Source organism: Hippocampus bargibanti, linkage group LG14 (genome assembly GCF_051943395.1).
Source record: "Hippocampus bargibanti isolate YZ-2025 linkage group LG14, ASM5194339v1, whole genome shotgun sequence".
Lineage (NCBI taxonomy): Eukaryota > Metazoa > Chordata > Actinopteri > Syngnathiformes > Syngnathidae > Hippocampus > Hippocampus bargibanti.
Window position 1 is genome coordinate 11,500,168 of NC_142747.1, and position 72,089 is coordinate 11,572,256.

Consider the following 72,089-nt stretch of genomic DNA (forward strand, 5'->3'; position numbering starts at 1 on the left):
TTGTGAGTGAACCATTGTGCACTTTGGCAGAACACGGTGGGTCAGGGTATATAATAAAAGTCAAGTCACTTTCAAGCTTATGACCCAAGGGTGCAACACACTCCTGCTATGGTGGCAAAACCCACAAGAGCTACATTGACCTGCTGCATGCAGATGAGTGTTGACTTCTGGTGAGTAGTAGAACTGCTTCGCTGTTAAGACGGTAGAAGGCGTTCGCGATTGAAGAATACATGTCCATGTGCCACATACGCAGTTGTATATGAAGTGCAGCCTCCGTGTGTTAAGTGCTGCCTCCATTCGTGACAATGATTTGATTGTCTTCATTTAGTTTTGTTGTCTTTTATGTCATGCATTTATTGCGTTAACGGGAGACAACCAAAGTCGTAACTCGAGCGGTTCGTACTCCATGGTTTCCCACCATGGCACGTGATCCCCTTTTGACAACGAACTTGCACTGCACTTACAGTAAACAAAGTATTTAGGCGGAAATTCGCTTTCTGTGTCGTTCAAAAATAAAACAATGCATCATTATAGGTACATCAACGGTTTTATTTTGAAATAATGCACCGGAACCCAAAATCCACCTTTATTCGTTTGATTAGCATCTGGTTGCACACCGTTGCCTTTTCCTAGTGAGAAAATATTAACCGTTATTTGACGTCGCTATTTTTGAGAATGTTTGGCTGATTTGATGTCAAGCCTGGGGTATGAGCCACTTCACTCAGGCGGTGGCTAAAAAGGTAAGACGTTTAACGAATAACTTTTCTTCTAGCCATTAAAAACAACTTTACCATGGCAGCTTCTTTTAAAGTTACAGGCGATGATGAACGTGGTGATTCACAGAGCGCAGTGTTCGTCAGTGTTGGTGTAATGGTGAAAACACCGTCTTCAAATGTCAATGACAGGACCGCTGGAGCGGTCAGTTTAAACGGAGAGGTCAGGATAATACTCGATTCTGTAGGTTGCATGTGAACCGCTGAATGTTTTGTCACTTGGCGACCAAAGTGGACATGTAACGAGCATCACGTTGATCTCCGGTGGAATTCATTCGATTTAAGGCTCTTGCAACAATTCATTCTTTTCGTTCAAAATCGTCGCGTTCGGACTTTGCTGCGCCACAGCATTTATTTTTGCTTTAATTGTGTCGATCTCGTCGAAACGGTGACGTGTGATCAAGCGCAATTTGTTTGAGAGGGTGTGAGTTTTCGTCCACATCGTCATACCAGGACATTTTTTGGGTCCGCAACACGAAAGGCACAGTGGTTGACCATAAAGGCAACATCGCCATTTGAGAATGCCTGTTTTTCCCTATTCGTCTTAATTTTGTCACCCGTTAATTCCCTCAACTCCTTTGAGCCACAAATACACTCGCTGGATTACTCAGGATTGAGTGAAACATTGAGTGGGGTTTGTTACAGGAATCAAAGTGCCGGTCAGGCCGAATGAAAAATTATGCAAGTTAAATTAAGAACATTTGAAAAAACATGTGGTCCACAAAGGATGGGATTTATTGGTGTCAAAGTTGAACTTAATGTTTTCAAGGAAATACAATGGGTGTGGTTCTGAAACTTTTTTTCTGCTTAAATATCATCCTCAAGCGATGCATCTGTTGCATGCAAGCGTATGCGGATGAGCAGTCAAAAACTGTACTGCAGTTGAATGATAAACAGTCCAAGCTTTTGTCTGGCCATGTATCTATAGAAATGTGCAGACATTATCAAGTGATTGCATAATTTTAGTTTGGATCATTGTGAAATGTTGAAGAGTGACAAATGTGCCATTTCTCGCACACACGGTTGCTTCTCCACTAAAATGAGGACATTGTTGGACGGATGCATTTCTTGACCAGCAGCACTGAGTCATCATTGGGATGTAGTTGAAAGTAGGCAAAAAGCAAGCCGCAAGGCCAGTGGTGAGTGGATGAGTCATTTTCAGTCACATGTGTCTTTTGTATTTGATCTGGCCTGTTCTCAACATTGAAACACTGGAATCAGTTGGGATGGCAAACCAGCCGGCGAGCTTCCTACATCCAGCATCTCAAATAGCACAATGAGCAAATATCTTTACATTGCCTTTGGATAATAATGTACACTATATTATTTCTTTTTTTTATTTCAGTATTCTATTTATTCTCCATTATTAGCCTAATATGTATCTCACATAAATAACAAGATAAAATCAACCCTAAAATATAGATTGTAGCTTGTTATTCCATACTTTATAACTCATTGATTCGTTCCATGGTAGGTAATGTGCCATTGTGTAGCTAGGCTGTTGTGAGCCACTTCTACTCTCGTAACAAGCAAGAACAGCAAGGTGGAAATAGCCAAGTACAGTGATTAAATTATGTTCCTCATGGGTTGCAGAATTATACGATGCTGAATGCGTAATACTCGATCAGAATAGTCATTGATCTCATTAACTGATGATCTGCTCTCCTTCGCACATCAGTGACCCTCCATCCCGAGCATTAGTCTAATATGAAAACAACACCATTGCTGCTGTAATATGCCACCACAATACTCAATTGCAGAATTCTGAAGCAAAGTACCATCTATTATCTAAATTGTGCTAAAAAGTTTTGAGCCTTCCGTGGCCGTGCCATGACTGTTTGCAAAGAATAGTGTTTCATTCCAGGTAAATTTTCTTTAAAAATTTCTCTTGAACTGAATTATTTGTAAACCGTGTCATTTGTTAACTGAAGTTTGCATCACAACTGCTGAAAATATTAACACGTTTTTTTCCTGCAGCATAAACATAATAAAAATCTGTACACAATTTGGAATGTGCTGTTGTTCAGCACGGATGACCCAAATGCAATAATAAAGTCATCATTACTTCATGTATGAAAAAACATCTCGCTAATTAGTATGAAAAATGGATTGATTTTGATTGATTAAAAATAAACAAAAGTCTTATTATTAATTAATATTGCTGAAAGTATCAGTCAAACGTAACATCATCATCTTTGGAAAAGAGTTGAATCAGTCCCACAATGGGCAAATTTAAAACGTGTTCAAAAGTATTTTTTTTCCAACAGTGCAACAGGCTGTGAATTTTATAACCTTGTCATTTTCGATGATTCATGGGCGTGTGAGTGTATATATCTTGGCTCAGATTGTCAAAAAGAGGATATGAAAGCTTGAAACATTGCCTCAGCCACCCCATCACCTATTCACGCACATTATTAAGTGCCTACTTGTTTAGAATATGTGTCCAAAGGAGAAAAGTGCACGCTCCCAATGTACGTGCGCGCGCATGCAACAGACTGCTCCATTGTGAATGTTGAACAGAGAGCCTGTTATTGGCTGCTTTGTGTCTGGAAGGGATGCAGTGGGAGGTGAGTATAAAGACAATAGGAGAGAGTGGGGACACAAATTAATTGAAATGTGCAGAGAGTAAATGGAGGAAACAATCGTGGACTGTTAACACGGTGAAGTAAAACACGTTGGAAAAATGACATCTGAAGTTGCACAACTGACAAACACTAATGTCGACATCAGCATTTTCAAGAAGTATGTTAACATTTTTTTATGATACGTTTGCTCAGTCAAGATCTGATTCGGTCTGATTCACAGCTTCAGTGTAGCCTAACTCGGCACAGAAACAGGAGGTGCTACCAAGGTGCCTGAAACATGCTTCAGTCAGATCATCGGATCGGATTGGATTGGATTAGCTGTTATTAGTCTCGCAGTGGAGAAATGTACATTTCACATCAGCAAAGTGATGAAAGGAAAGGAAGTAGAAAAACAAAGTTCAGGACCTTCCTTCTGTAAAGGCAGCCACTCTCGCTGCACCATCTTAAAGTCAAAAAAAAAAAAAAACCTAAATAACAAATAATGTAACACATCACAAAAGACACAGTCATTCATTCAATCCTAAACACTATCTGCATCGTCTTTGCTGTATGAAGCACTTCTAGATGAAAGCGGAGAGGATCAAAGCATCCTTTTCACCAGTGGATCAGGGATGTCATGGTGAAATGTGCACGTCTGCTACAAGTTAAATGTTGAAAGTAAACACAAAGCTGTAGCATCCATTGACAAAAAGAGACTGTCCCACGTAAATCCGCTTCAATTGCAAGCCGCGACAGTTCAACATACGTGCTAACACTCCTTTCTTTTCATCGCGGGCTCTTAAAGCCATTGCAAATTTCCCCATTGTGGGACTATTAAATGTTTTCTGATTCTGATCCAGCCAGCTGCAGACTGTCCAATAGCACCGGCCTTTCCGCTGAACAAAGCGGAACTGTGAAAATGCTCCCCATTACAGGCGCAAAAAAAGCACAATCGCCCCAGAGCTGTCTAGTGATGACAGTTACATTCGAGCAAGCCTCAGGTCTTTCACTGGCAATGTATTCCTTACCTCTACATCACAACTCTTTATCAAACAGACACCAAACCGAAGCTCTTTGTAGCTATGTGGGATTTTATTTTGTCTGCATGCATGCATTCGGACTGTTTTCATGCTACCACTGAGTTCATTTTTTTAAAGGAAGGAAGTGCTTTTCTCTTCAGAGGACAATCTTGCTCTCGTTAGTGCAAACAGGAAATTGCAGTTGTTTCAAAATTAGCTCACCACTGTAGCATTTCTTCAATTTTAAAGGCACATTTTACTTGACCCTTTACCTCACCCGGCCATGTATGTTGTCATTGTCACGGAATGGTATTTCAATGTGACACTAGCTTGTAATTAGTTGAGTAGTGTTCAGTCATGGTCATGGCATCCACAAATCACCTGGTTTGTTGGTCAAGCTGTTGTTTTCTTGTTGTCTGCAACCTTGTTGTTCCGTACATCAATAATGTGTAAGTCGTGTTTGTGAATGTCAAAACATTGAAGCGTTCACGATAACATTGTCTTGGAAAACGGATTTGCACGGCAGAGGTTGTTGCAGATGCTGCGATATGGGTAGGTATGCGGAGGGGGGGCAAGGTTTATGATAGCTTTAAATGTATAAAGAATCATTTTAAAGTTGATTCTATATTTGACCGGAAGCCAGTGGAGCTCTTGGAGGATGGGGGTGATGTGGTGAAAGGATTAGGTGCCAATGTTTGTCCTGTAATTTTGTACTTCCTCTCCATGACCTCCGTTATGTTCTGCAACTGTGTGTCTTTGCAGGCTAAAAGGTTCAGATTACATGGAACATGATCTGAGGTGTGAAAACTCGCATTGCCATGTCTCAGCCTGAGTCTGAAATCTCCATTTGGGACTGGTTAAGTGGCCTTCGTCTCGAGCAGTATTCCAAAGCATTTCAGACTGCGGGCCTGTTGTCCGTAGCGGAATGTCACAACCTCACACTACATCATCTGGAGCAGATGGGAATATCACTTCCGGGCCACCGGAGACGCATTCTGGCCAGCCTGACCAAAACTCGACATGTCACCTCTCTGCAACTGGAAGGCCAGTCAGTCTTTGTACTGGCAGCGAGCGCAGAACATGAGCAAGTTATGGAGGGGAATAACCCCTTGGCTGGGGACGCGATATCAGTCATAGGGGAAAAACATTTTCGGAACGAAACTGAGAGCGTAAATCCACATACCCCTGAACCTGCACCCAGATTAAGAGGGAAGCCAGTTCCAACGGACCGACAAGCATCTAGAATAAAAAAGGAAACTGGACAGACAGAAGTGATGGTAGCTCTTGAATATAATGAAGATGATGTAGAGGCAGAGAAAAATAGGCCCGTTCCAAAAGAGAGGACAAGGTTCACCTCCAGTGCTCCAGTCCTATTGGAGTCGCATGCCAGCTCGCTAATTTCCTCATTTTGTAACACCCCTTTGCCACCAGTGCCCCCAAGGATCTCCTTGAACTGCCCGCCACAACGCTTCACAATGGCCCTGACACCCTCATCGCCGGTACAAAGCCCCACCAAGTTCATCAAAGAGTCACAGGAACAGGTTGGACCTTTGTCCGACACCTCAACCCAGAACCCCTCACAAGAAACTCTTCACCCACCTTGGGACACCATCTCCCAAACGCTGCCTCAAAGCCCTTGCGGTCACCTGCCGACTTGCCATTCAAAAGGCGATAGAATGGCAGCTATATCGCCCATGGCCCTCACCTTCTTCCCCAGCCAAGAGAGAAATGCTCCCCCTCTCCCTCCAAAAGTTGGAACAGCACCACCAAAAATTCCAAGCCGGAATCCTGTACGTCCTTCCAGAATTGAAAGGTACGTGCTTCACTCAACTAAGAAGACATTCTGTGCACAATTAACTTGCCATTCCCGAATTTATTCGGTAATTGAAAAGTGTGACTTGCATACCATTCCCAAATTCGTTCGGGTTTTGGTTTTTCTTGCGGGGGTTGCTGATGAAGCGCTGGTCAGACCTCTGGCAATGTTTTTCCCTTCCATGAGGAGGCAGCATGTGCCATGTGCCAACTGTTGTTAAAGCACTGTATAAATAAAGATGTATGTATTGTGTTTTGTTCAGCCGCCCCCATTTCAAGCTCAAACAACTCCAGACCCATATAACTTAGAAATGAACATTTTTTTTCCAATGAAAGAAGATAGTCTAAGGTTTCTTACACAGAATTGAATATTTATGTAATCCTAAAACTCAATATTCTGTGGGTCCTGGAATTCAAGTGGCAATGATAAAAACCATGACACTGGAGTGGACACATTTTTGCACGTCATCAGGCAGTGAACGAGTTAAACAAAAAAAGCTTCAAACCACTCGAATATTCCATGCAGTTTCAACATTCACACAAAGTAAAAAAACAAACCACCCCAAAAATGCACAGAATGAACCGGCATTGCTGGAAAATCAAATTTGATTAAAAAAAGTGTCGGATGAGATACATAAGATGTATTCATTGCTAAGAACGTGACCGCAAAATTTAATGTTTCCCAAAGCCCAAAGTGTGTATGGCATATGCCTTTTGTATAGCCTCCCCCATTTCAAGCTCAGATAACTCAAAACCGATATGAATTAGGAATTAACTCTTTTTTTTCTGATGAAAGTTTAAGACGCTGTATTGAATGTTTATGTAGTCTAAAACTCAATATTCTGTGGTTTCTGGAATTCGAGTGACAATGACAAAATCCCTGGCACTGGAGTGCACTTATTTTTGCACATTGTCTGGCAGTGAATGAGTTCAGTGACAGATTATAAAGATATTTATAGACACAGTGTTCATGCTATACATCGCCAAATCAAATTATTCAGTATAAACTAATGAATCCCACAGTCGTCAAAGTGCTCATAGTTGTCAAGATTTATGAATTACAGTTTAAATTGGTCAAAGAAGAGAACACTGCCACCTCCTGGACATAATGACATAATGCAGTTCAATTTCACAATGAATGTGAGAAAATAGTTTTCTGTTGAACAATGCTTTTGTTGACATTTCAGTGACTTGTAATGGTTGTATGAAATACGGTTGGGTAGCATACGTGATATGTGTGCTCCGCTTTGTCTTAAAAAGGAAGTAGTTGCAGTGAGAGGGAGGAAGTCACAGTAGACAACACAAATAGTTGTTCCAAACTACAGTACCCTGTGAGTGGCACGGAGAAATTGAGAGTGAGAAATGGATGGAGAAGTCATTTTCCTTTTCAGTTTTGATTCTTGATAATTTTGCCTGTGATGGGTCATATTCACATGCTGTTTTGTGTCATTGTTCGCGTGTTTCATTGCCACCCCCCCTTTTTTTTGTTAAGTGGTCATTTCCTCTCCCTCTCGCTTTCTACCTTCCATAATCATAATCAGCAAAAGCGTGTTTTTTTTGAATGATTTTATGATCATAGAAGAGGACTTCTTTTTCCCATGACAGCAGGTAACCTGATACGAACAAGTCCCTTCATTGTTTCCTGCCAGTCTTTTCTCCGCTCTGTATCGCTAAACAAAGATGACTTTTCTTCTCTGTTATCTGTTTCCATCTAGTGTTTGTTAGCTGGTCCTTTTTGCCTGTCAACATTTTAAGCTATGTAAATGCTTGTGTGTTTCTTTTTCCCTCCGCCCTCTTGGGGTTGTGCACATAAATAAAACATTCTAATGTTTGAACACGTTTACAGTAATTGTGATTTCTGTTGGAACTGGAAACAGTTCTCCAAGCTGCATTTGTGCATTATGTTGTTGGGCACACATTATGTCGTATGTCATAGCAAAGTTTAATTTGGTGCTCAGTTTTTGTGGTTGTGCTGTTTTGTAGAAAAATACCCTAAATTCCCCATAATCAATGACCACTCAATGATGTATCGTGCCCTGCCTAGATTAGCATTTTAAAGAAAAAGAGCTCCAAATAAATATATGTGGTTTTATTGAAATATGTATGCCCCTTCTTTTGGTAGTCTTCCTCAGGGAAAATAGGAGGAACTGTGTTAAAAGGCCAGTTTCCCGTCATTGTGCATCTATTTTTGGGAGCTATATTGAGAGGACTCTTATACTGAAGACACGATGGAGGTTTTGACGTCGAGGTCATGTTGTTCCTTCACAGTGGTCGGAATACTTGATGATGGGTGTGAAGAGAGGGTGACCTAGCAACAGCCTTTTGTGGAATTGGATTGGACGGGATTAGCCTTTAATAGTGTCGCAGTGTAGAAATGTATATTTCACAGCAGCATAGTTATGAAAGGAAGAGGAAAGGAAAGAAATAAGTTGAAAGACAAAATACAGAGTTGCTGTAAAGGCAGCCACTCTCACGTCATGGTGAAATGTGCATGTCTGCTACAAGCTGATGCTCCTGTCTATATGTATATAATTAGTTTATTTTGTATTTTTTTATTTTGTATTTATAAGTGCCTTTGTATTCAATTGCACAGTAGGTTAATGGTGATGAAATCAATAAACAGTTAAAACCGCTTGTTCAACCTATGGTACGCATGGAATTACTTCCATTGATTGACACTTGATAGATGGTTATTTGGATGTGAATTTCAGACATGAACCACAAGAGGGTGACTGTAAAATCCCCGAAATGACAACCGAATGCATGATTCATCCTCATATCTTGAAATGGGAGTAATTTTTTAAGAATGGGATGAGTAATACTCTTGTCAAACAAATCATATTGTATTATTTAATACCCCCCCCCCCCCCAAACATTGAGACATTTCAAGTTCATTGGATTCAGTGGCATGTTGTTTTTGCATAGTATCTTATGCAAGGATGCAGGTTGGGACTTGTTCTCAAAATGTGAGGGAGGGAGAGAAAATGTGACAGATTGGAAGAGCCCTATCATTTTTTTCAAAACTATGGCGAACTCAAGAGCTGCTATCAGAACTGTAGAAGAAATTGGTCTGACTAGAAGTTGCCATTCTATAGACGCATTTTTTTACTGCCTGTAAATTGAATGAGGTCCCCAAACCTGCGTTGACTGCTCCTTTACCGCTTTGTCCCTCAGCCCTCCTTCGAGCAAGACTCTTGAGCACCTTCAAGACCAAACTCTGAAGGTTGTGCCTCACATCATGACTTCTCAAACTCAAGAAGTCACACAACAATCAAGCCAAACTACCCCTCAAGTAGTCCTGCCTGCTGAAGGAGACCCCCACCTTCCTCTTCAGACAAGTTAGTAGAATGCTATCAATTGTATTTATTGGACATTTCTGAACCGGATGAGTTTTTGCATGAAATTTAAAAACAACAATTTGTTTTGAGGGAGAAGTTAATGCTAGCAACATTGATGCTGCAATTACCTCAGTGGAATTAATCTTTATTTACTATTCCGTCCACTAGATACACATTCTGATGAGTATGAAGAGACCGACACATCTTACGCCAGTGTTCATCCAGTGAACCCATTAGACATCGTATGACAGTTTCTAATTATTGGAGTAATTTCAGCTATTGATCAACTTTATGAATGACAACAATGTCGTCATCCTTTAGGAAATGTCTTTGAAAGTCCCTCTGAAAGCAAAGGAGCGCTACAGTTCTTTGTGCAGTGATGACGAGCTATTAGAGGATGATGAGTAAGTCGGACGCGACGCACAACATAATACACACACTTGAAAAGAGTCACGTTAGTAATGAATACCTACTGGCCACATCTGTGAGGTGGTGTTTTTATGGTCTGCATTCACCCGAATTACCTGCCTGAATGTTTGTGCTAAGTATGTTTTTAATGTTCCGCCTTCGTCAGAGTGTGGACACTCTGACGAAGGCGGAAGTAGTCGCCGAAACATGTCAGGTATTTGAACACCGACAATACACTGTCTGTAAGTAAGGAATCTGCTTAACATTAGTTATCAAGTAGACAGGATGAATTTAGTACAACGAAAAGTATGTTTTTGTTTGTGTGTTTGTCTGAGCATACATACAGTCAGTGAAATGAAAGTGAATTTGATTCCTGTCAATGCGACGTTAGCTGTCATTTCTGGCATAAGCAGACTGGAAACACTGTAGTGGGAAGTATCTCTGCACCCAACAAGATAGCCCATGTTTCATTTTAGGAATCAGCGTTAACTGCCATTCTTGTTTACGTTACTGTTGCGTTACGGTTGTTCACATTTGTTCATCCGTAGTCCGAGTGTATGGGAAGAACCAGGCCTTAGCAGCCTGCAAGGCATCTTTCTGCCAAACACTGGCAGACTGGCGTCACCGCCTAAAGAAGACAGCTCACAGCTCGCTGCTGTCATCAAGATGGGCTGGCTTGACAAGAATCCACCTCAGGGGTATGTATTACACATACAACTGCAGTATTCACATTCCTTGAACGTACAACATTGAATTGTCATTTCGTTGAGCACTTGTATTTCTTTATAATCTCAAAGAGGTCAGAGGTCACTAAACATGGACCTGAGAGAAAACCATCACCGTTGTAGTTCAAAGGTGATTGACAGGGTGGTGTATGTGCCCCTTCTGAAATTGGAAGGAAGAAAAACACCCCAAGTGCACCTCCCCCTAAAATACATATTTCAGTATAAAATGAGTACAGTACAGTACCGGTGTATAAGGTGCACCGGAGTATAAGGCACACCTCCAACAAATGGTGTGTTTTCAAACTTATTCCATGTACACCGGACTATCAGGCGCACCTTCAATTAATGACAAAGGCTTTATATATATATATATATATATATATATATATATATATATATATATATATATATATATATATATATATATATATATATATATATATATATACACACATATATATATACACACACATATATGTGTGTGTGTGTACATATATATATGTGTGTGTGTGTGTGTATATATATATATATATATATATATATATATATATATATATACAGTAAAGTCTCGTTATATCGATATTCAAGGGAGTACGAAAAAATATCGATATAACCGGGACTATCGATATATCCGATCCTGCGCCGAACTGCATTAAACAAAAGCCGCCAAAAGAGGGCAGCCATGGAAGAGCCCTATCATTTTTTTCAAAACTATGGCGAACTCAAGAGCTGCTATCAGAACTGTAGAAGAAATTGGTCTGACTAGAAGTTGCCATTCTATAGACGCATTTTTTTACTGCCTGTAAATTGAATGAGGTCCCCAAACCTGCGTTGACTGCTCCTTTACCGCTTTGTCCCTCAGCCCTCCTTCGAGCAAGACTCTTGAGCACCTTCAAGACCAAACTCTGAAGGTTGTGCCTCACATCATGACTTCTCAAACTCAAGAAGTCACACAACAATCAAGCCAAACTACCCCTCAAGTAGTCCTGCCTGCTGAAGGAGACCCCCACCTTCCTCTTCAGACAAGTTAGTAGAATGCTATCAATTGTATTTATTGGACATTTCTGAACCGGATGAGTTTTTGCATGAAATTTAAAAACAACAATTTGTTTTGAGGGAGAAGTTAATGCTAGCAACATTGATGCTGCAATTACCTCAGTGGAATTAATCTTTATTTACTATTCCGTCCACTAGATACACATTCTGATGAGTATGAAGAGACCGACACATCTTACGCCAGTGTTCATCCAGTGAACCCATTAGACATCGTATGACAGTTTTTAATTATTGGAGTAATTTCAGCTATTGATCAACTTTATGAATGACAACAATGTCGTCATCCTTTAGGAAATGTCTTTGAAAGTCCCTCTGAAAGCAAAGGAGCGCTACAGTTCTTTGTGCAGTGATGACGAGCTATTAGAGGATGATGAGTAAGTCGGACGCGATCCACAACATAATACACACACTTGAAAAGAGTCACGTTAGTAATGAATACCTACTGGCCACATCTGTGAGGTGGTGTTTTTATGGTCTGCATTCACCCGAATTACCTGCCTGAATGTTTGTGCTAAGTATGTTTTTAATGTTAAGCAGATTCCTTACTTACAGACAGTGTATTGTCGGTGTTCAAATACCTGACATGTTTCGGCGACTACTTCCGCCTTCGTCAGAGTGTCCACACTCTGACGAAGGCGGAAGTAGTCGCCGAAACATGTCAGGTATTTGAACACCGACAATACACTGTCTGTAAGTAAGGAATCTGCTTAACATTAGTTATCAAGTAGACAGGATGAATTTAGTACAACGAAAAGTATGTTTTTGTTTGTGTGTTTGTCTGAGCATACATACAGTCAGTGAAATGAAAGTGAATTTGATTCCTGTCAATGCGACGTTAGCTGTCATTTCTGGCATAAGCAGACTGGAAACACTGTAGTGGGAAGTATCTCTGCACCCAACAAGATAGCCCATGTTTCATTTTAGGAATCAGCGTTAACTGCCATTCTTGTTTACGTTACTGTTGCGTTACGGTTGTTCACATTTGTTCATCCGTAGTCCGAGTGTATGGGAAGAACCAGGCCTTAGCAGCCTGCAAGGCATCTTTCTGCCAAACACTGGCAGACTGGCGTCACCGCCTAAAGAAGACAGCTCACAGCTCGCTGCTGTCATCAAGATGGGCTGGCTTGACAAGAATCCACCTCAGGGGTATGTATTACACATACAACTGCAGTATTCACATTCCTTGAACGTACAACATTGAATTGTCATTTCGTTGAGCACTTGTATTTCTTTATAATCTCAAAGAGGTCAGAGGTCACTAAACATGGACCTGAGAGAAAACCATCACCGTTGTAGTTCAAAGGTGATTGACAGGGTGGTGTATGTGCCCCTTCTGAAATTGGAAGGAAGAAAAACACCCCAAGTGCACCTCCCCCTAAAATACATATTTCAGTATAAAATGAGTACAGTACAGTACCGGTGTATAAGGTGCACCGGAGTATAAGGCACACCTCCAACAAATGGTGTGTTTTCAAACTTATTCCATATACACCGGACTATCAGGCGCACCTTCAATTAATGACAAAGGCTTTATATATATATATATATATATATATATATATATATATATATATATATATATACCCACACACATATATATATACACACACATATATGTGTATGTGTGTGTGTGTACATATATATGTGTGTGTGTGTGTGTGTGTATATATATATATATATATATATATATATATATATATATATACAGTAAAGTCTCGTTATATCGATATTCAAGGGAGTACGAAAAAATATCGATATAACCGGGACTATCGATATATCCGATCCTGCGCCGAACTGCATTAAACAAAAGCCGCCAAAAGAGGGCAGCCAAGCGCCATATAAGAAACGGAGCTGGCCATTAGCTCCCTTTTTTTGGGTCAGAGATGTTCCCCCAATGTTGCCTCAAAATGGCACATATAATTCTTTAATGATTGTAAACATGTATGCTTTAATCTTCAGAACTACAGTGTATTTGAAACATATTCATAACTGGATGTGTAACAAGAAAGCATATTATCCGAATCTGAAGCCATTGTTTGGATTCACAAGCAATGCAAGACGTCTTGGCGTGAAGTCATTTTTATTTGCATTTGAATAAAAAGTGACATCGGCTGTCCTTTAATACACAGTATGGAAGGTTAATAATTTTCAAAATCATCGCGCTTCAGCAGACAAAACAAGAAACATTGTTGCAAAAAACGATTGCATTCATATACAGTACAGTGGGCATGTACATAACACAACAGGGAAACTGCAACGCTTACATCTTACTGTATTATGTATACAATTTAAAAAAAGTCATCAATCTTCTTCTGCTTCCCATTTTTACCTTTTAACACAAACACTTCAATCTCGTCTGCTACACACGAGCTAGCGTCTGAAAATGAAAATGGCTCTGCTACACGGGTGCTGGGCACGTAACCAAGTCACCTGACCAAGTCGACCAATGGCGCGACTGATGGCGTGACACTTAACCAAGACACGTGACCAAGTTGACCAATGGCGCGACCGATGACGTGTCACGTGACAAAGTCACACGGCCAAGTCGACCAATAGGGGCGACCGATGGCGGCTCATGTGACCAAGTCGACCAATGGCGCGACCGATGGCAGCTCACGTAACAAGACACGTGACCAAGTTGACCAATGGCGCGACGGATATATCGATATAAACAACAAAAATGGCCGGCGGGGGATGAAAAGGAGCACCGTAATAACCGGATTATCATAATAACCGGGTATCGTACTAAACGGTACTAATTATACATAAAAAGACTAGAAATGTGCAAGGGAAATGAAAATAGTATCGTAATAAGCGGTACTATTGATATAACCGATATTGATATAACGAGACTTTACTGTATATGTGTGTGTATGAAAGTCCAAAATATAAGGCATAACTAACACATTATAAGGCGCTACAGCAGAGGCTAACACTTCTTTCTCTACAGGGGGTCCGTGGCTGCTGATAGTCGTTGCGAGACCTGTTGTGACTCAATATTACTTCACCTATAAGGCGCACATTTGCAAGGTCATCTTTTGAAGGAATCAGGGCTTTTAGATGCGCCTTACACCAGTGTCTGAAACTTAACAAAAAGTTAAGTTTCCACTCTTTTCCAAGAAACTTAACAAAAAGTCCGCTAACAAAAAGTTAGCGGACACCAGGGCAGACAACTTGCCAACAAGTTGCCTGCCCGGCCATAAAGTTGCCTGCCCATTTTTCACAACTTGAAACAGAATAAGACGACGAAAAAAATAATGTTGTGAAGTATAAATGATTTTTTTTAATTAAGGAGGTACCAACCACAAATGCTCCCTTGCTTAATTTATGGTAAATATCCCCTGCTGAAGATTTTGCTCCAGTTGTCGGTTTGTCGTCATGGTGCACAATGCAATGTTTGCGTTGCGTCGCCTGCTAAAAGCCACGTGGACTCCAAAACTCTCAAGTTTTGGAGCAAATTCCCAAACGAACGTTTGTTTGCCAATGCAAATTGCCAAACAAACGTTCGTTTGGCAATTTGCGTACTCGGCACGACAGCCAATCAGAAGCCTGTTTCGTGCTTCAGACTATAAAGTGACTGTAAAGTGTACTTGAGAGTTTTGAAAGGCACTTAGAAAGAGGAGTCCACGTGGCTTGTAGCTTTTGCTTTATTGAATAAAACAAACGTTTGATTTGAAAAAAATATTTTCTTTTTTTTTTTTTCTTGAAGAAGTTGTCGGCCTCCTGGGCCGAGACGTTTTGAAAGTTGTGCGCCCAACGTAAAACGTCTACGCTCCGGGCCTCCGGGCAGGCGTTATTTCAAACACTGCTTATACGCCGGAATCAGAATCAGAAAGCCTTAAATAGTCCTACAATGGGGACATTTGCAGTCCACAGCAGCAATTTGGAATAGGGTGGGTGGAAAGATAGAAGTATTCTAAGCATCACATAAATGTCAGAGGACTGAAATGTATACTGTAACTGTGCAAAAATGTTTCATAAAGAACTGTACATAGTGCAAGTATAAAAAAGCATATTTGATATACTGTATTGTATTGATATTCTGTCTTGAGTCAACATAAGGTGGTTGTGCTATTTACAATGCAAGAGTCCAAGTTTTTTTTAATACGGTACACATCATTCATCATCCTTTTGGTTATCACATGAGTCCACTTTCATTGTGTCTGTGTGCAACAGGGCCCTTTATTATCAGAGGCGGTGGGTAAAGTTGGATGTTGACTTCCTGAGATATTTTGACAATGACAAGGTAATGGTGCAAACAAGCGGTTTCTCCATCATTTCTTCATTCTGCTTGTTTTGAGATGTTTCAACTTAGTTAAGTTTATGTGGCTGGTCTCTGTTACAGCAAATGTATTCAAAGGGAATCATCTCGACCGCGTCAATCACGAATGTGACAAGTGTGGGAGAGCTGAAGTTTGAGGTCATCACACATAATCGCACTTTTATCTTCAAGGCTGAAAGTGACGGTTCGTCTGATTATTGATCGGTGTGATTTTGCATGATGCAATTGTAACTTATTTAAGTGTTTGCATGCCTTTGTCACCCCCCACACTGCTTGTGCAACCAGTTGAGAGAAATGAATGGGTGACTCTGCTGCAGGACTGCACTAGGGGGCGCCACCGACGCAGTACATTAAACCCTGGCTCGCCTTTGACATCAGACTTTAAAGGCTATTTGGAGCTTAAAGGTCTACGCTCCAAACTTTATACAGTTGTGTCTTTGGAAAAGGTCTTTCTCTATAAAAATATGGAGGTGCGTGATTGTGATGTTCTTTTTTTTTAGGGTGGGGTCAAATAATTATCAATTATTAAAATATAAAATAGTGAACCTGTACTACATTATTTTTTAAATGTAAATAACATGCATGTCTGTGTTTTAACGGTGTTTTAATACTGATTGATTTGCAACTATCAGTATTTTTTTCTCTCTTCTTTTAGGACTACCGTATTGGAGTAGGCATCACATCAATTGAAATGAATGTAGGAAATGTTAAGGTCACAGACCGCCGCAGTTTTGATCTGACTACCCCTTACCGTATTTTCAGGTACTGTAAATACACCTAACATCTAATACCTGCATTCCCCCTGCTCAACCCCAACTTTTGTTTGTATTTTGAACCAGCTTGATTTGTTTTATTTAGTGGATTCTTTTGAATGTTATTGATCACATTTCTTAGTGCAAAGATTAGGTCATGAGAATTCACACTGTGTTCCTTCAACGAGCCATTTGTGTGGATTATAAGGGAGGAAGGAGATCCTGTGTGTGCGTATATGTCTTGAGTTGGTGTGGGGGTGACATCTTCAAGCTGACACTTCGCTCCCTGCTGTGCAAAGACTCAGCTTGACAGGATGTGCAAACTGTGCCTGGTTATGTGCACACTATATTTTTCATTGGCTGTTGAATCTTAAATCAAATATTTTTTTACTTTCAGTTTCATGATTTTATCCCTAACACAGTCCCTCAGACATGTCGTTTTGACGTTCACAATACAATACATATTGATTGGATCAGCCTTTATTAGTCTCTTGCAGAAATGTACATTTCACATCATAACAGTTATTGCAGGTTGAGGAAAGGAAAGGAAGAAGTAGAAAAACAAAATACAGGAGCTGCTGGAAAGGACTCCACTCTCGTGGTGCCATCTTGAAGTCAAAAGAACAAAAAAAAAAACTATTGACGAAAGAGATTGTCTCACATCTCCTGTCCTACGTAAATCCGTTTCAAGTCAAATCCGCGACAGTTCCACATATGCATCGGCGATTTATATAGCGCTTTAACAACAGCGGAAGCTGTAACAAAGTGCTTAACGTGGACAACTATCAGAGGAAAATAAATCAGTCACAAAGACAGTAGAAAGCACTAGGGAGTAAAACTTAAATCCAGTCTGAATAATGCGGAGTCAAATAAGAAAAAAAATCCTGTTATGGCACCACAAAATGAAGAATATGTGACTGAAGGAAAGAAGGGGGAAAAACAAGAAAAGACTTGGAACGACCGAGCTAAACTCACGAACAGTCTTTTCATATGATCATTAAATAATCCTATACTCATCAAAATCTTGTACAATTAGGGTGCGAATTGACACGTTTGGTCATGATCTCCCAACAGATTTTTTTTCAGACTTTCATTTGAAGTCATTTGTGCCGACAAGTATTTTTAAGCAGCGTGAAAAACATCATCGTGTTGCACTGAAAAGAAGAAGTACTGATCTATTCTTGACTGTCTGGAAGTGTATTTAGATCACAGTTTCAACTCAAATACAGTAAAAAAACTCAAATATTCAAGGGAGTCCGAAAAAATATCGATATAACCGGGACTATCGATATATCCGACCCTGTTTGCATGTAATTTTCTCAGTGCGTGCATAGAAATAGTATCGATATAACCGGGACTATCGATATATCTGATATCGATATAACGAGACTTTACTGTATATTAAGCGAGACAAACAGAATGAGAGTCCAATTCTGAGAGGTTGAGAGGGGAGTCACACCGCAAGGCTACACTTGCTGTATTTAGTCTTATGACTTGATAGTTGGCTTATTGATGCTGTGATGGCTGCAAATAACACTTCGAAGTTTATTTGTCTCTGTCCGCAGTTTCATAGCAGAGTCAGAGCAATTGAGAGATCATTGGGTGGATGCGATGAGGGATGCCATAGATGAGGCCTTGTCCAATAGCGAGGTTGCTGATCGAATATGGGCGGAGCCAAGCAACAGTTCCTGCGCCGATTGCAGCGCTCCGAAACCGGAATGGGCGGCCATCAACTTGTGTGTTGTGATCTGTAAGCGATGTGCAGGTTTGTGATTGGAGAAGAGCATCTTTATCGTATTGGAGAGAAATTTGGTGTGCAGATGGTTTGATTATGTTTGCAAATGTGTTTGCGCTATGCCGGGAATGTATGTCTTTTTGATGTGAAAAGAAAATGCAAGACACATGCGAGGAAGTTTCCTCTTGATCAAACACTTAAAGCCAACCGTAGTATTTCATACCAGTCTGTTACAAAGCACATGTGGGGTTACTTCAAAGTCTCAGGATGCGTGTGTTTGATGTGCACATGTTTTAGGAGAGCACAGAGGACTGGGCCCTAACATCTCAAAGGTCCGCAGTCTGAAAATGGACAGGAAGGTTTGGACGGAGGATCTTATGCAGGTATACTTCCAGTTTCAATTTATGTGAATTGTATTACGGTACTTTGATTTTTAGTGTGGGATTTTGTTGTGGGTACATTATTGAAAAATGTTTCATCAAATCAGTGATTGGATTAGCCTTTGTCTCGCAGTGGAGAAATGTACATTTCACAGCAGCAAAGTGATAAAAAGGAAAGGAAGAATTAGAAAAACAAAATACAGGAGCTTCTGTAAAGGCAGCTTCTGTAAAGGCAGCCACTATTGCGGCGCCATCTTGAAGTCAAAACAAAAAAAACAAAGTAATGTGTCACAACACAAAAGACACACACTCATTCAATCTTAAGCACTTTCTGCACCCTCTTTGTTGTATGAAGCTGTTCTCGGCGAAAGAGGAGAGGATCAGAGCATCCTTTTCCCCAGTGGATCAGGGACGTCATGGTGAAATGTCTGTTACAAGCGAAATTTTGAAAGCAAACACAAAGCTGCAGCATCCATTGATGATAAGAGCCTGCCTCACATCTCCTGTCCCATGTGAATCCGCTTCAATTCCAAGCCGCGGCAGTTCCACATACCCATCAGCGCTCTGCGCTGACGCTCCTTTCTTCTCATTGCGGGCTCATCAAGCCATGTATCCATCCAGCCGCAGGCTGTCCAACAGCACCAACATTTCTGCTAAACAAAGCGGGGCTGTGAAAATGTTGCCCATTACAGGCGTAAAAAAGCACAATCGCCCAAGAGCTGTCTAGCGATCATAAGGTTCAGTTGGTAAGTTGATCAGTTCATAAGATCAGTTGATAATAAGGCTTAAAATATACTAATGTTCCAAGTGTGAGAATCAACTTATAAATTGGGATGGCTGTACCTCAATACCCAAAAGATGGTCCATAGATGCTTGGATCAGACAAACAGACTCTTTTAACTAAAAACAATACACCCCGAATCTTAACCACTGTTGATTCCCACTATTCCAAAGTATTGTATCTGTCTGTAACTGCAGGTGTTCCTCTTGCTCGGTAACAACCGTGTGAACAGTTTCTGGGCAGCAAACGTCCCACCCAGCGAGGCTTTGTCATCCTCAAGCTGCAGCGATGACCGGCGGCGTTTCATCTCCAACAAGTACCGCCATGGCAAATATAGGAAGTACCACCCCCTATACGGAAACCAGAAAGAGCTGAATAACGTAAGTTGCAGGTTCCTCTTTAATTCGTTATGTTTAATTTTTAGTGAAGACATATTGGGGAGTCAGACAGCTAGTGTAGTCAACAGACCTTGAGAAGCAAGAAGGAGTTCGATGTTGACCACTGACTGTCTCGACATGTTGAATTCATCTACATTCCACCATTATAAAAACACGCATCACTTGTGTCAGTGACATTTTTTTCTTGAGTTACAAGAAGTAGAAAAGATCCTTTTTGACAATCCTTTCAACTTCCTGATAAGTACAACTCAAAAGATTTTTGTAGGTGATCTAAAGTGGTCATTGTTTGCATGGACACAAGGGTGCATTCTTGTCATCAGATCGGTGAATTTGGGCCACAAAAAGAGCCTTGAAAATGTTGTTTTTATGCTCCCATTAATGTGACAAATGTGTCAGTATTTGCGACGCAGCCGGGTCATTCATTGGCTTAACCCACTTAACCGCAAACAATGTTGATTGCTCTTATTGAGTTTGTGAGTGACTCACATCTACCACCTGACACTGGGTACTTTCCCTCCCCCCCCAGTGCAAATGTGTGTATGCATGCATGTGCATGTGTCACGTGTTTGGCATATACAAAAGATTAAAAGTGCAACAAAATTGTCATTTTAAGCAACTTTTTCCCCCTTGTTGTTTTAGTCCTCTCGCTTAATCACTCACCTTTTTCCTGTTTTTAATTTCACACTGTTTGTCTTGCTCGTCATTGGAGAGCTCAAATTCTGTTTTTGTTACAATACCAGGGTTTAATAGAATCCAGAGCCCTCCCTGTGAAGGATAGTCTCTGTGACCATCGGGTGTTCTCAGGCATTATGTGAGGGGTCAAGAAAAACATCTGCAGCTCCTTTGAAAGTAAAGTCCACAGCCCATTTCATCTGGCTCTGCTGTTTTACTCCCACATCTCAGCTTCCTTTCTCCTTGTTTTTCTCTCTTTCTCGAATGTGACATCACTACTCACAGCTCTTGCTGGAATGCGCTGTAAACTCCGCCTCCCCCTCTCTTCTCCTCCTTCTCCTGTGCTCTTCATTGCTGGGCTGCGACTGCGAAACAAAGTTTCTTTTTCCTCCTGGTTCATTTGACTGCTTGTAAATGTCTACCGTTTCTTCAAGTTAGTCTCAAACGTAAGTGATGAAAAGTACTATACCTCCTTTTTCTGGTATTGCGGCCTTTGTCAAGTGGCACATTAAACTGGACACCCTTTGAGGAAGCCAACAGGTAAGATTATGTGTATTACTGATGTCAAGAAAGTAATGTGTGTTTATGTTGGGCCGTTTAGAAGTCTGACTGTGTGTTTTATTGAGTGCTGGGACCACGAGTTTGCTTCAAGAATCTGTGTCAATGGACTTTGGATTTCTGGCGGTATTTGATGTTGTGTTTGACTGGAGACTGTTTGGATCATTTAAAGTGGTTTCACATTGCAGCCTTCGTGCATACATTGCTTATTGGAGTGGGCTGAAATTGGTCAACATGCATGCTAATGTGCTTAGGCATATTTTGTATTGTGTGTGTGTGTGTGTGTGTGTGTGTGTGTGTGTGTGTGTGTGTGTGTGTGTGTGTGTGTGTGTGTGTGTGTGTGTGTGTGTGTGTGTGTGTGTGTGTCCGCTTGTGTGGATGATTGGCCCTTCTGTCAATGGGGGTGATTGTGCTTCTCTTTCTCTCTTTCATTCACTTTTCGCCCCCCTTCACAAACCTTTTCTGATCTATCTGTCCTCCCCCCCACTTAGTCAATTTACTGTCACCATGCATTCAACAGTAAAAAAAATATTGGTTCAATGTGGACTGTGCTAGTTATGAAAATAATGGCACAGTTTAACAAGTTACGTTCTAACATGAGTGTATTCGTTTGTGTGTGCGTGTGCGTGTGTGTGCGTGCGTGTGTGTGTGTGTGTGTGTGTGTGTGTGTGTGTGCTAGTTCAACTGAGACACACCTCTCATCTTACAGTGTGTCTATTGTTGCATTTGTTTCAAACTTTGTTAAGACCGTTGAAGTCTTATCTGTTTGATATTCCCAAATGAAACGGCCAAAATGTATTTCCGTAATCTAGCACAGCATAACATTAGATATGAAATGTGATGAAGAAATGAGCACCGAGTTTAAGAAACATCTCTTACTGGAATCAAATTATTCAATTCAGCAGCTCTCCGAAAAGACCAATCAATTTTATCCATGTACAGTGATAACTCATCAAATGGTGAGTATAGTTTTTGCTTTTTTGCATGTTGCTGTGCCGATTACCATTTTGTGTTTTGGAGCCTTTTACTGACCGAGTTGCTTGTTCTGTAGCCACAAAGGGTCATCTTCTTGTGCCGGTCCCAAGCCCGGAGAAATACAGAGGGTTGTGTCAGGAAGGGCATCCGACGTAAAAGCTTGGCCAAAACAAACGTGCGGATCAAACCTCTAAAGATGGAGGACACTGATTTGCTGCGGCGAGCCCTTGAAGGGAAAAGCTGAAAGGAAAAGAAGACAGTGATAACTCAGTTTACGAACACTTTGGCTCACAAAGTTTTCGCCTAACGAACATTAAATTCGTGAGCATATAGTCTTGGCTGACAAACTAGTTTTCGGCGGACGAACCAAACCACACAGCGCCACAGTGGCTGGCGGGCTACTTTTTGCCACCCCCTTTCTTTGAGTGCAGACGTGGTTTGTTATCGAGTGGAGTACTTTTGCTATTATGGGACAGAAAAAGACCCAGCCACAGGCTCGTGTTAAGCTGAAGAGGACACAAAAGAAAATTACGGTCAAGCAGAAGAATGAGATCATCGAAAAATACGAACGAGGTTTGCGTTTGTGTGACTTGGCGTCCCAGTACCATTACGACAACCGTAAGTCGACCATTGCTACGTGTGGCTAAGGGTGTTTTTGTGTTATCTAAGCAACACTCTCGGGCAATAAAAGAGGTTGAAAAACTTCTGTTGATTTGGATTAAGAAAAAGCAGCTAGCAGGGGTCAGTGTGAGTGAGGGTATTATCGCCGAGAAAGCTTAACTTCACTCGGATATCATCAAAAGGCAACTACATCAACGACCATCACAAAGGTAAATAAAACGAATTTATTATAAAGTACAGTTTATTTCTCGAATTATAACCCAATAGCACATTTATGATACATAAAATAAGGTACATTTTGTGTAATTGTAAGCCTTATTTAGTAGAAAATTATGTTTTATGGTGACCTGGGAACAGATTATTCTCATTTTAATGGTTTCTTATGGGAAATAAATGTTTGGCAGAAAAACGTTTTGACTTACACACACTTTCTGGGAACCAATTATGTTAGTAAGCTGAGGTATCACTCTATGAGTCTGCAGCATGGAGAAACTTGCTGCATTTAATATTTAGGGCCAAATTGGCACTGAGCTATATTGCCCCCTACAGGATAGGAGTTATACACACCTCAGATCACATATTATTATTATTATTATTATTATTATTAATATTAATACATTCCATTCATAAGCGCCTTTCAAAAGTGTCAAGGTACAGCCACTATTGCCTTGCACTTCGTTCCGAGGTCACAATTCTTACGTTTCCCCATGGTTGAAATTGGTGTTGAACAATTGTACACTGTATAAGAAGACTACAGTATGTTTCAGATGCTATTGCAGCTCTGCTACACTGTGCAAGACACGAAAGTTGGTCACGTGACCAACGCTGTGCCCGATACAGATATCGCTAATGGCGGTACTGTATAGAAACCCTTAAGCAAATATCGATTCAGTTTAAGCCGCTTTTGTATCGATATAAGCAGAGCAAAATGGCTGGTGGGATATGAAAAGGTAAAACCATCCCAGGTGAGGTCATGGTACAAAATTATGTGGAAAAAATAGTTTTCCTCATCTGGAATTAATTTATGAATGCATGTCAAAGTATCGGTATGCGCAATGTGGGTCTGTGCGCATGATGCTGACACAGCACAAATACTTAATGATTAATGAGCGTGAATCTCTGGCTTTCATTTTCTTTTCACTGTATTTTTCTTTTCTCGTTGACTCCCATTTCTCAACTTTTCCCTGTCTCTTTTCCAAGCTGCCAGATGGTGCTGTGCGATTGTAGACACACCCAGATAAAATCGCTGCGTTCCTCTCATTCTCTCTGGGGATGTTGACTAAAGAATCTTGACTTCCCGCCCCATCTTTCCTGCTTGGATGTATGTCTGCGTGCGTGTGTTCTTCCATTTGCTCTTCTGAATCTCCACAGCCATAATAATCCATTTCCTCATTGGGCTTTCCTCTAATTAGATCCCACCTCTCGCAAACTATTGATATGTAACACTAACCTACATTCAGCATGCACACAGTCATGTTGATGTCCTGGGCGTGATTTAGTTTGCTTTAACTGCGTCACATAAACAGAGAATGATGAGCCTTGGTTCTCATTGTTCAGCAGCTGTCACGGTATTGTGCTGCAGTGTGCGTGTGTTTAGATGACAATGTCCAACAGTAATGCCATTTTTTGGATTGGATTGGATTTGCCTTTATTAGTCTTGCAGTGGAGAAATTTACATTTCACAGTGGCAAAGTTATAAAAGGAATGAAAGTAGAAAAACAAAATACAGGAGCTGCTGGAAAAGCAGCCACTTTCGCGGCGCATTGCATTGATTGGTTTCATGTTTCTCATCTTCCTCTGGACGATGGGCCATACATTCTTGATGGGGTTGAGGTCAGGTGAGTTTGTTAGCCAATCAAGCACAGAAATCCCATGGTTTATTATTATTATTATTATTATTATTATTATGTGTATATTATTATAATGTGTATATTATTATTATAAAATGTATTATTATTATTATTAATATACATTATATACAGTAAAGTCTCGTTATAACGATATTCAAGGGAGTCCGAAAAAATATCGATATAACCGGGACTATCGATATATCCGACCCTGTTTGCATGTAATTTTCTCCGTGCGTGCATAGAAATAGTATCGATATAACCGGGACTATCGATATATCCGATATCGATATAACGAGACTTTACTGTATATTATTATTATTATTAATAATAATAATTTCATTTCATACATTTCATTTATAAGCACCTTTCAAAACTCTCAAGGTCACTTTACAGTCACACGCAAAGTGTTTCTGTGGGTGAGCAGCGGCAGCCACACTCGCCAGCATTCACTCGATACACGCCATATCTCTTGAAATGACCACAAATGCCATCCAAGAAACGCGTACGCTGCTTCCCAGTCGGGCTGCCCCTTACTCTACACCCAAAAACAAATGTTTGCTGAGCAATTATTGCACTCCTCTCCAACAAGATTTTGAAGTCTATCATCCCCTTTCCATTCCATCATCGCTTTGATGTCACTTCCCTGAAAGACACAAAACAGGGTCAGGGTGAATAACTTCTCTCAAGACAAATAATGTCCTGTAAAAGTGATACACTGATTCAAGTTACAAGGTTTGATTTCAGAGCATTCGGGTTTCTTATGACGCTTTGAGTTGGCGTCAAATCTGTTTTTCAGCAGCAGATAATAATGGGGGTTGTCTTTTTCTTCCCCTTCAACGTCAGCATTTTAATGCTGCGGTCTTCGTCTGTGCACTTCATTTTCAGCTTTTATCTCCAAAGATTGGAAATGAAGTCAGGTACAGTTTATTCTATACTATGGCAATGCGATTTTTGCATTATCAGCATATGGTTCAAACACAGTACAGGGATAAAAGGTACTGGGGGGGAAAAGGCATTTGTCTTCTTTTTTCACTGTGCTAACAGCAGCTTATGCCACCACCTCGAATTTGTCTTCCTCATAATGAGATGAATACATGATGTGGGTAGTTTCAGCTGAAATCTGGACAGAAGTGTAAAATTCTCGGAGACGTATTACGGTATGAGTAATTGGGAGCTCACAATCTCTATTTTGGTGTTTGCAGTTGAAGTCAGAACTCTTTGTACCAGTAAAAGAAATAGTCTCACAAAACTCTTCCCCAAAACAAATTTCTGGACTTTGCTTTGTGTCCTGGAGAACAGTAATGCTTGAAAAAAATCACGTACATTTGTATTCATATGCCTCTATACTTTGATCATATAATTTGCGATAGATGTGAAAAATCGCATTAGTTTCAAATAAAAATGGATATTTGGGTTGGACTATAATGCCCTTATTTGATTGTTTGCACATTTTCCGGCGTATGTGGTCCTTTGTCACCCCTTGTACACTTAAGTTCTTCAATTCACATTTACTGAAAAAAATAAAAGTCTAGCTATTTAACTCATTCACTGCCATTCCTGAATTTCTTCGGGAATTGAAAAGCATGACGCGGAGCACCATTCCCGAATTTGGTTCGGTTTTGGTTTTTCTTGATGGGCGCTGCCGATGAAGCGCTGGTCAGACCTCTGGCTATGTTTTTTTTTCCCTTCCACGAGGGGGCATTTGCATTTTGTATAGCCACCTCCATTTCAAGCTCAGATAACTCCAGACCAATATATTCTTCGGAATTAACTTTTTTACTGATGAAAGAAGAGCGTAAGGTTTCTTACGCTGCATTAAATGTTTATGTGGTCCTAAATGTCAATATTCTATGACAAGTCTAATGACAAAAACCCTGGCATTGGAGTGAACACATTTCTGCACATCGTCTCTGCAGTGAATGAGTTAATGTTGCGATTGTGTATTTCTTAACACTTGCTCGTTCTGTCCCTTTCACACAGGCATTGTGCATCAATGTGCAAGGCAGTGATGTGCTGGAAACATTAAGGCTCGTTTTCTGCGGCGCTGATGTAAATTGTTCAACTGGCATGGCCGATTGTCCCACCCCTCTCTCCCTGGCTAACACACACTCTCAACCTTTGCAAGCTGTATTACTGAGCCACAATCTGAACACAGGTAGAGCATGACTGCATGTCTGTGAGATCACTGAAGTGCAACATGTTTATCGTGACCGTTTCTGTGGATTTGATCTTAAAAATTCCCCCCTTGAATAAACCCAAACAGGTAACCCGCCATGTTTTTTGCCTCGGATTTTTCTTCTACAGATCTTCCCCGGTCAGAGGTGGAAGGTGGCATGGAAGAGGTTCCCTTTTCAGCTCCAACTTGTGTCTATCACAATGGCTTCCTTTTCAAGACAGGATCTATGGCTCGGGCTATCACAGAACGCAAGGCGAGAGAAGGTATGCAAGCACGATGGGGAACCATGTCGATTTCTTCCCCACAATGGTTATAAAGCATTGCAAAGATAATAGGGATCGGTTTCACTAACGACTGGCCTGATTAGTCAGACAAAATAGGAACAATCAGTGGAGCTGCAAGGAGTAGTCCTCTGCTCCCCCCAACCTGAGAGCAGGGACCTATCATAGCAGAGTCCGGCACCACCATGTCTGGACAGTAGGGATATATATATATATATATATATATATATATATAGGGCCTAAACTACCAGTTAGACTTTAATTTGCTGATGAAGTTTCTTGGATAAGAAGCGAAACGTCCGACACCTTCATAGAAGTACAGATGACGGCTGAAGAAACCTTTTCATTGATGGACCACTCCTGTACGACTGAGAGCTTACAGAGATGTGTGCAGTGGATATGATTTTTATTACCAAATAGTTGAATCTGGTGATTTACAATCTGCAATTTGAGGTTTAACACATCTTTGATTGTTCGCAGAGTTCAGTCGTCGCTGGTGTACACTCAATGACGGTATATTCAGTTACTACGAGAGTGACAAGAACTCAAACCCGAACGGTGCTCTGAGAGCCTCCGAAATAGTTTGCTTGGCTGTGGATGTACCCGAGAAACACGGGTATATATAAACTCACACTTGCACATCTGCTGCTATTTGCAAGCATTTAGTGACATGTAGAGATATTGAAACAGAAAGACATGTGTTAACGGTATTATTTTCCATCTGTGTCAATTTGAAGATATGAGCACACCTTTGAGCTCTACTCTGAATCAGATCGTCTCTACCTGTTTGGCACCGATGACCCAAACAGCCACAAAGAATGGGTGAAGTCCATCGCCAAGGTAACACTTTGACTGACTCATGTCCAATGAGTCGGGTGAAGGAAGAAAATCACTACCGTTGTACATGCAAGCTAACTACCACATTTTTTGCATTATAAGGCCCACCTAAAAGCTGTAATTTTTTTGAACTGACCATGCACATTATAATCCATTGCACTTTATACTATATTTACCGGTGCATATGGCACACCCAAAAGCCTTAATTATCTTGAAAAGATGACCCTGCGTCTTATACGCAGGTCCGCTCTATTTGAATATTGAGCCACAATAGGTCTCAAAACTTCTATCAGCAGCCACAGACTCCATTTCCCCTTGTAGAAGTAGTGCGTAATCCTAGCCTCCACTGTAGCATCTTATCATGTGGAGTGCATTATATATGCAAAACATTACATATTTACATATTATATTTAGAAAACTTTTTACATTCATTGAACGTGCATCTGATAGTCCAGTGTGCCTTATACAGTGGACCTTGGTTTACCTTGGTTTACGAACTTAATTGGTTCCCAGACAGAGTGTGTAAGGTGAAAAGTGTGTATCCCAAAAAATAATTTCCCATAGGAAACCATTAAAATGAGAATAATCCGTTCCCAGGTCCTCATAAAACACCATTTTCTACTTTCTAATTTCTAAGCCTTAAAACTATACAAAATATACCTTATTTTATGTATAATAAATGTGCTATGGTATTATAATGAAATAAATAAACTGTACTGTATAATAAAGTCATTTTATTTACCTTTGTGATGGTCGTTGATGGCTTGATGGAATGGAGTGGCCGGTTTCATCAGCATTAAACACTTGATGAGGAACATAACCTTCTTCTTTCACCATCTTGAGGAATGATCCATTGTCGGGGCTTTCTTTGTGATAATTTTATCTACTTCCTCATCAATTGTGTTCTGTTTAGCTGGGTTGATAGCTTTTTGCATCAAGTGTACAGATGGCTTGTGCGGGTTGTTTGTGGAGCCTGATGGGTGGGATATTTTAACTTTGCAGTCTACACTCTGTCAAAGTTGAAACTCTCTCACTGTCGTCTGCCTCTCTCTTTAATGTTGAAACCACCCCCCCCCCCTCACTGCTGCGTTCTTGACCAATCATGTGGCTTTCACCGAAGACTGGGGATCGGGAAATAGAGGACAAAAACGGTCGGCTGCCTTTTTTTTTTTTTTTTTGTTAGAACGGGCTCATGAACGAAAAACGTTTGTATGCCAAGGTAAAATGTTCATAAATTTAACGTTCGTAAAGCTAAAAGTTCGTAAGACCAGGGGTTCGTAAACCGAGGTATCACTGTATATGGAAAATGTTTGAAAATACACCATTAACTGGGGCTGTGCCCAATACACTGGAAAATACGGTGTATGGAAATGTTTTTAACTCATTCATTTTCATTCACAAATTTATTCGTGAATTGAAAATATGAGTGCCATTCCCGAATTTTTTCAGGTTTTGTTTTTTGTTTCTTGTTTGGGTGCCTATAAATCCCTGGCCAGACCTCTGGCAATGTTTTTCCTCTCCACAAGGGGACAGCATTTCCCATTTTTACATGTTAGCGCTTTGTTCCAACTTCTGCTGTTGTTAAAGCGCGATATAAACCAAAATGTATATATTGCATTGTATTTTGGACAGCCACCCTCATTTCAAGCTCATATAACTCCAGACCCATACAATCTAGTATTTCTTTTTTTCTGATGAAAGAAGAGTCTTAAGGTTTTTTTACGCTTCATTGAATGTTTATGTAGTTGTAAAACTCAATATTCTGGTCCTGAAATTCGAGTGACAATGACAAAAACCCGAGCACTGAAGTGGACACATATTTGCACGTCTGACAGTGAATGAGTTAAAATATGTAATTCATTGAATGTGCGCCTGATAATCCGGAAAATCCTTTATACAGCCTTTGTTTTTACTGCCTTATTTAGTTTTGACGTTTGCTATGTGTTTCAATAAACATCTTGAGGTAATAGAAGAGGAACATTTATTATCATTCAACATATCTTGGCACAAAGTGACACTAACATTCTTTCATTTTTGTAGAGCTTAATCCCAGCCAAAGCTGATCCTTTATTGAGGTTAGGTTTTGAGCGACTCGGGCGACTAAAATATAAGGATGGCCTCAACCTGCAAACGTCCAAGGTGGGCTGGTTTGCCTTGGTGGACTCCACTCTTCATGTTTACCTGGAGGACAGCATTGAGGAAGAAATACACCTTCGCAAACTTCATGAGCTGTGTGAGTTGAATTGCGGTCATCCAAGTTTCTAACCTGCTTGTTGACAGGATATTAAATAATGTATTGAAAAACATTGTTTTTGTGCCTTTGGAAATTCTTTTTTTGCAGCAATCCAACAAGATAATGAAGTACTAGTTTTGGTGGAAAGGGGAAGGTGAGAGCCTTCACAAAGAAATATGCATACTTGTATTTTCCCTCCTTTTTATTCTTTTCTTAACTTTTTTTTGTTTCACTGTGGTGTGGTCTTTTCCTATGAAGAACGCTTTACATAGAAGGAGAGAGGAAGTTAGATTTTGCCAGCTGGTGTGCTGCTATCCAGTCAGCAGCGGGGAGTGGAGGTGACACTCTGAGTCAGCAGCAGCTGACCGACACAGACATACCAGTCGTAGTTCACAGCTGCATTGACTACATCACACAGTGCGGTGAGTGAACTGATGGACAAAACCAAAAGAGCAGTAACATGAAACAAAACATGCGTGCGTGTATGTCGTAAATGATCATCAGACATGACTTGATCTACATTTTTATTGATATAGTTAGAAATGATTGACCAGGGGTGTGCTGTGTCCTTTGCCCAACGTCGGCTGGTACAGGTATGGTTGTGATTTGTAATGGCGTGGAGCTATACTTAACTCATTCACTGCCATTTCTGAATTCAGTCCGGAATTGAAAAGCATTATGTGGAGCGCCATTCCCAAATTGGGTCGTGTTTGGTTTTTCTTGGGAGGGGGGTGCCGATAAAGCGCTTGCCAAACCTCTGGCTGTGTTTGCATTTTGTACAGCCGCCGTCATTTCAAGCTAAAATAACTCCAGACCCATATAACTCAGGAATTAACTTTTTTTTCTGATGAAAGAAGAGAGTTTGCATGACTACATTACGTCACTTTACATACGTCACTTTACATATGTCACTACCTCACTTTCCAGACAACACTACCTCACTTTACATTCATAAATTACATGTATTGTCTGTTGTCAATTGTATGTCTTTTTAGCTACGTTATACGTGCCTAGCGTGCCTTGCACGCTGGGTCCGAGAGGACATTAATTTCATCTGTGCTGTATGTCATGCACATTAGCATATTTGACAATAAAGCTGACTTTGACTTTGAGAGTTTAAGGTTTCTTCCGATGCATTGAATGTTTATGCAGTCCTAAAACGCAATATTCTGTGGGTCCTGCAAGTTGAGTGAAAATGACAAAAACCCTCCAGTGGACACATTTTTGGACATCGTCTGGCAGTGAATTAGTCAATTTGCTGGGAGGATGTTTTTATATGTTTTTAATATTTTGGTTCCCTTATATAATTGCATGAGAGCTGAGACATGAAATAAGTGTGAAATTATCCAAACAAACGTGATTCACATCTTGCCTTGTATTTTGTTGGTATGTATATTTTTTAGGCTTAACATCAGAGGGAATATATCGCAAGAGCGGCGTCAACTCCCGTGTTGCTGCTCTGTGCGAGAGGTTTCGCCAAGATGCTCGAAGTCTCCGCCTAAAGGAAGGGGAGCACCAGGTTGACGACGTCTCAAACACCCTGAAACGCTTCTTCAGGGAGTTAGAAGAAGGGCTTTTCACATCTGAAGATGGCGGAACCTGGCTTGCTACGGCTGGTAAAGTTCACATGGGCTTGTATCCGGAATTGTTGAAAGTAATGCTCCGTAAGATCACATTCATCCCATTGCTGTCTTCACTCTTTCTTGCTTCTGTTTTGATCCAGCCGTTCAGGATGAAAGCCTGAAAATCCCCCAGTATCAGATCCTTTTGAACAAACTGCCTCGTGTTAACAGGGCAACGCTGCGAGCCCTTATCAATCACCTCTATTGGTGAGTGATAGACTTTGTGAATGCCCAAAACTCAACCACAGCCACCCTCACCACATTTTGCCTACTTTCTGTCTTTCAGTGTGCAGCGCTTCTCTGAGCTCAACCAAATGAATCTACACAACCTGGCTATCGTTTTTGGCCCCACATTGTTCCAGACAGACGGAAAGGACTACACGGCAGGCCGTGCCATCGAGGACCTTATACAATACTACACGCTCATCTTTAAGGTCAGCTGCTATCAAATGATGTTTGGCGCTGAGATCAAAATGCAGCACATGTGCAAACAAGTTTTTGTATATTTTTTTCCTGGTTTGGCTGAAGCTTCAAATGTGCAAAAACAATTATTTGATCATATTTTTAATTAACATTTCCATACATATCAATGAAGTTGCACTTGCCAGATGACGAAAATAACCAATCACCCTTCAACCAAACCGATGTGGGATCTAATCTGCTGCATCAGTGCAATTACATTTTGTTTCAGGCAAATGTGTTCATTTTGCTCATTTGGGGAGGAGTGCTGTGAAAAGTACTGTATTTTCCAGTGTATCAGGCACACCCCCAATGAATGGTGTATTCTCAAACCTTTTCCATATATAAGGCGCACCGGACTATAAGGCACACCCCCAATGAATGAAAAATGTTTTCCAAATATAATGGATAAATATGTATACATTTTCCAAATATAATATATAAAAGTGTTCCAAATATGTATAAGGCACACTACATTATAAGGCCGAGTAGAGGCTGAGGTTACGCGTGACTTCTTCTACAGGAGGAAATAGAGTCACTAGTTGCTGACAATAGTTACGAGACCTATTGTGGCTCAATACTATGTCACATAAAAGGTGCACATGCATATAAGGCGCAGGGTGATCTCTTAAAGAAAATCAAGGCTTTTGGGTGTGCCTTATACACCGGAAAATATGGTATTTGCCCATTTACCAGGTGGATATATTTCAATAACTTTATTTCTCAAATTTGTCTGCATCGTTCAATAATGCATTTGCTTTATCGCATAGCGATGGGGATTTTGGAATTTGGTTTTCTCAATAAATTCATTTGGCATTGAAAAACTGCATTTTGTATTTCCTCTGTGAAAATTGTTAGTAAATAATAAAATATGCAAGCATTTTTGAAAAATTTGCTTAGCTGCAATGTAATTTTGAAGCTTGTGAATTATCTCAGAGCTGACTTTGAGCCAATCACAAGATGAACCATGTGGTGCTAACCAATATACTTGTTTTTTTATAGGTGGATGAGCTTCAACTGAGAAAACAACTGGAAGAGATCACGGTTATCATACAAGTGCGCGAGAAATTGAACACAAAATTTCCTGTGAGTAGCAAGCAAGTCAATTTTGTGGTGCATCTTGTACATTAAGTTAAGAGCGCAGACACACATGCACTATAGTTTTTCACGAGTGCACCCTTATGTTTTTGTTGTCATTCACTAATATTTCTCCTAAAAAACCCAGAACACTGAACCTGGTGGCCATTTCATCTGCACAGTTTACTTAGAGGAAAAGAAGGACACTACTGAGCAGCACGTGAAGGTAGCCTTGTCCAAAAGACAATGAAGTTGAGGATTGGTATTGGCACACATCAAACTTAAACACGGGTTGTCTTTCCGCAGATCCCGGCGTCCATGACAGCGGCAGAATTGACCTGTGAAATATTGGACAGGCGCAACATCTCCGTGAAAGACAAGGAGTACTGGAACTGCTGGGAGGTGATTGACAAGGAAGAGATGGGTGAGAAATATGTCACACAGCATATGGTTTCCATTGAATGGTAATGTGCAACCACGGCAGTAAATGTCAGTAAGTTACCGTATTTTCCGATGTATAAGTTGCACCCAAAAGCCTTCATTTTTTTTCAAAAGATGACCCTGCGCCTGATACGCGGGTGCGCCTTATATGTGAAGTAATGTTGCAAATTTCCCCATCGTAGGATGATTAAAGGCTCTGATTGTTTCTGAATATTCAGCCAAAACCGGTCTTGCACCTACTGTCTGGGTACAGTGACTCAATTTCCCCCTGTCGAAAAAGTAGTGCATAACCCCAGCCTCTACTGTAGTGCTTTATAATGTTGTGTACCGTATATTTGAAAAACTTTTATATATTTATACATTATACATATTTGGAAAACCTTTTTCATTCATTGAAGGTGTGCCTTATATATGGAACAAGTTTGAAAATACACCATTCATTGGTGCGCCTTATACACCAAAAAATACGGTACTTCAAAACACATTTTTTAAAGGGGCAATAGTTTTTGGGTTTATTTGTGAGTCTCTCGAGTGCCCAAAAAGGTTGACGACAATGATGATGATGATGAGAATGATATAACCTTTATTTGTCTCACATTGGAGAACTTTAGAATTCAGAGCAGCAAATTATTAAAGGAAGAGAAAAGTTAAATAAAAAAGTAGTAAAACAAAATCTTGGAAGCTGCTGTAAAGGCAGCCACTCTCGCAGTGCCACCTTGAAGTCAACAACAACAAAAAACAAAATGACAAATAATATATCACAACACAAAAGACGCAGACAGTTATCATGACATTTATAGTGACTTATTTTGGTGTTAGAAAGCATGTCTTCACACAAAAATGCTTCTCTTTAGGCTACAAATCAGAATCAGAGAGCCTTTAATAGTCTTACAATGGGGATATTTGCAATCTACAGCAGTAAAACTGAAAGGGGTGAGGGTCAAAAATAAACCAAAGTACAGTATTCTATGCACGAAAGAAAATGTCAGGAGACTAAAATGTACAACTGCACAAAAGTGTCATAAAAAGAACTGTACATAGTGCAACGTGTCTTTGTGTGTATGCGTGCAATATGCATCATTGCAATGTCACTGCAAAGTAAATGTTTTGATATTTATATTTATTTATTCTCTGCGCTAATGCAGACAAATTGTTCTGAAAGCGATAGGTTGCCAGCTCGACCAATTGGATTTCCCGGTGATAGAGTGCTTATGCACATTAGTAAACATATTACGTTATTTCATGTTAGTTTAGTACATATTATGTTATTGCATGTTCAATTTAGACTACATGGAATAAAGTATCAGTCGAACCGTTGTGAAAAGCAGGATGTAACGAGTATCAAGTTTCAGCCTATGTTCTTCCAACACTGAGTTGTCCGTAGCTGATTGGACAACAGATCGCTGCTGTGGACATTCAAAAAGTAGTCAGAGCGGGAGCTCTTCACTTCTCTTTGTGATCTTTGTTCGGGTGCTCCTGACTTCGCTCCTGCCTTGACGAGAGAAGTGCTTTTTCTGTCTCACTAGAATAAAGTAGTTTTTTGTTCACCATCTATCGTCGTCACTGATATTTTTATCACAGAACTTCGTTGAACACCGAACCAGAAAGAGAAACCATTTGAAAGAGAAACCAAATTTGAAACCAACACCCGGTCTATCTGATCCTTTTGCAGAACGCCCTCTGCACTATCGGGAGAGAGTCTTACCCATCCTTCACTCCTTTGGCACCGACTCCCATCTTCTCATCAAGAAGCACATTGCTATGGAAGCAATGATCATTTACTTGGGTAAACAAGTTCTTCCCAGTAAAAATATTTTTGAACAGTTTCACCTTTGGAGGTGCCCTTGACCAAAGCAGAACTTATCCCGCAGCTCAGGGGGTGTAACAGCCGTTTTGCTTTGCGTGATTTGGTTCAATGTGTGTGTTGTGCAACACAAAATATGTGCAGCAGAAAGTTAATTGAATTTGCCTTTGAAGGATTTTGATTAGTATCATAATCAAATTGAAAATGAATAAACCCTTTATGCCCTCCAGCCAGTAAGGTTGACCCGTCTAAACATGGCATGATGAAATTCCGAGAAGAGAGGAGCATCCTTGGGTTGGGGTTGTCCTCGGGCAGTTTCCACGACCGCTATTTCATTCTTAACTCCAGTTCGCTGCGAATGTACAAAGAAGTGAGAGTAAGTCTGGCAGAAGTGTGCACGCAAACACATTCTCCCACATGCACTCCTTGTTGACACTCGCCTTACCTCTTCTTCTTCGTCTCCCAGAGTAACCGTCCGGAACGTGATTGGCCAGTCAGGAACCTGAGGGTCTATTTAGGTATCAAGAAGAAACTGCGTCCTCCAACATGGTGAGAGTATAGTCACACGTGTAGTGATCCATGCAAGTGTATGTTCACAATCCTAGTGTTGTTTCAAAGTGGTTGGTGACCCCTGGTAGAGATCCAATATGATACACCAGGGGTGTCCAAAAGATATTTTCAAACAACCGCGATCGACACATAATGCACATGCACACATACACATCTGGGTCGAAGCGTGGCAGGATGAGCAACATCCAACCTGAAAATGGCATTAAGTATCCTTTAAGAAAATGTATGCTAATAAATTCTGGACACTTTGCTCTGGAATATATCAGTGACACCACTGACTAATGCATTTCTGTTGACTTTTGATATTATGAAATTCAGTTCAAAATGGGATAAAAAATGTCTTACTTTTTTGCTTGACCTCATGCATTCAACGAAATAATGTTTGATTATTTTTTTCAGCAATTTTGACCCATGAAGCAGGGTGCCACGTGGCCTGTAGAGGGCAGGCTAATCCAAAAAAATGACTACTGTACTGTACACTATGGCTGTGGAAAAAAAAATTGTCTTTCCCTTATTGCAGTTGGGGCCTGACAGTGGTCCACGAGAGTAAGAAACAAGAGAAGCCAGAGAGGCAACAGTGGTGAGTCACAGCAGACAACATACAGAAGCATTGTCATTAAACATTATACATTTTTACATTAAAATATTTGTCCGGTGACTTATGTGAGTACAGCAAGTCTGAATTCAAGACAGTACATTGAAACCAACCTTGGTAATTGGGTTTTCATTCTGGTTGGAGAATACTACATCAATGCCCGGTCCTGGTTTGTCTCTGTAGATTAAAAGTAGCTATCAGTTTACCAGGAACCATAATACACACTTGCATTTCGCGATATTACATGTGGTATGTTTGACATATATTGTACAGTATGTTGTTCAATATACAATGATAACTTGTGAGTTCATCCGTGAATGCGTCAGTGTTCCTGTAGCAGTGTGCTCGATAGACCCTGTCAACAACAGTATTCGTCAAACACTCTAGTAATGGCATTGCTGCTGTTGTCTTTTTTTTTTAATGCTATCATCATGTTTCCCATGGCAAAAACATACCAGAAAGGGTGGAATGCAGCAGGAGGGGGTGGATGGAAAGTGGGAGGGAAGGAGGGATAAAAGACAAAATTAATTTACAGTATGCGGTTTACAAAATCCCATCAAGGATGAATTAAACTGGTAGGCTATCACATCAGATTCTGGGTTTGAAAATCAAGTTGCAATTTGTCCATCTGGGTTTTTCCTCTTCAGTTCTGTGGTTAAATAAAGATTTTTAAAAAAGTAACAGGTGTTTTGACTTGAGCACTTCATAATTTTAACAAGATAATTTATAGGTATTATACCTATAAATTACAAAATACCGAAAAAAAAGTTGATTCCTAAATTATATGAGTCTGGAGTTACAGTAAAGTTTCGTTAGATCGATATTCTCGGGAGTCGGAAAACATATCGATATAACCGGACTATCGATATATCCGATCCTGCGGCATGTAATTTTCTCCTTGAGTTCATAGATATATTATCGTAATAAGCAGTACTATCTATATAAACGATATCGATATCACGAGACTTTACTGTATATGAGCTTGAAATGAAGGTGGCTGTCCAAAATACAATGCAATACATACATATTGGTTTATATAGCGCTTTAACAACAGCTGAATCTGGAACAAAGCGCTAACATTGAAAAAAGGGAAAAAACATTGCGAGAGGCCATGGCCAGCGCTTTATCAGCACTCAAACAAGATAAAACAAAACCCAAACCAATTCAGGAATGGTGCTCTACGTCATATTTTTAAGCTTTTTTAGTGGGAAATGCCACAAAATGTAAGCATCATTATTTTAAAAAAAGCACAGCATGCCAATGTTATGCTTTCTACAATAAATATGTATACAGTGGTGGATTTGACTAACAAAGTGACTGTCGTGTATCTTGGCATGCATATTTTAATGAGCTGTGTGACTACTGAGAATGGTGGAGTAGAAGCAAGTTCTCAAGGTGAGTGCATCTCATGGATTTGAAATAGGGGCTTGAGGTCAGACGTTTTACCCAACTGGACCCCTTTTTTTTACCCATTTTGTTGTCAATTTATTGTCAATCCACATTTATGTTCGTTCTGGGCAAGTGAATAAATGTTTATTCGAAACATGTGCTCAAAGCAAAGATCAGGAATAATTACAAAGTGTGCATTCAGCACCACAGCAAAGCTGATGACTCAAGAGGGCTGCGTGACGGCAACTTGACTTGCACAGATACCGCAAACGCACACACTGCATTCTCAAATGAATCATTCTTTAATTAGGCTTAAGTGCACAAACAAAGGTTTATTTCTTTCTTGATTTCTGTAGGTATCTCTGCTGCGAGACTCAGCCTGAAATGAGGGAGTGGTACGCTACTTTTCTGAGTATTCAGGTTAGTTTTCGCTCTTTCCGGCACATACAAACTCAATGCAATGGCTAAGTGTCCCAATCCATCTGATTAACTCATTCACTGTCAGACATTACTAAATATGTCTCATATAATATTTAAGAATGAATGTAATTCAGCAACTTTTTTTTCCCGCATTACGCAAGCCTGTATAGGTCAAACTTAACTCATTCACTTCCAGATGATGTGCAAAAAAGGTGTTGACTCCAGTGCCAGGGTTTTTTTTGTCATTTTCACTCACATTGCAGGACCCACAGAATATTTATTTTTAGGACTACATAAACATTCAATGCAGCATAAGAAACCTTAGACTCTCTTCTTTCAACAGAAAAAAAGTTAATTCCTAAATTACATGGGTCTGAAGTTATCTGAGCTGAAATGGAGGTAACTACAAAATACAATACATATTCATTTAAGCGCTAACATGGACAAAAGGCAAATGCTGCCCCCGAAAGAAAAACCAAAACCCGAACAAATTTGGGACTTGCGCTCCACCTCACACTTTTCTATTCCCGAATAAATTCAGATATGGCAGCGGATGAGTTAACAGTTATATCAAAGCTGGGGGTCATCCCATAACCATTCTTCTCCTCTTCAAAGAATGACGGCGACGTGTGGCCTCATGATGGACTCCAGCCGAGCCGCGCCAGCCGCGCGATGCCCGACACGCGTCACGGTAACGTGTCACTGATACCACTGCGCGGCAGTGAGAATGAGATGCGGAACAGCGTAGCCGCTTTCAGCCAAGATCCGCTTGCTGTGAGTCATCCTACCAATCACCGCTTCCAAATCTCCGCCGAAGCCGGCACTTCCAATTTGGTTGCTTGTGACAGAGATGACGATGCTCAACTGCTGGTTCAAACCCTGGAGCCTGGTCTGTTGCATTTGGACATCATTCGGAATGAAGCATAAAGCATAACCTGGTGAACTGCACACTGACGAATAATACTCACGTTTTTTTTGTTACCAAACACAAATTTCCAAGTATGAAAATGTTGCTGCTTGTCTTAAAAGACTGACCAAACTTCTAATTTCAGACATTCTCATTTGAATGCAATCCAAAATCAGTATCAGTGTCTGCCTTTCCAAAATGTATAATGCCAGATAGGTATTTGATTTCACAACGTGTCTTATTCTAATTGAGTACTTGAGCCACGAACGTAGATTGCGTTTGCTCATTGTTCAGGCCTCTTCATGGTTGGCATGATAACGTGATCACAAGACAACTGGAGCGTACCATAGCAGATTTGATTGGGCCGAGTGGATTGATTTCATTGTTACTCAAAACAAAGGGACGACATTAGTTCAATTGATTGCCACAAAAAAAAGAGAAATGAGGGTCATAATTTATGCATTTTATTGGGTCACCCGTATGAAATGGAGCGGGCCTTCGTGGATTGGTGCATGTGGGTCCAGTGGTGCGTTTGTATTTATTTTCATCACACACCACATCATACATGGTTGGTTTCTCTCAGATGGGCTTTAGGATTGTGAAAATCATTGAAATATATAATCACCTCATCATCTTTGCTCTTGCTTTCATTATGATTCAAACACCTCCCAATAAAGACATGGAAAATAGTGACAGGCAAATTTAAGTAGTACTGTTCATTTTATGCTCGGAAGGCATTTGGTTTCAATTTAAATGATTGTAATAACAGAAAAAAATCTGATCCAGAATATTTGCATTACTCTATTATATTTTAGTACGAGCACACTTTTTTTAAACGCAAATTGCAAAATTAGTTTCTCATGCAAAATAATGACAGTCTGTATTCCAGGGAAACACAGGCACCTAAAAGATAGCAACTACTCATTTGACGACAATGAAGTTAAAATTTTAGTGAAATAAAATAAATGGTTTGAAATGGGAGTAAAAGAAGCTATTTCCATAAAACAGCAAAACCCTTCACTAAATTGCCATGGTGGTGTGAGGTTTAATTTGGATCGTTCTTACAGCACACACATCTTTCAGCACATAGGCTTAGTTATGCTAATGAGGTGATCCCAGAGCAAATGGGGCAATCAGGCCAGTCGTAGACCATAATCAGTGAAGATATTAGAAGTAATAATAATACGTTTTATTTCAACCGCCTTTCAAAGCTCTCAAGGTCACAGACAAGCATTGGTACTGTAATAAATAAAATGCAATCACAAATAGAATGCAATAAATCAAATACAATTATAAATAGAAACGAGAGAGAGAGCTACACGGAAAATGCAATTTTAAATAAGTGGGTTTTGAGATGGGACTTGAACGTGGGAAGAGAATCGATGTTACGAATGTTGGGAGGAAGTCAGTTCCAGAGTTTGGGGGCAGAGCAGCTGAAGGCTCAGTGTAGCCTCAGGAAATGGTCCTCTGCTCCCTTCAACCTTCGAGCAGTAACCTATCATAGCAGAGGTCTGGCACCGCCACCTCTGGACAGTCGGGATATATATATATAGGGCCAGAGCTACCAGCAAAATTTTAGTTTGGAGACGAAGCCTTTTGGATAAGAAGCGAATCGTCCGACACCTTCAAAGAAGTACAGATGATGGCTGAAGAAATCTTTTCATCTGAAATAATGACAGGCAAATTTAAATAGTACCGTTCATTTTATACTAGGAAGGGATCAGGTTTCAATTTAAATATTTGTTAAAACTGGAAAAAAATTCTCATCCAGATAATATGCATTATCGTTTGGTAGAGCAGACATCTTTTTTTAAATACAAATTGCAAAATTAGTGTTCTGATGGAAAATAGCGACATGCAAATTAAGTAGTCCACTTCATTTTATGCTAGGAAGGGATCGGGTTTCAATTTAAATGTTTGTAAAAACGGGGAAATAAATCATGATTCATATTAAATGCAGCACTATTTTTGGTAAGAGCAGACTTTATTTTTTAAAGAATAAAAAAAGAAATAAAATTGCAAAATGTGTGTTCTCATGGAAAATAACGACAGGCAAATTTGAGGAATACAGTTCATTTTATGCTAGGAAGGGATTTGGTTTCAATTTAAATATTTGTAAAAACTGAAAAAAAATCTGATCCAGATTCTATGCATTATTATATTTTGGTAAGGGCAGACAATTTTTTAATGGATTTTTTTTTAAATACAAATTGCAAAGTCTTCCATTTTTTCTCGTACTCCATCAAGCAGAACAAGAGTTTGGGGTTTGTGCCAGAGAGGCATGTAGAATCTCTGTGCTCTGATTTTGACCAGATTTAACCATCATAACTGAATCTGGCTTCCTAACCTGCGAGTTCTGATGCAAAGAACTCTGAGGGCTTCCCTCATGCCAGCGCAGAAGAGTAGATGGCTAATTTGCATCCTCGGCTGAAAAGCAGAGAAAGTGGAGAAGGAGTGGAACTGGATCCTCTGCACATTGTCGTTTGTGCCAAGAAAACACAAACGCAAGTTAATCTGGCAGAAATTTACCAAGCTGTTTTAGTGAACCCTGAAAAAATGAAAAGAATCTGGTGCCCGCAGGAGCGCCGCTACCATAGCGCCTTGCCTCCTATTAGACTTGGCAGGACTTCGTTACTGAAGCTCTGCCGGGGTTCCATTCCAAACATGTCACCGTTGGACCAGAGCGGTTCAACAGCATCTGCTGTCCTCACTTTTTCTTTGGTTTCATTTATTGCTTGATTTATTTTCTTGCAAAGCCAGGTGGGAGCTAACCCTCCCGCTAGGTCTGCCTCTGCTCTTAGCAGACAATCCCATATCTGTTTCGCGACCAAAAGATTCCCGACAGTGCAGTGCCTCGCGTGGCTTCTATTCATTCTCCTCCATTGACTTCATTGATCCATTCATTTCAGTTGAAGATTTGAAAGGAATTGCTTTAGGAAGCCAGAGCCTTGCTTTGATGTGTGCTTGTGTGTGTGGGAGGTGTTGATAACCTGATGTGAAAGTGTGCTTTAAGGGCATGTTTGTCAGCTTGGACCAGGTGTGCGAGTCCTACCAAATACTACTATCAGATGGCATGGGTGTTTTTGTGCCGTATTTTCTGGAATACATATAAAGTGCACCAGATTATAAGGCGCACCATCAATGAATGATTTATTTGAAAACTTTTACCATATATAAAGCGCACGGGATTATAAAGTAATTATTCTGTTCGCCTTCCAGTGTTTACTGTATTTTTTGGATTATACATCGCTCCGGATTATAGGTCGCACCAGCCAAAAAATGCATAATTAAGAAGAAAAAAACATATAGGTCGCACTGGAGGATAAGTCGCATTTTGGGGGAAATTTTATTTGATAAAATCCAACACCAAACAACATACATGTCATCTAGAAAAGCAATTGAAAATAAATTAATTAAATTAAAATAAAATAGAGAACATCAGGCTCCGTTTCACTTCTTTTTTTTCCAACATAACACCGCCGCTCTCGCTCTACGCAACTCAGATGGACACACCTCCTTTTTGGTAACCCAGAACAGTCTTTTACAAGAGTTATTCAGATAACTCTAGCACAAAGAACATGCTAACAAGTTTACCAAAATATCAGGTTTTACTCCAAATCACCAAATCCAAGGAAATCTTCATCCTCGGTGTCACTTTTAAATAACTGCCCCAACTCGGCAGCTAGACAAGGCGCCACTTCCTCTTCTCTGCGCTCTTGCGGTTTAATGTGACAATAACATGTGAAATGATACACTAATAAAAAAAGCATATATACGTCGCTCCGATTTATAAATCGCACCCCCGACCAAACTATGAAAAAAACTGCGATTTATAATCTGAAAAATACGGTACTTGATCTGAACTGTTTGTCCATCTATCTTTCAGCTGTTCAGAGACATTCGATAATGGAAGCTGCAAACAAGGTACAGCGTTTCACACTCATTCTCTTTTGTTTACAATTGACTTCAAGACGCACAGCAATGCCCCGAGAGTGCATCATTTATACGGATGGATGCATTGGAACCTCCACAGACAGACTCTCAAAGCGGTTAATCTTGAAGAACTGCAGATCCATTTTTGCAAATGCTCCATTGCAAACTTGCATACTATTGTGTGATAAAAAAAATGAGTACTAAGCTATGTATGTATGTATGTATGTATGTATGTATGTATGTATGTATGTATGTATGTATGTATGTATGTATGTATGTATGTATGTATGTATGTATGTATGTATGTATGTATGTATGTATGAATGTATGTATGAATGTATGCATGCATGCATGCATGCATGCATGCATGCATGCATGCATGCATGCATGCATGCATGTATGTATGTATGTATGTATGTATGTATGTATGTATGTATGTATGTATGTATGTATGTATGTATGTATGTATGTATGTATGTATGTATGTATGTATGTATGTATATATATATATATATATATATATATATATATATATATATATATATATACAGTAAAGTCTTGTTATATCGATAGTCCCGGTTATATCGATACTATTTCTATGCACGCACGGAGAAAATTACATGCAAACAGGGTCGGATATATCGATAGTCCCGGTTATATCGATATTTTTTCGGACTCCATTGAATATCGATATAACGAGACTTTACTGTGTATATATATATATGTGTAGAATTTAATTGGCATGCTAACAATTCTTGATAGGTTTGCCTCTGCTCGTTTTCACTCCCCATTTCGTTCCTTTCATCCCCCTGAACCCCCTTTTTTTCTCCAATGCTTTCAACAGAAATGTCCACATCTGTTTTTCATGTCTTTGGTGCTGCTTATTCCCGTGTAGCATCACAGCCTTTTTGATGGCCAACATTGGAGCAATCAAAGATGAAAAGGCCGACCTTTTTTTCTGAGCTGCTATTGCACTTCAGCTGCCAGGACACAGATACTACACATCTCATTTTGCAAACATTTTCCTGTTTCGCTGGTTGCTGTTATGGTACCGCAGAAAGTACAGCAGAGCCAAATTAAAGAAAGGCTAAACAAAATTATCTGGCGTTAATCTTGCATAATTTCATATCCAAATTTTTAATTGCTAATTTGTAATTCCTCTCTTGAATTGATTTAATATTAATTTACAGGTGTATTTTATTGATGGTAGAAAAAATTCTCTTTGTTAGGGCAAGTGTTCGGCGTCATCAGGTGACCTCACCAATCTCCAGTGACATAATCAGTGTGACACTGTGGACCAGAATGAAGAAAGAGCAGGAAGTGAAGAGAAAATCCCAAAAAGAGACATTATTCTAGTATCCCCCCCCCCACCCCCCACGCACAGTTAAACTGTATACTTGAATGTGTTTGGGACACTTAGCTGATGGGTTTTCATCCCAGACGGGCTCCTGAATGGCTTCCATCTGGGCAAGAGTCAAGTGCGCGTGGATGTGCGCCTCCCACATTGCATTGCATCATGGACCACAAGCGATAAAGCACACCCTGAAGGAAACCTTTAATTCCTATTGTGCACTGCTTTTGAAGGAGGATTTAAGCACATTGTTTAATGGCACCAGTGTTTGGCTGTCTTGTGTTCTTTGTTTACCCATTGTGTATATATTCACGTCTATGATCATGCTGCGATGCAAAATTCAAATGTGGCCATTTGATGAAACGTGTACTATTCATGTGATTGTGGTCTAGATTTTCGGTTTTTAAATATCCACTTGATTTTAAGTTACCCTCCTGCCCTCTTACATCAGATTTGTTGATACACACGGTCCTCACGGACAATATAATGGTAATAATGATCAATGTTTACTTTTTTTGTGAGGTCTAAAACAATTTCTTAAGGCTGTGACTGCTCGACCACATCACTAGCTTGTAGAGCGAAGCCTGTAGGTCAATTCCCTCATGTGAATTGTTATTTATTTAGGCTCCAAAGGATGCAAAATAGATAGTGCTGCCTTTTTTTCACCCATTCTTTTTACCCTTATGTGTGCGGGAGGGGAAAAGTACACAAAGTGTGTGCTTATTGTAACCCAGAAGCCCTCATGTCAATCCATTTTTGAGCATTCTGTATTTCAACAACAATGAAATGCAACTCATTGTCAGAAATGGTGTTTTTGCTCTTTAAAGTTATTTTATTTATTGTAAAGATACGTAATTGTTACAAGTAGATTTTGTTCCACTTCATAATGGTAGCTCAAACTACAATAAGTGTACTTAATATGAATGTCTATTTAGGTGTGGTAAAAGTAATGAAGCACTTGAATCAACAATTGTTAGATAAAGCGGATGTATTTTCAAGTGATTGTCAAAAAAAATCCTGACAGACAGTATGATATCCTATTTTTTTCTTGACTTCTAATAAAGACTGCCACAATTGCATGTGCGCTCCAGTAAAATGGCTGCACTAAAGTCTTTGGGAAAGGTTAATGTACTCGACAGGCCACCGCGGTCTTAAAATGCATATTGTTTGTGATCACGTTGCCCTCTGGGTAAATGAAAATGGACACGCACACACGTGATGTATGTACAATGTGACAACTGTTGGACACATTTTTCCTGGCCTGTGGATTTCGTGCCATAATGTGGAGCCTATAGACTTGCCAGGAGGAGAATGTCACAATGATGAATGTAAAGGGCGGCGGTACAGTAAAGGCAAAAGGGGTGGGGGGTGCAAAGGTTTGTATGTTTTTCAGTGATTCATGGTTTTCCACCGGTTATGTGGTCATCCCTATAACCAGAAGTGACACATCGGGGTCACCATATACCTCAAGACACATACCGTAGCCCCCCCCCCCCCCCCCAGCTTCCCGTTAGGGACCTGCACACACTAGACTTTCACGTTTTCCCACACGCACAGGAGACCCACCGGGGATGAACGCATCATAATTGTATGCACACACGCCTTTTAAATGGCCTTTACTACTGTATATAGGTCAGAGCATCACTTTTATAAACCAGAGGCAATGAGACGGAACAGTGAGATGTTCAAATGGGACACAAATGGAGGATGGAGATAACGTGAGCTTCGGGTGGAAGCGTGAGGGGGGGCGGCTTTGGGGCGTACACGGGTCAACCGAATATGCACCTGCTGTCGCTGTCTGCGTCCTGACAGCACACAAGCGTAGCAGAGATGCGCTTGCTTCATGCTGAGCTTCGCAGTAGGCATTTAGCGCCGTGCTGAACAAATGCAATGTTTGCAATTCATCCTTGTGCCAAGGTTGTTCACCATGAAATAATGTGTTTTCTTACTGCGTATGCTCCACCGAGCCAGCAGAGAATAAATACATGAAACAGAAAAAACGCACGCTTCAACCTGATGTCCTGATGGTCCTTTTATTTCTCTGTCCCCAACAGTGATGTTAGGAAATCACAAGAGAACTACCAGTCAAATATTGGTTGAGGATAACTTGTATTTTACCTGCTGCGAACAAAAACAAAACAAACGGAAACGTATTGCGACCACGCGAAGAAGGAACGCCCTCCACACAAAACTGATCCAACAACGAATGTGTATTCGAGTCGAGTCACATTCGTTGTTGGATCCGGTCAGTTTCAAATAGTTCAACAAAAAGTTGTTTTAAAAAGATACATATATATTTATGTGTATATATTTCCCATTTGAAACATTTGTCACTGGCATACCTGTCAACCTTGGATAATAGCTGCCCTTATAAATGATTACAATTCCCATATAAAAGTTGTAGTACGCCGTACATTATTTGAAATTTAAAAAAATGCTAATACAAGCTGAAATGGAGAAAGTTTACCGTGCACGTGCACTTTATGCTTTTATTAATTCTATCGTACGCAGATGAGCTGGATTTGAGCAAAAATGGTCTTTGTAAAATCGGTTTAAATATTTTTTCTCGTATAAAAGTTATAGTACGCTGTACATTCTTTGAAATTATTTTTAAAAAACGTATAAAATGTATACATTTGTGACGGGTGTCACAACAGTGACTGTCTTCATCCCCACGATGCTGCCGTATTAATGAAGACGAGACGCGTGGATGTGTCTTTTTATTTCTTTTATTTCTGCAACACAGTATGGCAGAAGGGATGGGTGAAGTCGCATGGGTTTCGTCTTGTGATTAACCTGAATCTCCTCGAGATTGTTCTCAAATGCAAAACATTCTAGATAACAAAACAGAATTAACAACGTGTGATCGTATAGTGGTTATTTACAGAAAAAGAGAATACAACACAAGTTCACTGTTATTTACAAGATGTCCCTGAACGCATCATGGGCGGAGACTCGGCAGAACACGCGGTGCGCTTGTAATGGCGCCACCCGCCACGGACACTCACGGGCAAATGAAACACGACACAGGAAACTAAATATTGTTCAATAAAAACGAAATGAAACAATTATTACCTGCAACACAGTATGGCAGAAGGGATGGGTGAAGTCGCATGGGTTTCGTCTTGTGATTAACTGCGCAATAGAAAAGCACTATGAAGCACATGTGCTTCAAAGTTCCACTCGACAAAACGTGAAGTAAATAATGACACAAAAAGTAATCTGGACTCGAAATGAATAAGGGAACTAATTAGATAACACTAGACAGTACAAAAGGGGAAACAAAATAAGATATTGTCATGAAAATGCGCGTTAATCAAGACCAACAGAAAATTGCGACTCACCCTGAATCTCCTCGAGATTGTTCTGGAAACTATGGGCGGGACATAGTGCCACACTGTGCGCCGTTGCGTCACTTCCTTCATAATTTAATAATCTAAGTGCACAACTCCGTTACATACACCCCCCTTAAATTATGCAGAAGTGAGGCAACATACACACGGAAGACAACAGAAAGACCAACAGGCACAATAGACAAGGTTATCGGGCAAGGATGTACGAGGAAGTCAATCATAGGAATTCTTCTTTCAGAAGTGTGAAGGAATAGGGTGGTTCAAAACCCATCCTATCACAGACTAGTAGAAATGCCATTTACATTTCACAAAACAGCACATAACTACACCCGTTACTGAGAAGCCATAAAGATAATGGCGACAATTGGCACACAGCACAAACCCCCAAAAAAAATCAAATGGTCATATTAAACCCACATTAATGTTGGCATCCCGACTCTCTGATAGGACATTTCACATATCAGCCTGTCAGGGGGTTTAACTGTCCTACCACATCTCGTGAAATTGATGGGGCCCTGTGTGTCTTGTGGTTGTGTGCAAATTACCGCCTCAAGTTCAGTCTCATCTGGGGGTGAGTCAGGGGTCGAGCGTGCTATGTCAAACACCGGGTCTGTGGAAAGTTCAGTCTGTGTGTGGATATCATGGCCTGCTGACAGACTTCTCTCACTGACATCCCCTCGACATGCATCGGCGGAATCATGCTCTGAAGAGAAGTGCTCATGTTCCTCTGTCTGAGCTGGAGACTGCATGACCCAGTTCTCAGTGCGCAGCTGAGTGTCCTCCTGATCATCAGGGACTGAGCTTTTGTCACTCCCACAATGTGCGTCCATCTCTGACCCCTCTGAACACGAACCAGGCTCCACCTGCCCCGAGAATGTCAAGAAGTCAACCGGGAGCAGTAAGTTCCTGTGTACGACCTTCTCTCTGCCTGTGGCATCATCTCGGATCCTGTACACATTGATCAACGGCTTCACAGACACCACGTCATAAGGGGTTGACTCCCAACGATCCGCAACCTTCCGCTTGCCCTTCTCGCCTCGATTGGCTAGTAGCACCTTGTCACCAACAGCCAATGGCGACCCCTTGACTTTGCGGTTGTAGATCTGGGCGTGGCGGGTCTGTTCCTTGGCTGCATGCTGTTGAGCAATTTGCACGGCTTCAGAAAGGTCTCTCTTCAAGGTGCTCACAAACTCATTGTGACTGACAACATTGGCGTTCTCCAAGACATGATGGAACATGATGTCAATGGGCAAGCGAGGGACACGTCCAAACATCAAATAGAATGGCGCAAAGCCCGTCGTCTCATGTACTGTGCAGTTGTAGCAGAAAGTCAACATATTCAACATTTGTGGCCATTTGGACCTAGACTTTGGGGGAAGTGTTCTGATCATCCCTCCAAGGGTCCGGTTGAATCTTTCTGCGATGCCATTACCCATGGGATGATACGGTGTTGTGTGGGACTTATGCACCCCTGCCATCTCAAGAAGATCCTTGATGAGTCTACTCTCAAAGTTGGCTCCCTGATCCGAATGGATCCTTTTGGGGAACCCATAAATGCAGAAGAACTTGTCCCACAGGCAGCGGGCAACTTGCTTTGCTGATTGGTTCCTGCAGGGGAAGGCGAGAGCCAACTTTGAGAAGTGGTCGGTGACGACGAGGACATCGGTGGTTTTCTTGTCGCCGGACTCTGCTGTCCAAAAATCAATGCATACCAGTTCCATTGGAGCCGAAGTGCGGATGTTCTCCAGGGGTGCCCGGGCGTCTGGCTCGGGAGTCTTACCCAAGATGCACCTCTGGCACTGCCTTACATGTTTTGTAATGTCTTTCTCCATCCCTGTCCAAAAGAACCGTTCACTAGCCAAGGAGAGTGTCCGAGAACAGCCCTGATGACCAGCCGCGTCATGCACACCATGTAGGACTTGGTGTTTCAGAGACCCAGGTATGACGAACTGAAAGACTCTTCTGTTCATGTGGCGATCTTTCTTTACTCTGTAAAGAGTCCCGTCACGAACTTTCAGCTTCTTCCAGTGCCTCAGCAACAAAAGAACACAGCTCGTCTCAGCTGCTCTTTCATGTTTGGTAGGTCTCATATGTCGCTGCACATAGAACATGACTCGGCTGACTGTTGAATCTTGGTGCTGCAGGTCACGTAACTGACTATGGGGAATGACAATGGAAGGGTCTTCTTCAGGTAGCTGTAGTGACAATGGGGTTGCTCCAGGGAGTCGAGAGGTCCCGCCAGTCTGATGGACGTCTAAAACTGCAGACACCTCCTGCGCATCAATTGCACTTCCAGAAGACTGATCAGGAGCTTCTCCCTGGGAAACTTCTCCATCATGATCACCAGCCATGTGGACAGCCTGACAGTTGGTGGTGAAACGGAAAGCATCCTGTACAGTCTCATTCACGACCCCTTGGACTCCATTGAGTAGGTATTGGTAGGGTTCTTTCACCAGGCGATGGCTCACGCAAGACTGAACGAAGGGTTCTCGACTCAGTGCATCAGCCACTATGTTCTTGGGCCCTGGGACGTACTTCAAGTCAAAGTCATATGCTGCCAGCTTCGACACCCACCTCTGCTCGCAGGCATCTAGTTTGGGCTTCGTCAGGATATATGTCAAGGGGTTGTTGTCAGACCATGCAGTAAAATGTCTGCCTTTTAGCCAGTGGGAAAACTTGTCACATACGGCCCACTTTAAAGCAAGAAATTCGAGCCGATGTGCAGGGTAGTTCAATTGGGCTCGTGACAGCGTTTTACTCGCAAATGCCACTGGTCTCGCAACCTTGTCATCAGGCTGAAGCTGGGAGAGGACAGCTCCAATGCCGTCAAACGATGCATCGACTGCCAGGATGAAAGGTTTCTCAAAGTCAGGGTGGGCCAACGTTACACTGTTTGACAGATCGTGCTTCAGAGTCTCGAAGGCAGTTTGACATTCAGTGGTCCAGTCCGCCGGTGTCAACTTCACATGACTTGATGCATCCGATGTGGGTTTCGACCTGCGTCTGGCCTTACCACGGGTTTTCTGGCCTGAAAGGAGCTTGAAAAGGGGCTTGGCCTTGATGGAGCAGTCCTCAATGAAGTGCTGATAATACAACACCATTCCCAAGAAAGATCTAATTTTCTTCTGCGAGGGAGTGAGGCCATCACTGTCCATTAGGTCTGGTACCTGTACACTGTTTATCGCTTCCACCTTTTCAGGGTCTGTCCGTACCCCTGACTCTGAGACAACATGGCCAAGGAACTTCACAGATCTCCGAAGAAAGTGACACTTCTTCGGAGCAAGCCTCAGATTATGGTTCTTCAAGCGGGAGAAAACCATCTCCAATCGCTCAAGCGCAATCTCTTCTGTCGGACCAAAGACCATGAGATCGTCAAGATAGCACAGGAGGCTGGTGAAGTTCTTGTCCCCGAAAATGGAAAGCATCATCCGCATGAATGTAGCCGGGCTGTTCGAAAGGCCTTGTGGCATCCGGTTATATTCATGTAGGCCAAATGGGGACGAGAAGGCGGTGTACTTCTTATGGTCCTCAAACAGGGGCACATTATAAAATCCCGAGGTGAGGTCCATGGTGGAGAAGAAGACATTTCCTCCAAGTGCGGCAAGAGCGTCAGCCTGATGGGGCAATGGGTGAGCATCGCGCTGTGTCCTCGCATTTAGCCATCTGAAATCCGTGCAGATGCGCAACTCCCCATTCTTCTTCCACACTAAGACCAATGGAGATGCATATTCACTCGTGGATTTCCGAATAATGCCTTTTTCTTCCATCTCATTGAGAGTCATTCTCAGCTTTTCATATTGACTTGGTGGCACTCTTCGATAAGGCAGGCGGAATGGTCTCTCATCCACGAGGTGTATCTTGTGCACAAATTCAGAGGCCTCTCCACAGTCCATCCTGTTCCGTGAAAATACTGCTTCATATCTCTCAATGAGTTGGAAAAGTCTGTCCCTCCACGTATCGGAGACAGCACATGCATCCAAGTCCAGATCATGTAGTCCAAGCTTGTCCAGTGCTATTTTGATGTCTTCTTTGGACCTTGGCCTTGCGGTGGCATTCTGAACAGATTGGGACATAATTTGGATGTTGTCAGGTTCAGACAAGTCTTCTGTCGCAATGCAGGGAAATACATCTGCCAGCTTTGTGTTTCTTCTCAACACCACTTTTTCAGTCGAGGGGTTGATGACCCTCACTGGGAGCCATCCATCGCCCCACATCGGTGTGATAATCCGGCCAACCAGAATCTTCCTGGATCTGCACCTTGCTTGAGTTGGTTTAACTATGACCGTGCTGCCAACTGACATTGGCGCGCAGGCGGGAAGCTTAGCCCAAACAAGATGTTCACTCTCTGGTTGCAACATCACACATTGCTGCAACTTCAGCGTGCCAACTTTGTCAGGAATCGTTCCTCCCCTCCATTTCTCTGTGTTGGAAAGCAGTGAGAAAAAGTGGTGGGAGTCATCATCAATCGAACTACCGGGCTCTGACATGAGCCGCCAATAGCCTTCAGTCTTCCGCATCAGGTGAAGGATTTTCTTAATGGCATTGCTGCCAAGAATTATGTCGTCGGTTTGTCCAGGCACCACAAACATGGGCACAGCTAGCTTGCAATTGTACACGATTATTTCCAAATCACATATGGCCGAAGGCGTCACCTGATGACCACCACATCCTACAATGACAACGTCATCTGCAGAGTAACGTTTGATGTTAGAGTTGCACACTAACAATCGTGCCATAGCCGACTCACTCAATGTGCAACCAGTAGAGCCGCTGTCAATCATTGCGGTCAGGGAAATGCCTGCGACAGTGGCAGTGGTGTAGAACAAGCTATCTGACTTCAGGACCTTGTGTGTGCCTTGGAAGATAACAGTCTTCTCCGTGGGGACACTGGAAGTGAGGGACTCTAATATCGAATCAAGATCATCTGTCGAACTGTTGGGAGGGTCATGAACTTCATCCGCATCATACTCCCTTGGATGCGGAGACATTAGTTTCCCGACAGTAGTGATCTTGTGGGCTGCACTTGTGTGGGGCAGTTGCGTCTGGAGTGATCAGGTGAAAAGCACAGAAAACAAAGTCTTTTTTCGCGGCAGTGAATAAGCGCAGAATGGTCAGCGCTAGCACAGACAGCACATGGTAGCTTATTCAAACCGTCCACCATTGGAAGCCTTGACTTGCGTCTACCAGAGGCAGAGGGATTGTTAGCTCCTTGCAGCAAAACTCTTTCCAGCATGGAAATGACACGCTCAAGATTTGCGGAGTCGGGTGGCCTGGCTGAGTGGGATATTTTATCGTTGTCCTGACATGCTGTATTCTGAAGCATTTCACTTTTATTTACATGAATGGGTTGACTGTTCGCCGCAGCTGGAGTGGCAGTCCTGGGACTCATTTCTGTCTGGTACTCATCCAGGATGGCTTGGACCTCAACTGCCGACCATTTATCCACTGTTTTTGACCTAAATGTCATGGAAAGATCTTTGGATGGACAATTTTTAATAAACATCCGTGTTACGTCGAGGGAAGAACAGTCGAAATCTCTGCCCTGTTCTTTGAGACGATTGGTGGCAACTTCAGCTGCGTTGTTAAGCCTCAACCAGTAGTCATATGGGGCCTCCTTATCCCTGGGCAGCGTGGTGTAAAAGTCTGCTAGAGGGAGAGGTGAACAAGGGGCAGTAGAAAAATGCTTGCGAAGAAGGCTATAGATGGCATTTGGGTTCTGGGTTACATCAACTCCACTGTTTCTTGTGCTAACCTTGACAACATCTTTAGCTCTACCGCTGATGTTCATGAGGATTTCCTCTGCCTGATGCTCAGGAGCTACTTTTGCTCTCCTTATGTAGTTCCTCATTAGGTCTTCCCACTCATCTACATTCATTTGATCAGTGTGGTCACCCTTGAAAGTCGGGGGTTCGCGAACTTTCCTGTGCGGTAGTATCAGAACTTGTGATGAGTCAAGACTTTGTGTTGTTGTGTCAATGGGCGTGTCATGTGGGAATGAGGTGTTATGCATGGGGACGTTATGTGTTGGGCTGAGATGTGCAACAATGCTGTCTGCCAGCTGCTGGCCAATGTGTCTAATTATGTCACTCATCTGACCAACTACGTCAGGTGACTGGGGTAAGGGATCTGTCACTGGTGTGTCAGGAGTCTGTGCGCTCGTCTGAGATGTACTACACTGGGTCTGGGAAGGAACTCTGTCCCCACTAACATAAGTGGCCTCAGCTAGAACCTGCCCATTCCCCTCTACTACATCACTCTGGATGGGACTCCACACCTGTAACATGGTCGGGATGCCTCTACCTCTACCAATACACTTATTAAAAGGTGTGCTAAATGTCCCTTGGAAGGAGCTCATTCTCAAACTTCACAAAAAAAACTTACAGGAAAAAAAAAAAACACAACAATTGCAAAACAGCAGCTCAGACAATCAACAAACAATTTAAAGAACGGGGTCGACACACCGTCCACCGAGTGATGGGATGAAGACACTGTGCAGCATCGCGGTCCCGGTCCGAAGTGGAGAGTCACTTGTGATCGACGGGTCACGGCACCAATGTGACGGGTGTCACAACAGTGACTGTCTTCATCCCCACGATGCTGCCGTATTAATGAAGACGAGACGCGTGGATGTGTCTTTTTATTTCTTTTATTTCTGCAACACAGTATGGCAGAAGGGATGGGTGAAGTCGCATGGGTACATTGACAGGCATGTAATGACTACACTTTGAATTTGAAAGCAGGAGATTTACCCACAATTCTTTGCTGTCACTGATTGAATGGACAGGTGCATGCAGGTGCAACTGTTTGGATATGTTTGAATAAGGTAAGAGCTGTTTTCATATATTGTCAAGTGATATATCTGGGGGCATTATAATCCCAGCATTAGGGCAATGTGACACTTGAACCACATTTTTTTCGTGATTTTAAAGTATTTTTAAAGCATTGATATGATTACTAAAAATGCAAATCAAAAATGATTTCCATGATTGAGAACATTGAATGCACCCATACATGTTTATTTTATTCCCCTTGCCTCGGAATGAGGGAAACCATAATTTACAAGATTTTAAACATATGCAATGTTTGTTCGTTTACTGTTCATGAATACCACTGGACCCTCTGCACCCTGCCCATCACCTTTTCCAACTATTCCCCATGGCTTGAAATGCTGTCTACGTTTGTATGAATGTGAGTATGCACGTTTGTTTGTCCGTGCAACATTGTGAGTGACAGGCGACCTTTCTGGGTTGTACGGACGGCAGCTCCAACTCACCCGTGAGCCCAATGAGGACATCATAACACATCCTAGGGTTTCATAACAAAACATGGATGTGGTCGCTGTTCGATGAATACACTGCATCGGTACATTTTTTGCTGACAAAAAAAGCACTATTAAAAAGCATTTGTGTCAGAGGTCACAGCAAAATATTTTTAATGTTCCACTTAACAGTGTGATGCATTCATGTGCCGTCGAAAAAATACAAAGGATTGCAGATCTGAGTGATTTATTTTGGATTAAAAAGTCTCTCTCCTAAAGTTCAGTGGAATGCGCAGAAGTGAGCAGCTGTCACCGCGACGAACGAGGTGAAAGTGCAGCTACATCAAAACCGAGTGGCAGGTCGTGCATGTCACTCCTAGGCCTTCAGTAGTGCTACATCTGAATCGATCAGCTGCGAGTATGTTGTAATATTACTAAATGTCCACTACAGGGTGCAATTGGCCAAGAAATAACTTGTGACTTGAAGAAACTTAAGAAATACTGTCATTAAACTGTTGGCATTTTTACTATGAATGTGTGAACTTGTGATAAGCTCATAAAATTGCAATATTATTTGCTATTTTTGCAAGCTTCGTAGTTATACGACCTTCGTAAATGATGTCCATTTTTTCTTGAAAAGTTCGTCTTGAAAATGGCTTGAACGATAACCAAATCCATTTATTCTCCTCCTTCAGCCATTGTGGGTTGACAAAACTGCTATTAAATCAACACACCAATATAGTTGCTTCTATGTGCTAGCTCTGGCCAGTATGCTCTTATCACTAGGCGAATGGTAAACTAGGATTGGCTTGTGACTAGCCAATCATAGTTTGCGAAAACTCTGACATTGACAGCACCTTCGAACTGGCCTTAGGTTGCCAACTCGAACTCTCATTGGTTAAAGCAACAGTTTCATCAACATTGATTTTTAGGGCCCGCAGAGGTGATTGTGAAGGCGTCCAGGTAGATTTCGGACCCTGGTAACAAATGATGGCTGAAAAGTGATTGGTTAAATGCTTAAATACAAAAACAAACATCTGGAAGTAGCACAACAGGCGAAAAGCAATGAAAGGAAGCCCAAAGACAATTTGGAATTATTTAATAAGAATTCATCGACAAAATATAATTCACATTAGTCTGTGATTCGGATATTTTTAGGCCAGCAGAAAAGACCTTGCCGACTGGCCCTGACAGCCCACCACTGTCAAAACCTTACAAGCATATTTCATGATCATGCTCATTCTAGGGAGGAATGTTTGAAATTAGATTATGTCCTTCACAACTGTGAGGCAGGCCTACTAAACATGCTGCTCGAATGTTTGTAATAGGAGAAATATGAAGGTTTGATAAAGCCTTGCTTGCTTGTTGCTGCGTTACTTTAGCAGAATACGAAGGGGAATAATTATTAAAATATCATTAAAAAAAATCATCAAACGTGGAGCGATAGAGGATTTTTGTCTGACAGTAACTTTATCCAAGTAGTACCGAGAGAATCCATCATTCTTAATCTATTTTAAGATCGTTTTTTTCCTCAACTAAAGCAGGCAAAGTCATATGGCCCATCATATAGAGTTAGTTGATTGACACCATGTTGTCAGCAGCTTACGCTGACAGGCAGAAAAACATCTCACATTTTGCATGCGCGCTCACGCACACACACACACACACACACACACACACACACACACACACACACACACACACACACACACACACACACACACACACACACACACACACACACACACACACACACACACACACACACACACACACACACTTCCTGAGTCCTGCAGTGCTTCCTCCATTGAGCAAAAGCAACCAGGCTGTGCGGCGCCTGATTACCTCCCTTCAAGTTGATCACCAATTACTGGCCCTTCACACACAAAGAAGGGTCCTTATCATGGTTTCTATGGCAACCAGTTTGTCTCGGTCTATCCGAAGATTCTTGGTCAATGTCCTGTCCAAGCATGGCTACGGGCCGATTGGAACAGCAACTGAAAATATATTGCAGGTGTCTTGGATTGGGAAGGAATTTACTTGAACACATTAACTCATTCACTGCCATTCACAAAATTTATTCGGGAATTGAAAATGTGATGTAGAGCGCCATTCCTGATTTTTTTGGGGGGGTTTGTTTTTCATTCTTGGATGGCGATAAAGCGCTGGCCATGGCCTCTGGCAATGTTTTTTCTTTTCTTTTCCATGTTAGCGCATTGTTCCAGCATCAGCTGTTGTTAAAGTGCTATATATACCAATATGTGTGTGTTGCATTGTATTTTGGACAGCTGTCCTCATTTCAAGCTCATAACTACAGACCCATATAATTTAGGAAGTAACTTTTTTTCTGATGAACGAAGAGAGTCTAAGGTTTTTAACGTTGTATTGAATGTTTATGTAGTCCTAAAACTCATATTGTGTGGGTCCTGGAATTCAAGTGACAATGACAAAAACCCTGGCTGGAGTGGACACATGTTTGTACTTCGTCTGGCAGTGTATGAGTTAATCACAATGGAAGAAGAAATGAGCGGTTGACTTGTTTTCACTGAGCTTGTCTGAGTTTCTTGGGGGACACTGTAGGCCCCTCCAACCCCACTTTGGATCACTCCTAAGAATATTTTTGAAAAACACCTCGCTAAGGCCTCCCTTTTTTTTCTTTTTTTAACTTTATCTTACAGCCTGCCCATTTCTTGTATGGCAGTAACAGTGAGATTGCGGAACACTCTCTGTCTGACACAAGCGTTATCTCCCCGAAGCAGTCAGTGCAAATGTTCCCTGGGGGAAGGACAAGGGCATAAGGGTAGAAGAGTGCAAGTTATTGAAACGGAGAAGGGAATGTGCCATGAAAGGGGTAACCTTGTGGGAGCCAGAAGCGGAAGGAGAGAACTGTTGGATTTTAAAAGCTCTTCCAAAAATAAAGGAATAAAGAGTCGCAATAAAAAGCAAATAAAGGATAGGAAATAGCCACATCAATAAAAGAGGCTAAGACAGCATCAAAAGAGAATCAATCCTATAAACTGGACAAATTCCACTCAGATGGTGTCGTAAAAAACACACTGGTGTGTTTAGGTCCGATAAAAGGACTCTGCCCGAGGAGCCAGCATGCACGCGTGATGGAACACTGATTAATGCTTGGAGATATTGTTAGTGCCTTGCCAGTCAGGAAAAGTTCACCTCACTTTGGTTGCCGAAGAAAAAACAAACGGTGAAAACCAACTGAATGTTTTCTTAGCATTGTAATGTTTGATAATACATGAGGTGCTTTTACCCTGACTTGTAGATATTTGCGAATCATGTATTGGATGCAAAACATTGGAAAATAGCTTTTTTTAAATTGACCTTGAGAGTTTTGAAAGGCGCTTATAAATGAAATAAATAATAATAATAATAATAATAATAATAATAATAATAATAATAATAAAGAATATTTGGATTAAAACAAGTCAGGATGGAGTCATATTTACAATATAAACAATTCTACAAATACATGTAATGTGAAAGTTCTAGAAAAATAAACACATCTAGGATTGACACTGTCCCAAATTCAACTTCTCCGAGTGGGGGTCGATCAAAGAAAGGAGCAAAAAGGAGTGGAAGGAGGGATGGATGGATGGATGGATGGAGGCGTAAGAAGGATGATTGGCCTGGGAGATGAGTGCTAAATGTAGATTAGTCCCTCAAAGCGTGTGTGTGTGTGTGTGTGTGTGTGTGTGTGTGTGTGTGTGTGTGTGTGTGTGTGTGTGTGCTTGTGTGTGCTTGTGTGTGTGTCCTCAAGTTGTCCATGTTTAATGAAACTGTACAGTGATTAAGGGCAAATTCCAACGTTTTACCCCCAGCAATTGCTTCCTGCTCGCCTTCACACACATACGCACGCACACGCACACACACGCACACACACACACACACACACACACACACACACACACACACACACACACACACACACACACACACACACACACACACACACAAACTAAGCGCAGAGGTTGATGGCTGTCAATGTAAGAGTATTGATGCTAACAGGATTGTGCACTTTTTTTTCTATATATATAATATAATATAATATATAACAATACATTGCAATTATAAGCGCCCTTCTAAACTCTTTCATTTTACATATACTGTATGTACATATATTTATATATATGTAAATATATGCAGTACGTATACATGTACTGCATTAGTTTCGCAACGGAGCTCAACCAGCAAACTGCCCACCATTCTGATTTTCACATCCTGCTTTTTTAAATTCAATTTAGCGATGCAAAAGTTCCCGAATTCCCGAATCTCAACACACACAGCATCTCACAAATCGCTCGTTCATTCAGCGCTCAAATACTTTTTGTTTCGATCCGATCCTGAAGCAAATTCTGTGGTCTGACATAAATTGTAGAATTCACCGTGGACACATCCCAAACATTAGGCCTTGCCGTTGGCATTTCTGCAACTGCTAAAATAGACTCCTCATCAAGAGACCCAGACGAACTGGCACCGTGTACCTGCGAACACAATGCTGAGCCTGTCAAGCCCCCATCAGACTTTTCGCTGCATGGGTCAGGACAAACCTTGCCATCTCCATTTAGAGGATATAAAGAGCAGTCTCGCTTTTCAGGAAATCGGCTCGCACATTTTCCCTTGTGCCTTGGGAACCTTTGGAAGTGAAGTCTGATGTGATTCCATCACACCCTCCCAAACCCAAACTGATTTGAGGTGAATAGAGCATTTGTGCGTGTTTGTATCCATATTAGTCGGTGGCCATTTTGGCCACTATCTACATCAGTGGTGGGCCATCAGGGCTTGCAAGGCCTTCTCTAATGGCCTAAAAATATCTTAATCACAGACTAATGTTAATTATATTTTGTCAATGAATTTTTATTAAATAATTAGAAATTGTCTTTCAGCGACCTTTCATTGCTTTTCCCATGTTGGGCTGCCTCCAGATGTGCGTTTTCTTATTTAAGCATTTAACCTATCACATTTTTTCACCATCATTTTTCTGAAATCTACCTGGTTAATCAGTCTGCTAGCCCAGTCGCATTAAATGTGTCAATCAATCTGTTACTTTAACCAATCAGAGTTCGAGTTGGCAACCCAAGGCCTGCTGGAAGGCGCTGCAAACGTCAGTCACTAGCCAATCATAGTTCCACTAGCCGCTAGTGATAAGAGCATACTGGCCAGAGATAGCACACTGTATCTGTAGAGAGCTGCATGAGCAAATATATGGTTGTGTTGATTTAATAGCGGTTTTGTCAACCGACAATGGCTGAAATAGGAGAAGAAAAGGATTTGGTTGCAGATATACTGTTAAAGCTATTTTCAAGACATACTATTCAAGAAAAGATGGCGAAGAAAGGTTAGACAGCTCCGAAGCTAGCAAAAACGGCAAAAAATATTGCAATTTTATGAGGTTATCATGAATCCACACATTCATCGTAAAAATTCGAACATTTAAATGACAGTATTTCTGCAAGTCACGAGTTATTCCCTGGCTAACGGCATTCTCTCGTGGACGTGTAGTAAATCACACCACACTCGCAGCTGTGGATTGATTCAGACGTAGCACTACTAAAGGCTTAGCAATGAAATCTATGCCCCCCAAATGATCTACATTGACCATTCAGATTAATCCTGTTGGTCCTCTTGGGTATACCTTTAATTAACTGCTTTGGATTTATACGTTGAAGTTTGAAGACCTGACCTTGAATGACTTCAGTTAGTTCTCGTTAGCCAGCGTTTTTTTTTTTTTGTTTTTTAATGCGAACAAATAATGTTGAAATAACTAACGAGGCTCTTGTACCAGTGACAGCAAACTGACCAAACTGGAAAGAGAAACTTTCATTTCATCAGACAAGCTGTCAAACTGAGTGCTCTGGGCAGTTGGATCCCGGTTTGCCTGGCAGCTCTGACTGGCCCAATCATAGCAGCGAGATTTTAATCTTTCGGTCATCTGCAAAGTTTAGAACACCAAATTGGAACAGTTCAAAATATCCATCAACGAAGCTATTACAGCACATTCTGTCCAGGAATCGGGAAGTGGCTGTCACGTTGGCGGCCAATGTCCCAAAGGACATCATGGTTAAGCTCCAACTCACACTGGCTCAATGGATAGAGAGGAGATGAGCCAAAAAGAAGGTGAAATTGCAAACCGACGAGTGCAACACGAGTTATTCGGCTCAGTCTTCGAATCTTGACAGCTGCTAAAGCTTCCCATATGTTTGATTGCTCCACTGAAGACTCGAAATCGTCCATTCATGCTCGTATCTCCAGCGCTTGTCCTCATTTGTACAGTTTTATTATCAATGCAAATGGGAGTGACAGTTTTGGTTTGTGGTTCGGCTGAACTGCATGTGATACTTTGATTGATGATTGATGAGATCATCACTTACGTCCGTTTGGACACACTGTGACTTCTGTGTGACCCAAAACAGGATGTAATGGTAGAAATCTCTTGGTAAATGAAATTTCCTCACAAACAAACAAGCCTTCGGACACATGATATTGAGATGTTTTTTTTAATTATAGCATACTGAAGAAAATGAAATGTTTACTTTAATTTGACTTCAAAGTGGTCTGATGTTAAGAGAATATTTGATTTCAATAACAAAATTACATTGCATTGGACAGGCTGACAATTTAAAAAAAGGGTATGAACCTTCCTTTGGTTCCTGAAAGTCTACACCAGATCGTTACGGTTGTCATGTAATTGACATCATTGAGAAATTATTGACCTTCAAGCCTTTTTTTTCTTTTCCATATCCTTCTGTTCAAAACATATCACTTGTCTGTGTTCTTAATCTCAGCAATCTGAAAATGTCGCCAAAATCCACAAAACTATCAGATATCATGACTTCAACATGGGAGTTTTGACTTTGGGGGTGAACGTGAGTAAATTTGACACACCGATTGTCAACTGAATGACACGCTGATCGGGTGATCGTTCTTCAATTGGCATTACAGCTGCAACGGTGGCAAATGATATTATTGTGATACACTTCCATTGTTTTGTCAAGCTCGTTACAACAGTAATCACTTGCAAGTGAATAAATAGGTTGTCAAACACCATGAGAAGGCAAATACTATTCACAGAGAATGGAACAGGATTTGACTGACATCACAGTTGTTGCAAGCTAATTGTGTTCCAAGGTGTCAACAGGGTGAAATCTAAAGACAGGATTGAATATACATCCCTGAATTTACATCGCATGTTTTATATCCAGTAGAGACTGAAAGTGTTTATAGATGTGAAATCAACTCATTCATTGCCATTCACAAATTTATTCTGGAATTGAAAATATGACGTAGAGCGCCATTCTCGAATTTGTTTGGGTTTTGTTTTTGTCATGCTTGTGTGCCGATAAAGCGCTGGCTAGACCCGTGGCAATGTTTTTTTCTTTTCCACAAGGGGGCAGCATTTCCTTCTTTTCCATGTTAGCGCTATATAAACTAATATGTATGTACTGCATTGTATTTTGGACAGCCGCCCTCATTTCAAGCTCATATAACTCCAGAGCCATATCATTTCAGATTTTTTTTTTAAGAAAAAGAGTCTAAGGTTTCTAACGTTGTATTGAATGTTTATGTAGAACTCAAACTCAATATTCCGTGGGTCCTGGAATTCAAGTGACAATGACAAAAACCCTGGCACTGGAGTGGACACATTTTTTGCACATGTCTGGCAGTGAATGAGTTAATGTGTATACGTAATCACGTCTCATAAGTAGTGTGATTTGCTTACCTTGGAGGGGTTCAGGTATATGGCGGTTTTCCCACAACTTTTGCTACCAACTATGCTGTGCAATAAACAAAGTTGACATACAAGGGAAAAAAATCCATTAAATAGGGATAAAAATGGATGATGCCAATAAAACGTAATGTGATGAAACAACAACAAAAACCACCACAATGAAACTGCCTAATAAAATGAAACAAGCTCAGTTTGTGTTAGCGATGATTCTCAGGAAGGCATTTAATGTGTCACTGTGGTTGGAATATTGAAAAGAAGACTGTCCTACTGTTTAGGAGGACCAAAGTAAAGCCTTGTCTTTGGGAGGGGTTTGAAATCTGGCCCACACACCTGGATCACGTGGACCGGGTGTGCACAAGCAACAGCTCGGATAAGTACGTAAGAAAATACAGTGAGACCTCGGTTTACGAACCCCTTGGCTTACGAACTTTTCGGTTTACGAACGTTACATTTCTGAAAATATTACCTTGGCATACGAACTATTTTTCGGGATACACACGGAGCTGCCACAATGAGTGATGTCGTTCGCGAACGAGCCCGTTCTAACAACAAAATGGCAGCCGACTGGATTTATTTCGCTATTCCCCCGCCCCAGTCTTCGGTTAAAGCCACGTGGTTGGTCAAGAACGCAGCAGTGGGGGATCGGGTTACAGACAGAGAGAGATGAGGGCGTTCTCCAAAAAACAAAATGGTGTATTCGGTTAAAGAAGGTCAAGAACCCAGCAGTGGGGGTGGGAGGGGTTAAACATTAAAGAGACAGGCAGTCAGGGAGAGAGCGAGAGTGAGAGAAAACACACACACACACACACACACACACACGAAAGGGAGATGACAGAGTTTTAAACCATGAGTTTTAAGACAGAGTTTTAAAACAAAAGTGAAAAATAAAATAAAAAAACATAAAAAAGGTAAGAAAATGGATAGAAAACAGTGAAATTTAGACTTGTTTCAACTTCGAAAATTCAAAAGCAGAGTGTAGACTGGAAGGTTAAAATATCCCATCAATCAGGCTCCACAAATAACCCGCACAACTCATCTGTACACTTGATGCAAAAAGCTATCAACCCAGATAAACAGATCACAATTGATGAAGAACTAGATACAATAATGAAACGGATTATTATTATTATTATTATTATTATTATTATTATGGCAGAGAAAGCACCTACAAGGGATCATTCCTCAAGATGGTGAAAGAAGGTTGCGTTCCTCATCAAGTGTTTAATGCTGAGGAAACCAGACACTCCATTCCGTCAATCCATGGCCTAAAAATATCGCAATCACAAACTAATGTGAATTATATTCTGTCCATGAATTTTTATTAAACAATTCCAAAATGTCTTTCAGCTCCCTTTCATTGTTTCTCCCCTGTTGTGCTGCTTCCAGATGTGCGTTTTCATATTTAAGCATTTAACCAATCACATTTTAACCATCATTTGTTACCAGGGTTAGAATAATAATAATAATAATACATTTAATTTACAAGCGCCTTTCTGAACACTCAAGGACACTTTACAACAAAGACAACACACAAAACAGTAAAATCATGCATAAAGCAATAAATAATAAAACAGCATAATAAATTAGACCATGTAAGCAAGTTTAAAGAGGTGGGTTTTCAGGTGAGATTTGAAAGTAGGAAGGGAGTCAATGTTGCGGATGTTGGGTGGAAGTGAGTTCCAGAGTTTAGGAGCGGAGCGGCTGAAAGCTCTGCACCCCATCGTTTTGAGACGGGCAGAGGGCGTGTAACTGGCCGGCTTCACAATCAGTTTTGCGGGCTCTGGAGCATAAGAATCTCTGGTGATGTAACAGTTGCTCTAACCAATCAGATTTCGAGTTGGCAACCCAAGGCCTACTGTAAGGCGCTGGAAACGTCAGAGGTTTCGTAAAGTATGATTGGCTAATCATAGTATCACTAGCTACTAGTGATAAGAGCATACTGGCCAGCGCTAGCATACGGTGTTGGTAGCGAGCTGCATAAGCAAATATATTGATGAGAATGTTTCTTCAGCCGTCGTCTTTACTTTTTTGAAGGTGTCGGACGTTTCGCCTCCTATCCAAGAGGCTTCGTCAGCGAACTAAAGTCTTACTGGTCGTATTGGCCCTATTTATATATCCCTAATGTCCAAACATGGCGGCGCCGGACACAGCTATGATAGGTCCCTACTCGCAGGTTGGGGGGAGCAGAGGACCACTCCCTATGGGCCCACTGATTGTTCCTACATTCCTGACTAACACCTGGCCTGTTTGCCCCCCTCCCTCCCTCACCTCATCAGCATTACGAATGTTGTCTAACCTATTTTGCCTTTTGTCATTGTCGTCAAATGAGTGGTTGCTAGCTTTTAGGTGCAAATGTACTGCCGATTGAGGCCCACTCGTATTATCCCTGCGATGTTGATAAAGTCTTTTTTTGAGAATTTGTTGAGTCATGTCTGGACATTAGGGATATAGAAATAGGGCCGATACGACCAGTAAGACTTTAGTTCTCTGACGAAGCCTCTTAGATAGGAGGCGAAACGTCCGACACCTTCAAAAAATTACAGATGACGGCTGAAGAAACCTTCTCATCGATGGACCACTACTGTACGACTGAGAGCTTACACAGACGGATAAGCAAATATATTTTTGTGTTGATCTAATAGCTGTTTTATCAACCCACAATGGCTAAAGGAAGGGAAGAAATGGATCTGGTTGCAGATATATTGTTTCAAGATGGACATTTCAAGAATTGATGGTCTTTAAGAAAGGTTGGACAGCTTCGAAGCTAGTAAAAATAGCAAATAATATTGCAATTTTACGAGGTTATCATGAATCCACACATTCATAGTAAAAAAATCGAACACTTCAATGACAGCATTTCTGAAGTTTCTTCAAGTCACAAGTTATTTCCTGGGCAACAACATCTTCTAGTGGATGTGTACTAAATCATATCACGCTCGCAGCTGTGGCGTGATTCAGACCTAGCACTCCTGAAGGCTGAGGAGCAACATGCACGACCTGCCACTGATATCCATGTAGAATTTTTGCCCAGTTCCGAATTATTTTTCTATATTGTTTGTCGCAAAGCAAGAACGTATGACAATACACCATGACACTCGCGCCTGTTGGTGACTGGTTGCTGGACCACAAAAATCTGGACTACCACTAATACAGGTCTGGTGCACTGATCCCTGAAAATGAACTCCTATTATACATTTGTTGTAATCTACAACAACACTTCATTGAGCTTTTGCCGGACAAAACTCAAGTGTAAAAACAAGAAAGGCATTGCAGAATAGTCTGCTTGCAAACAATGTTGTCAGATGTCAGGCATGACTAACTATGGTCAGCTGCTTTGGTCCTGACTTCAAAATTTAACACTGCGGTTTTTGTTGGAAAAAACAGGCAATTTTTCTGCATTACACAACTTGACCACCAAAGTTTCCATTTCAAAAGAACTAATTGTCATCACCACATCATTTTACCTTGCCTGAGGTCTCCAAAACAACTCATTCGGTATATAGTTGCAACTCTCTAATCCAGACCGACCTACGAATGGTCCTGACCGGGTTCTTGATTGATTGAATGTTACTAATGTTACTGAGCTTTTGAAATCACTCTAAAATTGATTTAACGCAAAAGAGTTCTTGTAGTTCTTGTCGCCAAGAGGGTTTGACTGTCTGACTGTACCCTGGAAGCGATCAAGGCAATGGTGATTTTAGGATTGGAGGTTTAGGACTGCTGAGCTCTCGGCCAGGCAAGATAATTTTCACAGTTTTCGACAGTTTCATGGAAAGTCTGTGACTAAAGCATCACATCTGATGAGGGTTACTTAAATGTTGAGCCAAAGCGGAACGGATTGGATCTATAAAAAAACATACTGGAACTGAAATAATTTCCGTGCGAATACAGCTAATTTTAAACCAGCAGCACTGCGGCATACAGAATTAACAGTAGGGATGTATTTATTTATTTATTTATTCATTTGGCCGGTGGGAGGGGGAGATATCTACAGTACTTCATTCTATGCCCTAATAGCATTTATAATGTTAATGAATAGTCAACAGGTGAACAGCAAAGACAAAGGTGTGTTGGATGTTACTGATCCAACGATTCGAGACAGGGACTTTGAAAAACTGTCTTGAGGAACGTCATTGATGAAACCACCTGAGACGAGTCCTGCTGCCTGAGTTTCAGTTGATGTTGATTACGTTCGGGTCGCGGTGGGAAGACGAACATCGGTTGAAATAGAACAGAGTAAGTGGGGGATAATGGCGTAGAAGCCATTAGCACTCAGCAGGGATGCAAGAGAGCCCCAACAGTTAAAGGAGGGGGATTAAGATAAACAGGGATAGATATGTGCATCGAGAAGTGTGTAAAAGCCACCATGAGAGAAATAAAAGCAGGTTTTTTTTGTAAGTTTGTTGTAGACGCCAGGGTTAAGTTTGTTTTTGAAGGCCAGTCCAGCTGCATTGCCATGATTGATCTGTGTGCTTTTAATGAGCAATGTCTTTATTTTTGTGCTATAGTGTTTGTGAATATTTTGCCCCTCTTGAAAATCCTGACTCCACTCTCGGTCAGAGGATTTAGCGAGCATAGCTAATTAAGTCAAATATGAATGTACCAGTGGCAGGCCGTGAATTTCATTGCTAGGCCTTCAGTAGTGCAACGTCTGAATTAATCCAGACTGAAAAAAAGTGTGGTGTGATTTACAATAAGTCCACTTGTCAGAGATATGACAGTCAGACACCGTGGACAGAGACAAGGAACCAGAAAACTTGTCCCTACAGCCGGCAGGAGATGTGTGTCATTGATGACTGCATCTCCTGCCGGCAGTAGGGACAATCTTTCTGGTTCCGAGTCTCTGTCCACGGTGTCTGACTGTCATATCTCTGACACCACTAAAGGGTACCATTAGCCAGGAAATAACTGACCGACCTTTCTTATGTCCATTTTTTTCTTGAAAAGTCAAGGCCTGCAGAACTGATTGTGAAGGCATCCAGGTAGATTACTGACCCTGGTAACAAATGATGGCTGAAATGTCATTGGTTAAATTCTGAAATACGAAAACCCATACAGTGATACCTCGGTTCTCGACCATAATTCGTTCCAGGACCCTGTTCGAAAAGCGATTTGTTTGAACACCGAAACCATCTCTTTGCTCCTGTCACTTGCGAGTTGACAGCGGGGGGTGGGGCTGCCTCCCGGCTGTTCTCCACCTGCTGTCAATTCTCTAATCACGGACAATGGGCATTTATACGGTTCGCAATCACCTCGTCAATGCCGGATGATTGACTCACCTCGCCACCGTACCTGGACTCTTCCTTCGATGCGCGAGTGTATCCGGTCCGAGGTATTTTCCCTGCGTCCCGTAAATGTATGTCATCTTCCGGGATTGCGTAATTTTGCACCCTCGTGTGCCATTTGCTTTTTTGCCGTAGTACGCGGGTCGGATCATCCCCTGCCTTCTTACTCTCTGTTTTCTTTTAGTTGTGAATAAACATCCTGCTTGGGTAGTACGTCTGTGCCGCCTGATTTGGGATCACAAACATTCACTACGTTCCGACGAGTCAGCTGCCGTCACTCTCGCTCGGAACGTGACAGCTACGGATGACTCGGCTACAGGATGTACTTTTCTCTTAAAATATCTATCCAATGACACTTGCTCTCACTCCCACAGCCACATCACTAGATTTCACAGCCTCCTTATTCTTTAATATCGTACTGATCGTAGATTCCGCCATGCTGTATTCTCTAGCCAGATCAGACACTCGCACACCTCCTTCATATTTTGCGATTATTTCTTTCTTAAATGCGAAACTTAAATGCTTTCTTAGAGCAAAACACAGCACGTCCGCAAGCGACAACAGTTGGTCACGGAGAGAGCGATACACCCATACGCCGTTCAGCACCCCACCCTCATGTACGCACTCACGCATCGTATTGGCGTTCGAACACCGATTGGTGTTTGAACTACGAAGCAAGAATTTCTCAAATATTTTGTTGGGACTCCGATTTGTTCGAACTGTGATACGTTCGAAAACCGAGCTTCCACTGTGTCTGGAAGTGCAACAGGGGAAAAGTAATGAAAGGAAGCTGAAAGACAATTTGGAATTATTTAATAAGAATTCAGGGACAATGTATAATTCACATCAGTATATAAAAACTCCCATTTTCGGCCATTGTTCCACGGTCATCGAACACTATTTTCAACCAGACATGTTTTACATTAATTTTTGATATACTCTACCCGCCCAATACTTAAAATGGCTCCTCTGCCGGTGACCTTTCTAAATGATATGCCTGTGTCTTCTCCACATTGCCTGAATTGATGAACGGTGGTAATAACAGCATAAACAAACAGAAAAACCTCGATAGCCCAGCCTGCCCGGCCATATCTGGTCTCTTGTGTGTGTTTGGAAGCATTTCCATGTGATGCACAGGTAAAAACAAATTATTCATCAACTGTGTTTCACCAACAACTCTGAAGGCCCTCTAATTGGTTCGCTTTTCATCCCAGAGTATTTATCCACGCTGTAACTCTAGACACAGCTACCGTCCGTGGATGGCAGCGTGATGAACGTTGATGATATTCTGGAGAGAAATGTGAGCAACCTATCAGGCATTACTTTTGAATGATTAATCGTCGAAACAGTTTGTAGTTGTTCAACAATTCATGAAGGCTGCCTGTAAATGTCAGTAAGCACCGAAGACCTATCACACTTGGTTTTAATCAACTGGGGAGCGGAGTTGAAAGCAAAACACTGCGGGGTTCTCAATTAGATGCCATGTGACACACTTTTGAGGTGCTGCAAAATTAAGATTTAAGTGTCACAGTCACTAAACTGTGCCTATAATTTAATTCATTGTAATGAAGACTCAGGTCACAAAAGATACATACAAACCCAAACTAAGTGCAAACTCAAATTTCTGCACCTGTTGAACGCTCCAGAAACTTTTCTAATCATGAACACTGCGTCTCATCTTCAAGCATGAGAAGAGTGAAAATTTGGATGACATAAAAATGGCCGCGATGATGGAGGTGTGGATGATCCCTGAAGAATCCTTCAAGGATTTCACAAAGGCGTAGCGGGTAAGGCTGGGAAAGTGCCTCGCACGACTCTCCACTGACTCACGGGTCACACAGTGAGTCCTCATCTTCACACCATCTCTGAGTGGCAATTGAAACCAGGCCGAGGAAGCAAGTCAATTTCAAACATAGTGCGCCAGATAGGACGCCGTCAATGAATTTGAATCATCCATAGAGAAACATTAGTCTCTATTTTTAGTTCTACCTAATAAAGAAATTTGGCTTTGGAGGAAGGGGAAGCCTGCTCAGGCTCACGTCGATGTGTGACTTTCTTTTCGAAGACATTTTAAATGAGTTGAAATCAAGAACGTTTTGCAGCCTTTTTATTTACGAGACAGAGACTGCTTCGGGACAGTCTCAAAGAGCGGGAATGTCCCACCTCGTAAAAAAAAAGCTTCTCTGCACTTATTTGAAGAGGACTGGTCGGACGTGGCTGTCACACTAGTGATAAAGCCCTTTCCTGTTTTGAGTGACTGGAAAGCCTCTTATCCTTTTCATGCACTTCTATGAAGAATGCAAAAATAACGCACATCCATCCGTTAACTTTGTACCCTGTTCAAAGTTTGAGTTCCAGCTTGAGTCTCTCCTGAATCTAGATTGACTAGATTTGTTCAAAAAAATAAATAAGTTAACTAATGGACAGACAGACAGACAGACAGACAGACAGACAGACACAGACCTATCCAGCCTGCCATCCATCCATTTTCTCGTGCTCATCTGGGTTCAGGTCACGGGGGCAGCAGCTTTAGCAGGGAAGCCCAGAATTCCTTCTCCCCAGCCACTTCTTCCAGTTTTTCCCTGGGAACCCCGAGGTATTACCAGGCCAGCTGAGTGACATAGTCTCTCCAGGGTGTGCTGGGTTGTCCCCGGGGCATCCTGCCATTGGGACATCCCCGGAACACCTCACCAGGGAGGCGTGCAGGAGGCATACTAATCAGATTCTCTCGCCATCTTATCTGCCTCATCTCAACTTGGAGGCGAAGCGGTTCGACACTGAGCCCCTCGAGAGTGATCAAGATTCAACTTATCTATAAGCAGTGGTGGACCGTGAATGCCTACAAAGCCTTCTCTGGCCTCACGGACTGATGTTCATTATATTTTGTCCATTAATTCTTATAACATTAATCCAAATTGTTTTTCACCTTCCTTTCATTACTTTTTCCCTGTTGCACTACTTCCAATGTGTGTTTTCGTATTTAAGCATTTAACCAATCATATTTCAGCCATCATTTATTACAAGGGTCAGAAATCTCCCTGAGTGCTTTCACAATCAGTTCTGCGGGTCCTAGAGCATCAAATGTGTCGATCAGACTGTTGCTATAACCAACTACATTTCGAGTTGGCAACCCAAAAGGGGTACCAATGCCTTCTTTAAGGCGCTGGTCAACGTCAGCTATGATTGGCTAGTCACTAACCAATCATAGGTTGCGAAAACTGCTCTTATCACTCGCCGCTTGTGACAAGGGCATACTAGCCAGAGCTAGCACACTGTATAGGTAGCGAGCTGCATAAGCAAATATATTCTGGTGATTTAATAGCAGTTTTGTCAACCCACAATGACTGAAAGAGGAGAAAAAAATTATTTGGTTGGAGATTTACTGTTAAAGCCATTTTCAAGAAGGACTTTTCAAGAAAAAATAGACATCATTATGCAAGGTCGTACAAGAAAATCTGTACGGGAAAAACACAAATTTGTCAATTATGGGTATCATCCGGTATACACCGACTATCACGAAACGGCAAATCAATCAAGTCAAACGAGTTCGCCGCGGTAGCGAGCGGTTTGATGCTACTGTGCGCATGCGTCTGCCCCCTGGGGATTTCCCATTGCATCATTCCGATCACACGTGGACAAAGTGAAAGTCAGGACG

At 41.3% G+C, this 72,089-nt stretch overlaps 1 protein-coding gene and 1 long non-coding RNA gene across 2 annotated transcripts; one reads left to right on the forward strand and one right to left on the reverse strand.

Moving 5' to 3' along the window:
• Nucleotides 1-5,137: 5,137 nt before the first annotated feature.
• Nucleotides 5,138-46,806, forward strand: arap1 (ArfGAP with RhoGAP domain, ankyrin repeat and PH domain 1). Its single transcript, XM_089013195.1, has 33 exons — nt 5,138-6,169; nt 9,343-9,506; nt 9,675-9,748; nt 9,828-9,910; nt 10,463-10,612; nt 15,872-15,941; nt 16,041-16,161; nt 16,263-16,447; nt 16,633-16,739; nt 18,295-18,494; nt 18,762-18,847; nt 19,823-20,005; nt 26,680-26,854; nt 27,004-27,138; nt 27,637-27,772; nt 27,894-27,996; nt 30,034-30,226; nt 30,335-30,380; nt 30,485-30,648; nt 31,630-31,842; nt 31,950-32,055; nt 32,135-32,282; nt 33,310-33,393; nt 33,533-33,610; nt 33,691-33,808; nt 35,498-35,611; nt 35,860-36,005; nt 36,096-36,178; nt 36,720-36,779; nt 38,540-38,603; nt 39,219-39,377; nt 43,397-43,434; nt 44,673-46,806. Exons 1-32 carry the CDS (start codon nt 5,175-5,177, stop codon nt 43,415-43,417), a joined length of 4,764 nt encoding a protein of 1,587 aa, XP_088869321.1. The 5' UTR covers nt 5,138-5,174; the 3' UTR covers nt 43,418-43,434; nt 44,673-46,806.
• Nucleotides 46,807-47,507: 701 nt separating this feature from the next.
• On the reverse strand, nt 47,508-54,833 carry LOC148888310 (uncharacterized). Its single transcript, XR_016117185.1, has 2 exons — nt 54,609-54,833; nt 47,508-47,929 (listed from the first exon to the last, which is right to left on the reverse strand). It is a non-coding gene; the product is annotated as an uncharacterized LOC148888310 (long non-coding RNA).
• Between the last annotated feature and the right edge of the window lie 17,256 nt (nt 54,834-72,089).

What these genes read in the sequence shown, in the direction of transcription:
- arap1 (XM_089013195.1), top strand. Translation starts at nt 5,175, where the DNA reads ATGTCTCAGCCTGAGTCTGAAATCTCCATTTGGGACTGGTTAAGTGGC. An exon ending in GATATTTTGACAATGACAAG is followed by an intron (nt 15,942 to 16,040) that starts GTAATGGTGCAA and finishes TCTCTGTTACAG; the next exon opens with CAAATGTATTCAAAGGGAAT. An exon ending in CTACTGAGCAGCACGTGAAG is followed by an intron (nt 33,611 to 33,690) that starts GTAGCCTTGTCC and finishes GTCTTTCCGCAG; the next exon opens with ATCCCGGCGTCCATGACAGC.